Source organism: Rutidosis leptorrhynchoides, chromosome 3 (genome assembly GCF_046630445.1).
Source record: "Rutidosis leptorrhynchoides isolate AG116_Rl617_1_P2 chromosome 3, CSIRO_AGI_Rlap_v1, whole genome shotgun sequence".
In the NCBI taxonomy this organism is placed as follows: domain Eukaryota; kingdom Viridiplantae; phylum Streptophyta; class Magnoliopsida; order Asterales; family Asteraceae; genus Rutidosis; species Rutidosis leptorrhynchoides.
In genome coordinates, this window is record NC_092335.1 from 513,085,560 (window position 1) to 513,157,648 (window position 72,089).

The following is a 72,089-nucleotide window of genomic DNA, read 5'->3' on the forward strand; positions in this document are numbered from 1 at the left end:
TGTGACTTATGAATGATAGAGGAAGAGGAGAAAATGACATTATTAGATGTGTACATGATTAATTCCAACAATTTTTAACGGTCGTGATCATTCGCATAACTAGTGAAAAGACCATTCCCATACAAATATAGTTTAAGTTGATATGCAAGATTTCGTACATGAATCATTCATGTGTTTGTCAAATATATATCAAAAATTTTTGGGAGTATTCATTTAGTTCTTTAATATGTTTTGTTTTCATATATCATATCACATAGACTAAAGTGGTATGTGACACCATCGAATTGTCCACAAGTCCACATACATATGGATCATATTGTGTAAAAACAAATTTGGATATATAGTGAGTGACCCCACCACTAATTTCATGCCCCAAGTTATATGTGAGCATATTTTCTGTAAGTCAGTCGATGGATATATATGAGGATATCAGTTAATTTAAATATATCAATTTATATTTAAAACCCAATTACCCATTATAATTATTTATATCGAAATCGATTAATTATTTAAATATTTGATGGAAATCGGTTAATTTGGTTGTTTGAGCAACGCAGTTACTTTTTTTTTTAATAAATTATCATATCTTTATCTATATCTATATTGATTATATAATGCTAGTGGATGGATTTGCAACAAATACAGTTTACATATTACATTACTTAATATTAATGTGTTTTGAGTGGGGAACATAGACCATTACACTTAACAGAAAGGCAACAATAAATCATTTACTAATTAATAATAATATAATAATAAATTGAAAATTAAAATGTGCCATAAAATTAGCCGTCGCCTCTTACGAACTAAATTTCGTACTCCGTTGTTAAATCCGTGGCGGATGAAAGTCTTTGGAAAAATCCCAAATTTTTAAATTAAATGTCTTTATTTATTTTGGTCATTATGGTATAGAATTCAGTCACTAATTATTAAATAAAAATTACATTGATTATTCACTCCCAACCCTAAGTAAAATGTAAAAATTTTTAAAATTCAACAAATAGTTTCTAAATATATTTTAAATAAGCCTAAAATTTATATTACTCATTTTCGGATCACCATTTATTTTAAAATTATATAAGTTTGAATTTAATTTTCTTAATATCAATCGAAACATCAATTAGTATTACAATCATCTAATATTATTTTTTTTTAATATACTTTATTTATATATAGATATATTTTTAAATTAATATATCGTATCTCGTAATAACAACATTTAATATTTCAAATTATAATTTCAATTATTATTTATATATATACACACATATCTATTTATAAATAGTTGTTCGTGAATCGTCGGAAGTAGTCACAGGTTATCTGCTATATTTAAATAGTTCAAAATTTTTGAGTCGCAACCTAACAGACTTTGCTTATCTTGTCGAATCATATAAAGATCAAGTTTAAATTTGGTCGGAAATTTTCGGGCCTTCACAGTACCTACTCGTTAAAGAAATTTCGTCCCGAAATTTGAGTGAGGTCTTCATGGATAACAATAAAAATATTTTCATGACGAATATGAGTCGATAATTAGAGTTTTATTATTATTGACTAATAAAGATAAAACAATTTCAATTATATGAAGCGTACGAGTGAAGCTGTCACAAAAGATTGAGATAGAGATTTAACTTTTGACGTTGTCACGGTGGATTTTCAGAATTTAAGGAATTTAAAGAAAATCTTCTAATCAGAAAGAAAATGAAATACCACGATTTATTAGCAAACTATTGGAATTACGGAAAAGAAATATTTCCGTGATATGCTTAGAAATTGAGTAGAATGAAAGAGTCGTGTAACATGGCACATGATGAGGATAAGGTCTGTGAATCATCATTATGTTACATTAGAAATTTAGCATGACTTACCGTAATATAATCACGTTGGCCAAGCGCATTATATTATACTAACTCATGCTTCAATTTCCAACACTACTCCAGAAACATTCATAATTCATACTTAGGTTTTATAGAAATTTCCGATATAATGTAATACAGATAGCACGAAGAGGTATATAATTTCGGACGAGAATATTTATGAAAATATCTTCAGAAATATCGAAGATATTTATGATGATATTTTGGAACTTCTAAGTTCGAAAGTTGATGAAGAAAAATTTTTCGCAAGATTTTAACATGACTTCGGAGTAGAATATTCTCTAAAGTTTTCATCGGGCATTGAATTATTTGGATTCCTTGAAGGCAAGTTTAGTCTTTGTGATTTGTCCACGGCTTCCTTCATAGCTTCACATAATCCGCTTTTCGGTACTAAATTTTCTATTGAATGTTTCCATCACTCCATTCCTTATCATCAAACTCTTGGCCATTAAGACCATCTACAACATGCTGCTTCGTCAGCATTTTCAAAGTTAAAGGATCTGGGTCATTGGTTATCAAATCGAGGTGGTTTCAGAAGAATTGTGTTTTTAAATGATTAAACGCTGATGGTAATATGGTAGAATATAAAAGGTTCTTCGGTAACAATAAATAAGCACGTATATATTCTGAGGTTATAATAAGGTTGTTTTGAATGAAAAGTCGAAATTAACTTGCTGGAGCTGTGACAAAATTGGCTAATTTGGAAAGGAATTGCAAAGTTATTTTGGGTAATAATAACGCCAAAGGAGCTAGCACGGATATGTGTTAAACGTTTACTCAGTTTTCGAGAGTTTTTCAGGTGTATAACTATATGCATCAATCTTTTCTTCCGTAGATGAAGTGTGGCTGGTTCATCCTCTCGATCGAGGTATTTTCAAGAATCGTGAAAGGTTTGAACGCAGATTGTAATCGTCAAGATACGAATGAGGTTTAAGATGAAATCAAGTGGCAAACTTGAAGAAATGTTTAGTTTCATATGTTATAATCAATATTTTAATTCATTTTAATTGTCCAATATTATTAGTGCACAGTCGATAGTCCACAGTTAACAGTCCAATAATTTATATATAGTTTAATATATAATATTCGAATTAATTAATACGTTTCGTGACCCGTATACGTCTCAGACTCGATCACAACTCAAACTATATATATTATTGTAGAATCAACCTCAACCCTGTATAGCTAACTCCCGCATTACTGCATATAGAGTGTCTATGGTTATTCCAAATAATATATATAGATGCGTCGATATGATATGTCAAAACCTTGTATACGTGTCCCGATATTTAAAGTGCGTAAAATAAATAACAGAAATTAAATGACGATAAATAAAGTGCGTAAAGTAAATAACAGAAATTAAATGACGATAAATAAAATTGCGAGAATGTAAATTGCGATAATTAAGTTGCGATAAATAAAATGTAATCAGTTAGCTAGGAACAATTAGCTAGGAACAGTTAACGTGGATTCTTAACAACATTTTTTTTTTCTCGTAGTTAATTTGTTTGTTTCTAACAAATTTTATTTTGTCCAGTGTTTTCTTCATTATGCCACTTGTTGGATTCTGATAGGTCAAAATCCAAATATGAAATTGAATGAAAATGATTTTTCTGCGCTGAACGGATACGTATATTGGTGGTTGTAAGTAGGATAGTAAATGATTGTTGATTCAGATTCGAAGAATGTACAATGTAACTTATTAATGTGAAATCTAAATATTCCTCTGGTATTACCTACCCGTTAAAATATTTTCACCATTAACAGTTTGTACGAAAGAATTTTTAATTACAATCTTTATGAAAATATATATACATATATATTTTCTTCAGATATAATCATGGATTTAATGAGTTAATGTGATATTAAACTCATTTGATTTACCGTTAGAACAAGAATATATAATCTCTAAAACTTTTAAGATTACATAATCGTCATGTTGAACGAAGATAAATGATGTAGAACGATTTGTAGAACGATGATTATGCTCGAGGTACATAATGAGATGTTGAGGCGTGTTTTGTTGAAACTTGAGTTGTTGGTGGTACTGTTGGTGCCGGTGATGTTGTTGAAGCTGGTAAATTTTGCGCCATATTCTCCAAATTGATTGCTCGTGCGCGAAGTTCGTTGACTTCTTCTATTATTCCGGAATGATTGTTGGTCAGAACGAGCGGATGAATAAGGTTTAGAATTGTGGATAAAATATAATCGTGTCGAACTACTCAGGAAATGAAAGTGAAGATGGTGTTTCGAACTGGTTTGTCAGTAAGTGCTTCCGGTTCTTCACCCAGAGGTGAATTCGGTTGGTGGAAAGGATCGCCTTCTTCGCATCTCCATTGAATAAGTCGACTACGAACCCATCAGATTTATTAGGGATGGCTGATTGGTTTATTCATTCTGGTGACGCCGCTTCCGGAGCTTAGGTGAACATCCCTGTCGGAATAGCTATCGAAATCTGAGGGACTCGAACTGGTGGAGGGATCCATCTCGTACAAGCAGATGAAAGATTTTCGATAAGAAATAGATTATAGGATGTAGATTAGTACCCTGTAATACATAATTTACATATGCATATATAATACTAAAATCCCATAAGTTACGGAAGAATCTACGGAAGCTGTCAGGCAAAGGTAACAATAACAGATACGCTAAGATATGATTTTATCTATACACTGTCTATGCAATAGAGGCAGTAAGACGTGTCTAGACTTTATGGATGATAAGCAAATAATTTTCAACACTAAATGATAAGCAAATCTTTTGACACACAGACACGGTCAAAGTCCAGACTCACTAATGCATCCTAACGACTACTAGTTAGACACACTAATGCAAGACCTAGTTCGCTATGACCACCGCTCTGATACCAACTGTGACGACCCTGTCCTTATCCATCTGGACGAAGTCATCAACATCTGGTCCCATTGCGATGTACTGTCCTAAGTATGCCATGTATGACTCCATGTATTATCTTTAAAGTGAGCAAATGCACAGCGGAAGACTTAATTCGTACCTGAGAATAAACATGCTTAAAAATGTCAACCAAAAGGTTGGTGAGTTCATAGGTTTATCATAACAATCATTTCAATATATTAATAGACCACAAGATTTCATATATGTATAAACGTTTTTAATAATCATATTCTAAGTGGTTGAGCACTTGGTAACCATACTTAACATTTAATCAACGTCGTATATTCCCTTTATTATGAAATCTCACTACACCGTACCAAGTGTAGTCACCAAAACGAAGTACTGTGCAACCGTTGAATACTGGTCGTCCAGCCCGGTTGGGGTTGTCAGGCCTGATAGATCTTTCTTTAGGATTCGCGTCAATTAGTAGACTGGTTTACTAATTCTTAGGTTACCAAGTAAAAAGGGTCATATTCGGCTTCGATCATTCAACCATATAATGTAGTTTCGATTACTTGTGTCTATTTCGTAAAACGTTTATAAAAACAGCGCATGTATTCTCAGTCCCAAAAATATATATTGCAAAAGCATTTAAAAAGGGAGCAAATGAAACTCGCAATACTGTATTTTGTAGTAAAAATACATATGACGACATTGAACAATGCAGAGTTGGCCTCAGATTCACGAACCTATATCATTTTTCTATATATTAACACACATAATTGAAATCGAATAGGTTTTTGTATTATTAGTGATATTATATGTTATATGTATTAATTATTGTTTTATGTAAGTAATTGTTATTTGGTAAAATAATAATAATAAATAAAAAGTTGTATTATCTTATAATAATAATAATAGTAATAATACTTAATAATAAAAATAATTATAGTAATAATAACCATGATACAATAATATTACTAATGATAATCAAAATAATGATAATAAAAATAATACTTTTGATAATAATACTTATTACCTAATAATAAGAATAATAATAATAATAATAATAATAATAATAATAATAATAATAATAATAATAATAAATAATAATAATAATAATAATAATAATAATAATAATAATAATATTACTAATATACTAATAATAATAATAATAACATAATAATAATAATGATAAAAATAATAATGATAATATATAATACTATTATTACTACCTTAAGAGTAGATAACGAGTGAGTGGTTGCAGCTTTAAAAAAAATATGTCCCAGATTCGAACCCGCAACCTCTCGTCTAACAACCACCCACCAATCCATCTAACCAATCGACCTGTTTCTATTTTCTTCTTCATCATCTCATCATCATTCATCCTTAACTTCATCTTATCATTATTTTCTATCACGATTAATATAACAGGAACCATCATCATCATTTTATCATGTTCTAGTTTAACCTTCATCACTATTATTTATTAACATGTTTGTGATTATAATTATCACCATAACTTCTCGTCATCAAACATCATTAATCGTTCGTTCATCAAATAAAACACAAAGCAATTCGTTACATGCCCATTCATCATAACCTACTACTTCAAGCCCAATATGCCGAATTCTAGTAGCCCATTTAATTAATTCAAGTTGCAAGCCCAAAAGAATACACGGTTTTTGGTTCTGCATAATATTAAAGAATTGCTTTGTAAAGTGCAAGTGGGATAAAAAAAAATATCTTCATCATTATACAGCATCACCCTCGTTACTTTCTTATCATTATATAACCCTCATGATCTTCTTCCTCTGATTCTTGTCACTTTAATAATAATAGAAAACTATCGTGATGGCAACAACAGGAGCTCAACTATAGCTAATGGCAATTTATTGGTGGTTTACATGTGATCACAATAGCGATGACAGATATGTATGATATCAGTAGCAAAACAGAAAATAGAAGGTAGAAAACATTAGTGATGGTTGTGGTTTAAAAGGTGGTGGTTGTGGATTGTTTGTTGTTGACAGAAAAGGGACAGAAGCAGCTTTGATGGTGTCCTTCTGGTCTTCGAATAGTTGTAACAAGGGTGGCTTTGGTGATATCGTTCAATACAGGAAGAATAAACAGAAAAACAGAAAGAAAGATAGCAATAGTTTCGGTGTTTGGTTCCCGGTGTTTCATCGAGCAAAATAGCAGCTGGGTTCATGGTTGTTATGATGGTTATTTAGAAGTGGGTTTCGATGGTTTAACAGAATCGAGTAGTATCAAGTGAGAGAGAGATAGACGATTGAGAAGAGTGAAGGAAGAGTGATAGATTGAGATGATACGGTGGTTGCTGTGGTTGTGACTTATGAATGATAGAGGAAGAGGAGAAAATGACATTATTAGATGTGTACATGATTAATTCCAACAATTTTTAACGGTCGTGATCATTCCCATAACTAGTGAAAAGACCATTCCCATACAAATATAGTTTAAGTTGATATGCAAGATTCCGTACATGAATCATTCATGTGTTTGTCAAATATATATCAAACATTTTTGGGAGTATTCATTTAGTTCTTTAATATGTTTTGTTTTCATATATCATATCACATAGACTAAAGTGGTATGTGACACCATCGAATTGTCCACAAGTCCACATACATATGGATCATATTGTGTAAAAACAAATTTGGATATATAGTGAGTGACCCCACCACTAATTTCATGCCCCAAGTTATATGTGAGCATATTTTCTGTAAGTCAGTCCATGGATATATATATGAGGATATCAGTTAATTTAAATATATCAATTTATATTTAAAACCCAATTACCCATTATAATTATTTATATCGAAATCGATTAATTATTTAAATATTTGATGGAAATCGGTTAATTTGGTTGTTTGAGCAACGCAGTTACTTTTTTTTTTTTAATAAATTATCATATCTTTATCTATATCTATATTGATTATATAATGCTAGTGCATGGATTTGCAACAAATACAGTTTACATATTACATTACTTAATATTAATGTGTTTTGAGTGGGGAACATAGACCATTACACTTAACAGAAAGGCAACAATAAATCATTTACTAATTAATAATAATATAATAATAAATTGAAAATTAAAATGTGCCATAAAATTAGCCGTCGCCTCTTACGAACTAAATTTCGTACTCCGTTGTTAAATCCGTGGCGGATGAAAGTCTTTGGAAAAATCCCAAATTTTTAAATTAAATGTCTTTATTTATTTTGGTCATTATGGTATAGAATTCAGTCACTAATTATTAAATAAAAATTACATTGATTATTCACTCCCAACTCTAAGTAAAATGTAAAAATTTTTAAAATTCAACAAATAGTTTCTAAATATATTTTAAATAAGCCTAAAATTTATATTACTCATTTTCGGATCACCATTTATTTTAAAATTATATAAGTTTGAATTTAATTTGCTTAATATCAATCGGAACATCAATTAGTATTACAATCATTTAATATATTTTTTTTTTAATATACTTTATTTATATATATAGATATATTTTTAAATTAATATATCGTATCTCGTAATAACAACATTTAATATTTCAAATTATAATTTCAATTATTATTTATATATATACACACATATCTATTTATAAATAGTTGTTCGTGAATCGTCAGAAGTAGTCACAGGTTATCTGCTATATTTAAATAGTTCAAAATTTTTGAGTCGCAACCTAACAGACTTTGCTTATCTTGTCGAATCATATAAAGATCAAGTTTAAATTTGGTCGGAAATTTTCGGGCCTTCACATCTATCTCACAAGACAAGAACACATATAAAGCAAGTTAGCCAAACAAATAACGTTAGTCATAAAGTACTCATGTAATGACTAAGTCCCGGTCGTAGTCTAGACTCACTAAAGTGTCTTATGACCAAATCAGACACACTAATGCAAGTCCTAGTTTCCCTACGAACCGTTAGCTCTAATACCATCTTTAACACCCCGCCAAATTACCATCTGACGGCGCGTTAACCAAGGTCCCACAGTTAACAGTTACGCCCTCTATATGAGACGTTTAAAGCAATCGCATTTAATTTAATTAAAAATTGACTTCAAAACATAAGTCAATAAACTCCAAAATAGAAACACTGTTGTGATCGTAACCACAAGCCAACAATATTTAAATAGTTACAAAAGTTTTAAATGCGAAAGTAATTAATGTTCTTTAAATAATATGCTGACTCCACGGCCAGACCATGCAGCAAACACAGCGGAAGTTTACCTCTTAAGGACCTGAGAATAAAACACGCAAAAACAGGTCAACAAATAATGTTGGTGAATCTACAGGTTTAAAGTAATGTAACAATGTCTGAAAACAGTTATCAGAAAAATAGTTTAATTTCCTTGACCACGAGATTTTACAAGTACAACTCCAAGTTACGAAACGTTTGCATAATCTATGAGCACCTGAATACTAGCAATGACCCGAGTATAGAATCCACTATACTTGCCTTTACCTCATAAAATGTTATACACTTGTTCGAGTGTCTTAATGTTCAAAGTAAATGCACCACAGTTTTTATAGCGGGTGAGGTTGTCAACCTAACGGATCCGTCCATCTAAATTGTGCCTACACCGATGGTATTTAAAGTATTCAAGCTAGAGGCTTTTTGAACAAACTCAATATGTATATATAGTACTCGTGTCAATACAAAAGCATTTGATAATGTAAGTATAACAGCGTGTATTCTCATCCCTGAAAAACATGTAAAAAGCGGGACTGTAGACTCACCTTGAATAAAGCTCGGATTGAAAAGTGGACAAATAACTTGTATAGTTTAGTGTCGAGTAATGCAACCTAAGTATACGTATTCAGGTTGGTCAACATATATGTCTTAAGCAAATGTGGTTTCATAGTGTAAGTTGTCTTATTGCTCGACTCGACGCTTTTCAAAGTAAAAGTCAAATAGTCAACTAGATCATGCAAGTCAACCAAAGTCAAACTTGGTCAAAGTAGTCAACTAAGGTCAACATCAGTAGGTTCATGTCAAATATTGGTCAACATGTCAAACCTAAGTCAAACAACACGTTTTAGGTCATACATGGTCAATTTCACAATTTCAGTTTATCATTGTGCACAAAGTTCATGTACATGTAGCAAATTTAGCATATTATCTCATAGTACAAAATTCATGCAAATATGGAAAACTCCAGATCATAAGTATACTCAAAATAGATTCCAAAAAGTCTGGCCAGGGTCTCATACGATAATTAAAAGTCAGGAATCAGAAGGGATATATTTATGGTTTGCCAAGTCAGTTTCTGACAGCGCACTGATTTTGTTTTGGCTCTAACCGGAGCTAGGGACATGCAATTGATACAAGACCAGTGGACATGGTTCAAGGACAAGTTAAAATAACACATATCAAAAATAGAGAAATTTTTGTTTAGCCAATTTGTACCGACTAACCGATCTTTACTGATCTATCAGTTTTGGACAATAACTAGACATGTCAACATATCAAACTTATAACTCATGGCAATTAACGTTTTCAGATGTTAACATGCAAATGAAATATGTCAAGGAACATATGAAATAACATAATCCAGAAGATCAAAGCCTCAATCAATTTCTAGTCCACTCTAGGTAATTATTTCTAGCATTAAAACAGTTTCGGTACACTTTAACGTATGAATCTTCTTTTAAACATATCGGGAGCATTACAAAAGTTTTTGATGTAATTCTTAAGTCTAACATGCATGATTTTTCACAAGAATTACAGTAGTACACTTTTCATTAGCTAATTCAATAAACACATATCTCAGAGAATTCGGATTTCAATTATAAACTAGTCAAAACTTCGATTTAGCATATCTTAAACATACGGTAACGAAATCAAGTGAAATCAAAGCCTAAAGTTAATAGTTTTTCGAAAGCTAAACATCTAAACATGTTAAATGATCAGATCAAAGGTCAACTCTCATCAGATCAATGAAATACAATTCATTTTTCATGTAAACAATATCAATTGATCAAATTAACGACTAACAACGAGTAATAACACAATCAATTGAGCACTAGACTTGACTACACTTTGTAATTGAATAAAATTAGATTTAATTGAATTAGGATCAGTGTAATTATACCTCAAAACACAATTTGTGTATGCTAGCGCGTAGAGCACGACGATCGGAGCAAGATTGATCAACGAGTAAGAGCAAACAAGCAAGTTTGATGGTTGATTTGTGTGTGTGTGTGTGTTGGAAGTGAAGAAGAAGGGAGGGAGGAGGAATGAGCTGCACTATTGTGGATGTATGATAGAATGAGAGTGTAATAATTGTCTAGACAATTATCTAGTTAGTCATTGAGTGCTTAAAACTAAAAGTCAACAAACATGAGCTTAAAACTAATAGTCAACATGCATGGGCCTAAAACTAATAGTCAACATGCATGGCCTACTCATGAGATCAATGATGATGATGTATGAGGTCATGGACATGTGGCCTCGGGCTCGGGTCTCGGCTCGTTTTGCGTAAAATCTTGTACTCGTGGTCCATTTCAAGTGCCGTTTAGTCGTACCGAAGGCCCGGAACGCTAAATCGATCGTTAAAACGCAACCAAATGTTTAATTTATTAAAAACCCAATAAATTAAATATTAAAAAAAAGTTAATAATTAATAAATTAATTATTAAAATAAACCCGAGCGTTTCGTTGCTCGAAAAGCAGTTATCAAAACCGTATCGTTTTTATCGTATTTCTTTATCTAAAATGTTTATTCGCATTAATATCAACCCATATTAATTATTGTAACTCTCCAAGGATCAAGTATGTATTTATTACACATAAACGCATAAAATTCAAGTAATCGTCGTTAAATTAATTAACAGAAAGTTAACGGAAGTGACGGAAAAATCAGGGTTGTTACATTACCCACCTGTTATTGAAAATTTCGTCCCGAAATTTTAGTGATCGTCCACTGAAGTAGTTTCCTCGGGAAACAGTTGCGGGTATTTTAGTCTCATCTGATCTTCACGCTCCCACATGAACTCTGGTCCTCTTCTCGCGTTCCACCGAACTTTAACGATAGGAATTCTGCTTTGCTTCAACTGTTTGACCTCACGGCCCAAGATTTTGACAGGCTCTTCAATGAAATGAAGTTTGTCATCGATACGCAGTTCCTCTAATGGAATAATCAAATTCTCGTCAGCTAAACACTTCTTCAAGTTGGATACGTGAAAAACGCCGTGTATACCACTGAGTGCTTGTGGCAGTTCCAACCTGTAAGCTACCGGTCTGACTCTTTCAGTTATCTCGAATGGTCCAACATATCTAGGACTTAATTTACCTCATTTTCCAAACCGTACGACACCCTTCCAAGGTGATACTTTAAGCATAACTTTGTCACCAACTTGGAATTCTATGTCATTTCGTCTAACATCGACGTAACTCTTTTGACAACTCTGAGCCGTTCTCAATCGTTCCTGAATCTGTAGAACTTTCTCAGTTGTCTCCTGAATAATCTTAGGACCTGTCAACTGACTATCCCCCAATTCACTCCAACAAATGGGAGATCTACATTTCCTTCCGTACAACGCTTCAAAAGGTGCAGCTTTTATGCTCGCATGGTAGCTGTTATTGTATGAGAACTCAGCTAGTGGTAAGTACTTATCCCATCCATTTCCAAAATCGATGACATATGCTTGCAACATATCCTCAAAAGTCTGAATAGTTCGTTCGCTTTAGCCATCTGTCTGGGGGTGATATGCTGTACTCATATCTAAACGGGTCTCCATTGCTTTCTGTAATGACTGCCAAAACCTTGAAGTGAATCTGCTTGTGGTACAAAGTCTCTTACTTTGATTATTCTCCACAAGTAGTAATCCTTGGATTTGAGATAAGACTCAAATCTTAATTTCCACACATCAATATTCATCTTATCAAAGATTGGTGCTTCTTTCACCAATTCTTCCAAGTATCCCATAGTTTGAGTTGATCCGAGAATCGTTGACTCAAGTTTTTGCACAAAATGAATTTTGACACTTTCGCGATCATTTGTAGCGCAATGATTTGAGCAACCGCTCTGATACCAATTGTAAGTAACTAGAGGGGGGATGAATAGTTACTGAATACGTTTTTAACACTTTTTCAATTGATCACCAAATTCGATTTAACTTTGATCAACCAACTCAACTCAAACTTGATGTGTATAGTGTATATGTTCAAAATGATAAATGAAGTAATGTAAAGAACATAGACACAAGGATTTATAGTGGTTCGGGTGGATGTTAACTAATCCACCTTAATCCACTCCCCGATTACACTAATCGGTATTTGTTGCTTCACTAAGCACTTTTCTCCAAACCCGGTGGAGATCCGATTTACAAGTCTTCAACTTCTTTGGTAGACAACAAACCTAATCTTTCTTTCCCTTTGAAAGATTAACTCCAACCTAGATCAACTTGTCTTCACCTTGGACAAGTATTAATCTCCAAATAAGATTAATCAACTTCCTAAGTCCCTTTAAGGAAGTAGATTACTAAGCTAGCCTATGCTTCTACTAATGGAAGTTACAAGACTTATACACTTTGCAATGATGATCCTAACACAATACTAGGACAATATTACATTAAGTAAGCTCATAAGATAAATGATTTTGATTAGTAAGTTTACAACAACCCAATTCTATATCTATAAGATCATAGAATCTTCTCTTGCTTGATCACATTTGAGTAGTAATTGATGCACTTGTAATCACTGGAGATAAGCCTTTGAAATATGCAAGAGGGTCAGCTTCAAATGCTCTTAAATGTTTGCCTTTTATAGTGAGATTCAAAAAATAGCCGTTGACACACGGTTGCCTGCACGGTCGACCGTGGTGCGACTATGCGTGCTCCAGTCCAAATTAGGTATCCGTTGTATAGCCGTTTGACTCAAATTTGAACACCACATTTTGGCACCTTTACTCCTTCTAGCACCTGCAAAAGAAACCAAACATTCTATAAAAGTACTATATGCATTAAGTGTGTGAGATTTGGTCTTAATACATGAAAGTGATTAATCATTCCAAAAGTGGTAAACCCAACATTCTTGGAGAAGTGTCTTGATTGATATTTAGGGAAATTTCAGTTTGGTCAAGACTTAGTTAGTCACATTAATGTCTTTGGTTCAATTCTAAAGACTAGTCACTATGTCATTAACTTCCTAGTTTTAATTAATCACAAGTCATGGTCTTTTTTAAGTTTAGTTAGAGATTAATTAAACAATGTCTTTATAAGATAATCATGAAGCATGTAGAGACATCAAAGTTAAGTCATAAGCAATCACTCTTAGTTACTTAGACTAGATCAAATAGACAATTGACTATACTTTCATTGTGAACCATTTTACACTTAATCTATTGGAGCAGGTTAGTTACTTGAATCCTAACTAATGAGCACATAGCAAACATATTAATCAAGTTGAAAAGTTTATGAGTATTAAGAATATTGGCAAGTAGCAAGTAGTACTCACATAGCAAGAGATAGTTATTCTAGGATCAATCATATAGATACTTTCACAACTTATAATTCAAGCACTTAATAAGTTTAATTTGCAATATAACACATTATATGATTAATGTGTAAGCACACATTAATGTCCAACACATGCACAAGGGAAGAGCAATCTCTAGTTGGGACTTGGTGACCATCCTAAATGTATCTAAGTATATTTTAGGATTACAAGTCATTACTAGTTAACCTTGAGAGCATTGTTCCTTATTTAGCCTTAATTAATCACTAAGTCATTTCTAATAGCAATCATTGTTCTAGTGACATTGGCTTAAGTGTGTTGGTACTTGATGATCAGACTAAGGATATCTAGATAAGAATTAAGATCACAAGTTGTTGACTAACACTTATGTGTTATGCCTAATCTTGGTTAATTTGTCATTAAGATGTCATTAGGCGTAATTAATCACAATTAGTGTTTTTATGATCAAAACTTGGTTGAGTATGAAGAAGGCATCTATTCTAAGCATGTTTAGAAAGGTTTCATGAATCATAGATGTCGGTAACTAGTCAAACTTTATTTGGTTGAAAATGGTAACAGAGAGAACTGCGGTCGCACTGCGGTTGACCGTGGTGATAACCGTGCAACTTGTTTTCACAAAACTGCGTTGCAATTCAGTTTGAGTTTTCACGGTTGACTATGCGGTTGACCGTACCTCGACCGTGTGTTTAGCTGAAGTTTTAATTTCATTCTTTAACCTATGTTTGACTTGGTCGTTTGCAAGATAAAGTATGGATTAGTGACCTTGCTTATTTTATGTTAAGATGTCAGTCATCACATATGCATATGTATTTGTCATCATCAAAACATATTCTTTGGTTAATCACACTTTGGTTAATCATACTTAAGTTTATTGTTTAGTGAATTAACCCACATTCAACCAACAGAATTATCATTTTATCATAATTGTTATCATCATTAGTAATATAAATATTGTTATTATTATTAGTAGAATAATAATTATTATTATTACAAAATAATACAACTTTTATTTATTATTATTATCAATATTATCTTATCAAAAAAATATGTGATACAAATACATTTTTACCACACGTAATATAATAATACATACCACAAAATTTTTATGATATTAAGTGAACTATATAAACATATAAAAGCATATTTTTATCATATATAAAATTTTAAAATAAATTTTTATTTATTAATAAATGACTTGTATTATTTACTTTAATAAAATCTGATAAATATATTTAATATATAAAATGACTATTTAAGTTATACAATAAACATGTATTGATTTTTAAAGTCATTTTGGTCAAATATACTTTTGTTGACTTTTGCATGATAATCTCGAGCATTAGGATTGTGATACACTACGACTTGACCTAAATTGGTAGACAGATATTGACCAACATATAAATATATATATACTTAATATAGGTTCGTGAATCCGAGGCCAACCTTGCATTTGTCAATGCCGTCATATATAATTTTACTACGAAATACAGTATTGTGAGTTCATTTGATTCCCTTTTACTCTTTATATTTTTAGGACTGAGAATACATGCGCTGTTTTTATAACTGTTTTATTAAATGCTTTTGCAATCTATATTTTTGGACTGAGAATACATGAAATGCTTTTATAAATGTTTGACAAGATAGACACAAGCAAAACATTCCTCGAATGAATTATTATGCAAACAAAAGTTCTGTTGATTATTATTGAATTTGTTGGAAGTTATAATTGCCACTAATTGATGTGAATATTTTCCCCTTGATTATTATAGCTTGGTAACCTAAGAATTAGGAAATGAGTATGGCCCCTAATTCACGTGAATCCTAAAGGTAGCTACCGGGTTTAACACCCCCACCCAGAATGTTCACTAGACAGAAGAGCTAGTGGGCATGGTGTTTAGTACTTCGAGGTTTATATATTTATTACTGACTGAAAGTTTTGTTTATTTTGGGGATATTTATGATGCGCATTAAATGTTAAGGTCGGTTACCAAGCAAAGAAAGCAAAGTGAATGTTATATATTGAGAGAATGATTTTATACACAGGTTATGTGTATGATATTTTATACACGAGATATGTGTACGGTTATTAAGAATTTTGAAAAATGATTTCGTACACAAGATATGTGTATTGTATTTAAAGGAAATCGAATGTACATTACAGGTGGGTGTAGGATTCGGGCCCATTTGTACCATGCAATATTTAAATCTTGTGGTCTATAAAAATTACTGAATTTTTTTTTGTTTTATGATAAACTTATGAACTCACCAACCTTTTGGTTGACACTTGAAAGCATGTTTATTCTCAGGTATTAAAGAAATCTTCTGCTGTGCATTTGCTCATTTTAGAGATATTACTTGGAGTCATTCATGGCATATTTCAAAAGACGTTGCATTCGAGTCGTTGAGTTCAACAAGATTACTATTAAGTCATTTATAGTTTGGATATATTATCAAATGGTATGAATGCCTGTCAACTTTCGATGTAATGAAGTTTGTCTTTTAAAAATGAATGCAATGTTTGTAAAATGTATCATTTAGAGGTCAGAACCTCGCGATGTATCCATATGTAAATGTATTCGTCCTTATGGATTAGGACGGGTCGTCTAATGTGGTATCTGAGTGGTGGTCTTAGCGACCCAGGTCTTGCATTAGTGTGTCTAACTGATAGTTGTTAAGATGCATTAGTGAGTCTGGACTTCGACCTTAGCTGCATGTCAAAAAGTTTTGTTTATCAACTCTTGTCAGAAATTTACATACTTATCATTCTTAGTCTAGACACATCATACTGCATTGATTGCATGAATAATGTATAGACAAAATTCATATCTTAGCGTATCTGCAAATTCGTATCTTAGTGTATCTGTTACTGTAAACTCTGCCTGACAGCCTCCGAAAGTTCCTCCGTAATCTACGAAATCTTTTTGACTATATATAGGTATTCTAGGTAATTAGAATATCATCCGAATCCAAAAATTATCTCATATCGAAAAATCCTTTAACTGATCATGTAAGATGGATCCTGTACCAAATTCGAATTCATATAATTCCGAAGACGATTCTGAAGACTCTGAAGGTAGTGTGACCGAAGTGCCCCAACTGGTTGACTACACTTCTTTTTGGAGGAGATGGAGATGGGTTTGAGATATACTCACTCGCTGGAGAAATGAAGAGGGAGAACCTTACCGCGAACCAAATTTACCGCCCGACATCAGAGAACTTGACGCGCTCACCGGTCAACCGATTCGCAATATCGTTTTCACACTTTTCGCCCAAATATTTAGCCTCGAAGAACGCATTCATAGAATTATGTTGGTGATTCAGCCTCTACTCCCGACTACTAATCAAATAGGATTAGTGGAAGAAGTTAGAGAGATTCGTGCTAGACTTGAAGAAAGAATGGAAATTCTGGAAAGTACAGTACGTAATTTGGAAGTTAGATTTACGTCTACAGTAACAATACCAGTACCACTAACAACATCCGCATCCCGAGCCTCAACATCACAATCTATACCACGAGCATCAACATTCTATGCACCATAGATACCAAGGAGTACCAACAATAACAACCGATGAAGTATTGATTCATAACTTCATTGGAAAAATATTCTACGGCGGTTATGTAATCTTTAAAGCCTTAGAGATTATCTATTCTAGCCTTAACCATAAATCAGATGAATAGGACACCTGACCGAGATAGTGCGTGATTTATGAACGACACTTGTTACACGAAGCATCATCAGCAGTACCGTCATCATTACCAGCATCAATAAGCACCTATAACATCCCAAGCTCCACCAGTTCCATAATCGCCGACATCATCACAAATCAACAACAAGTATATTGTATCAATGAGTTATGAAGTATTAACTCATTCCCTCTGAAGAATTTATATGTATACTTTATATATATGAATTATTAAACCACAATATATCTTTTCGTACTAAGCTATTAAGTATGAATTTTATAGGGTAGATACTACTCGGTTAATTCATATTACTGTTATGCTATAATGTACATCCTTTGTTAATGACTCAACAATCATTAATTGTAATCTTTGCTTCAACTCAATAGATTCCATTTCATAATAAACCAAGTGTATTAATCAATTACATGTTTGATTTTACACTTTCATTTTTGATATACTCGAAACTTTCTAGAAATCATCATTCGTGTCTTGCGAAGTTCATAAGAATTCTACGAACACCAACATCATCCACCGAAGAAATATCAATAGATGAATAATGAAGCATTAGTTCATAATTTCATCCAAGTGGAAGAAATACTCAGCAAAGGTTACGTAATTTTTAAAGTTTAAGGAATTATTCAATTCTAGTTCAAACGCAAATCAAATGAGTTTAATATAATATTATCTCATTAAATTTGTATTACATCTGAAGAAAATATACATATATTTTCATAAAGATTGTAATAAAAATTATCTTGTACAAAATATTACTTGTGAAATTTTTTTAACGGGTAGGTAATACCCGAGAAATATTTAAGATCACAATTAATATGTTACACTGTACATTCTTCAATTTTGATTCAAGAATCATTAACCATATTCAACACTTTCACAGTGATATACGTTATTCCATAAGAATCATAACAACCATTTTCATACAAATTCGATTACATATTCTGATTTTAACAAGATCAGAATTCAAGTCAAGATTAACAGAAAACATCACTCTTAGATTCCTACATCTTTTAAAGCCATACTTTGAATTCAAAACTGTGATAGCACATCACTTTTATTTATAAACCCAGAAAAATATTCGTATCATTCAAAATTCTAGAACATCATATGTATATTGACGATTACAAACCGCGTTCAAACCATTCATGATTCTTGAAAACCCCTCAATTAAGAAACAACCGAGAGGATGATCCAACCACACGATATGAACGAAAAGAAGGATTACATGTATAACGATACATTTAGAAACTCTCGAAACCAAAGTCATAGACTAACACATATCTGTGTCAGCTCCTTTGGCATTTATTACAAAAAATAACTTTGCATTCCCTTTCCAAAGTAGTCAGTTTTGTCACAGCTCCAGCAAGTCAACTTCGACTTTTCAGTCGAAACAGTCTTATTATAACTTCGATATATACGTTGCCCTTTCGCCATTGTTACTGGGGAACCTTTTACATTCCTCCATATTGACAGTAAACATATCAACAACTTCATTACCCTGTGACTTGAGCCTCTCCGAAAAATCACTATACTTATTCATTGAAACCCTATCATGTACTCATCTGCATCTTGTAACGATAGTTGCCATACCAAGAAGCTTGAATCATTATTCTCGAATTTCACAGTAATTCTACGCCAACAGTTATATATATACATATAACATCTATCTCCTTGACTTACATACTTCGAATGTGAAGTTTCTGAAAAACACCCTAAACTGCGAACTAGTTCTTTGAAATTTGGAAAAGTATTAATGAAGCAGAAAAAACTGTAAACGACCTTAGCAGTCAAAAGTTTGATGATAAAGAAAACATGTTGGAAAAGCTCAAAAGAAACTTTGGTACTGAAAAACGGATTGAGCAAACCATGAAGGAGGCGGTGGACAAACCATAAAGACTAAACCTGCCTTCAAAGAATCCAAATGATTCAGTATCTGCCGAAGTCATTAACGAATACCTTGCTCCTGACTCTAAACCTTTACGGACAAATCTTCTTCATCATCCTCTGATATTAGAAATTCTAAGATATCATCGTATCTTTCATATCCTCGATATTTCTGAAGATATTTTCATCTGAAATATTATATGTCTTCGTGCTATCTGCATTACATCATAAAGGAAACTATTTTAGTTTCTAAATTCTGAAGGAAAAAAATTTGAACTTAAAAAAAATGTTATTGAAGATTGTTGGGAACTGAAGCATGAGTTAGTATAATATAATTACACTTGATCAACGTGATTATATTACAGTAAATCATGCTGAGTTTCTAAATGGAACGTGATGATTCACAGACCATAACGTCATCATGTGCCATATTACACGACTCTTACATTCTACCTAATCTCCAAACATATCGAGAACATATCTTCCTGATAGTTCTATCTTTTCTCTTGAAATCTGGTAATTTAACCAATCAAGATCGTGCCATTATAATTCCCTTCTTAGAACATTAACTATGTTCATTCCGAAATTCATACCTACGAATTCTGGACCATTACTTGATGTACTTAAAGTCGAGAAGAGAAAACAAAAGTATGAAGCTTCGAAATGGAGATAGGAGTATAAATCACAGCAAATAAGAGAGATCATTAACCCTAGATGTCGATAATTAGGAAAAGACATATACAAGGAAGAATTATGAAAATCACCACCCCAAGAGCGAACTAGAAGTAAACAGATTCCTCTGGTGAAAGTTGAAAAAGAAGGATGATTGTTGCGATAGTCAGGAACATATCAAGGATCAGAACTGGATCAAGCATATTGACAAATATTTTGAAAGTATGAATTAAAGAAGAAAGTATAGAAGAAGGGAGATGTGAAAATAAGGAAACGAAGGAGGTGGATTTATAGTAAAATATCAGACAGGAAAATCGAGACAGATCATCGCATTAAATTAAAGAGGATCATAATTTCTTTACTCGTCGAAAAATCAGATCTTATAAAGATTACAAAGATTTTCTTTAATCCGGAGATCAACCGTGATGACGTCAAAAGATAAGACGAATCCCTATTTTCTCATTTCACTCTCTCACGATAGCTTCACTCATACGCTTCGAATAATCGAATTATTTTTCTCAAGCATGATAACACCCACATATCAACTCATATTCGTCATGATAACATTCCTATTGTTAGCCATGACGACCTCGATCAAATTTCGGGACGAAATTTCTTTAACGGGTAGGAACTGTGACAACCCGGAAATTTTTGACCAAATTTAAACTTAATCTTTTTATTATTTCGACACGATAAGCGAAGTTTGTTAAGTTAAATCTCAAAAATTTTAAACTATGTTCATACATTCATTTAACCTCGACCGAACCCCAATGATTCACGAACCATTATATAATTAGATATGAATATATATATATATGTATATATACATGTATAGATATTATAACTTGAAAACGTTAACAAAGTATTATATGTATAATACTTTACATGAACATATTTGTCTCAACGTATTTATCGGTGGAATCAAATGAATTAGTTATCAGATACATTGTGTCTAGATTACGGGTCTCCGTAATGAGGTCCACTATGATTTATGAAATCTGTTCTTTTTAATGATATTCGGAATAATTGGTAAAGTGATTTTTCAAATAAGAACAAAGTGTCAAATAACGGGAACTAGACAAGGGATAGTGGAGTTCCTGTTAATGTGAAAGTGAGATTTTGGGAATATAGATAGCCTAGAAAATGGATAATGGCCGGTTAAGTAAATCGAAGTTTACTTTAAAATGATTTCATATATTTAATTAACCATTGGACTTTATCCCACGCTTCACCAACCAACGGTAATTTAAAAACTTGAAACCTATTATGAGTATATATAATTTCACTTTTCTAAAATGTTTTATGATATAATGATTTCCATTATTTTAATTTTTTTAGCAAAAATGTTTCTTAAATATATTAAATTTTGGTAAAACAAAATTATAATATTTATTTGATTAAGTTTCAAATGAACGAAAAAAATTTCGATATAATATAATTTGTTTATTAAAATATTTTTGTAAACGTTGATACATAAATGAATTATATCAAATATAAGTTTTAAAGATGTAAACGTTATGTGATTTAATAATTTTAATATATATTAAACTTTGAAATATAATTAGTTTTTGAAAAACTAAATATTATATTATTAAATAAATATGTACAAATGTATATTTTAAATATATATATATATATATATATATATATATATATATATATATATATATATATATATATATATATATATATATATATATATATATATATATATATATATATATATCCTAGAAACTAAAAAAGGGTATCCTGAGCAATTGCAATAATCGGATTCATTGATATTCCTGGTATAGTAGATGCTATCACACATACAATCATACTCAATTCGATGGAATTGTTTGATCTTAAAGGGGATCTTCTATAATTTCGCACGTGAGGGGTTATTTCTTGGTTTCGTCCAGTCATTAATAACTTGATTATTTATATATATATATATATATATATATATATATATATATATATATATATATATATATTACAAAATGATAAAATATAACATTAACTAGATACAAAACATATAGATTAATATTATCATATATATCTAAATAACGAGAAGTTGGATTAAAGAAGCAAATGACCATAACACTCAAACGAACAAGTTATATTTTGAGGGATAGAGTTGATCGATGTTTTAAGGTTAATTATTTATAGAGGTACACGTCGCGAAACATAAAGTGCAAGATTTTAAAGCGTACGAGGTAACGTTCGAAAAACCGAAACCGAGACATAAGTCGAGCGTAAACGTACAAGTCATCGGAGTTAATGTTACAAGTCAATTATGCATATAAATATAATATAATATATATATAATTATAAGTATTATATATATATATATATATATATATATATATATATATATATATATATATATTAATAAAAGTGTCGGCAGGATATTTTAAAGCGATCACGGACTGTACAGGGACCTCATGCGATCGCATGAGTTCCCCATACTCTTCCCATGCGATCGCATGAGTAAGGGATCCAGCAAAATTTGTTTAAATACTCGAGTTTCTGACGAATTGTAAACACACTCAAAACTCTCGATCTCTCTCTATATTACTCTGCATATAATTAGTTATTATTATTAATATTATCAAAGATTATTATTATTAATTAATATTAGTAGTATTATTATTATTAGTATTATACATAAAATATTACGACGAGGTTATGTTCGAGTTACTTCCAAACGGGTTTTTCGAGCGGGATAGAGCTAAGAAAATTATGGGTTATAGCTATGGAGGTTATGGGTATGGTTCATGGGTTTTGTTCGTGAGGTCAACCTAGTGTTTATCATCTCCGTTGCGTCTACCTACCTTTCCTGCAATATTGAATCTCAATATTGATACGTGAGCACTCATATCCTATCTTTTATATATTAATAGTGTATCCCTGACTAGTGCTCGAGTACATAGGATTATGCATGCTTGTATGCTAAATTTTGTCGTTAAATAGTTTATGATAAATCATGAATTTAATACATATACTACTAAGATAAGGTATATGATATGCATGTCGTTGGAAAGCTAGCAAAAAATTAATAACTTTTCATTTAGAAAGCGTAGGGTTTCGGTGTACGGATTAAAAAATATAGCCAACTGATTTATTATTAATTCTATTGTTATTATTATTATTATTATTATTATTATTATTATTATTATTATTATTATTACTATCGTCGTTAAGGCTACCGTTATTATTATTATTATTATCTAATAACTATTATTATTATTATTATTATCGTTATCGTTATCAATATAAGTATTATTATTAAAATTGTTATTGTTATTATTAATACTATCATTATTATCACTAAGGTTATTATTAATATCATTATTATTATTATTATTATTATTATTATTATTATTATTATTATTATTATTATTATTATTATTATTATTATTATTAGTATCATTATCATTAAAACTAATATTAGTATCATATAATTATTATGATTAATATTATTATCATTATTATGAACGTGATATAAAAGAGGACTAAAAGCTATTAAACAAATCGATTAGGAAATAACGAGTACAAGTATCATGATAAAATTAAAATATTATGATATTGATTTAGATAAAAATATCGTTTTCATTATTTTTATCATTATTACTATTATTAAAAGTATCATTAATATTAAAACTATCATTTTCATTAAAATTATCATTTTTATTATAAAATATTATTATTATTATTATCGTTTTAGTATTATTATTAAAAATTATCATTTTTAGAATTATTATTGTTATATAAAAATATTATTATTAAAAAGTATCGTTAATATTAAAATTATCATGATTAGAATTATCATTTTATCATAATTGTTATCATCATTAGTAAATATAAATATTGTTATTATTATTATTAGTAGAATAATAATTATTATTATTATTACAAAATAATACAACTTTTATTTATTATTATTATCAATATTATCTTATCAAATAAATATGTGATACAAAGATATTTTTACCACACGTAATATAATAATACATGCCACTATATTTTTATGATATTAAGTGAACTATATAAATATATAAAAGCATATTTTTATCATATATAAAATTTTAATATAAATTTTTATTTATTAATAAATGACTTGTATTGTTTACTTTAATAAAATCTGATAAATATATTTAATATATAAAATGACTATTTAAGTTATATAATAAACATGTATTGATTTTTAAAGTTATTTTGGTCAAATATACTTTTGTTTACTTTTGCATGATAATCTCGAGCATTAGGATTGTGATACACTACGACTTGACCTAAATTGGTAGACAGATATTGACCAACATATAAATATATATATACTTAATATAGGTTCGTGAATTCGAGGCCAACCTTGCATTTGTCAATGCCGTCATATGTATTTTTACTACGAAATACAGTATTGTGAGTTCATTTGATTCCCTTTTACTCTTTATATTTTTGAGACTGAGAATACATGCACTGTTTTTATAACTGTTTTATTAAATGCTTTTGCAATCTATATTTTTGGACTGAGAATACATGAAATGCTTTTATAAATGTTTGACAAGATAGACATAAGCAAAACATTCCTCGAATGAATTATTATACAGACAGAAGTTCTGTTGATTATTATTGAATTAGTTGGATGTTATAATTGCCACTAATTGATGTGAATATTTTCCCCTTGATTATTATAGCTTGGTAACCTAAGAATTAGGAAACGGGTATGGCCCCTAATTCACGCGAATCCTAAAGGTAGCTACCGGGTTTAACACCCCCACCCAGAATGTTTACTAGATGGAAGAGCTAGTGGGCATGGTATTTAGTACTTCGAGGTTTATATATTTATTACAGACTGAAAGTTCTATTTATTTTGGGGATATTTATGATGCGCATTAAAAGTTTCGGTTACCAAGAAAAGAAAGCAAAGTGAATGTTATATATCGAGAGAATGACTTTATACACAGGTTATGTGTATGATATTTTATACACGAGATATGTGTACGGTTATTAAGCATTTTGAAAAATGATTTCGTACACAAAATATGTGTACTGTATTTAAAGGAAATCGCATGTACATTACAGGTGGGTGTAGGATTCGGGCCCATTTGTACCATGCAATATTTAAATCTTGTGGTCTATCAAAATAACTGAATTTGTTTTTGTTTTATGATAAACTTATGAACTCACCAACCTTTTGATTGACATTTGAAAGCATGTTTATTCTCAGGTATTAAAGAAATCTTCCGCTGTGCATTTTCTCATTTTAGAGATATTACTTGGAGTCATTCATGGCACATTTCAAAAGACGTTGCATTCGAGTCATTGAGTTCAACAAGATTACTATTAAGTCATTTATAGTTTGGATATATTATAAAATGGTATGCATGTCTGTCAACTTTCGATGTAATGAAAGTTTGTCTTTTAAAAACGAATGCAATGTTTGTAAAATGTATCATTTATAGGTCAGAACCTTGCGATGTATCCATATGTAAATGTATTCGTCCTTATGGATTAGGACAGGTCGTCTAAACTGTGTAACACACGAGTATTTATCAGTTATCTGATATCTTTCTACTTCATTTGGCGACCCAAACGAAATTCAAATTAAATAAACAAATCTGTTATGTGACCCTTATCACAAACTGGTCCTAACCACATCATAAAATAATAATATTGATTAAGCAAAAATAAAAGCTTATAATAATGTAACACAAACTTAAAGTCAAACTAGTAATCTTACAGCTAGGCCCAGTAGAGGATGTTACAAATCTACCTCCTTAAGAAGATTCCGTCCTCGGAATCTGGTCATGGTTAAACAAATGGGGATATCATACCCTTATTAACTCCTCGGTTTCCCATGTTAGGTTGGAACCTAAGCTGTGTCGCCATTCCACTAACACCATTGAAATATGTTTCTTTCTTAGCTTTGTGACTTTCTTGTCCACTATCTTAATTGGATCTTCTACTAACTTCTTAGTCAAATCAACTTTCAAATCTTTCAATGGAAGGATCAGACTTTCTCGTCTACTTTACATTTCCTTAAATAACACACATTGAACGTGTTGTGAATTCCTGCTAACTCTGAAGGAAGATCTAAAACTACGGTTTGATCATTCAAAATCTCTATGATCGGAAATGGCCCAATAAACCTTGGTGATAGCTTACCACGTTTGCCAAATCTGATCACCCCCTTCCATGGTGAAACTTTCAAATATACTCGATCGCCTACATTAAACGTAACCGGATGTCTACGTGGATCAACATACATCTTTTGTCGATCTCTAGCTGCTTTTAACTTCTCACGTGCAATTTCAACCTTTTCTGTGGTTATCTGAACAATTTCAGGACCTACAAATTGTTTCTCACGTGCTTCTAACCAATATGTAGGAGTTCTGCACTTGCAACCATACAACATTTCATACGGTTGAATGATACGGATTGTTGCAAGCAAACTCTATCAAAGGAAGATGCGAATTGTTCACTTTGTCCATCTGTTTGTGGATGATAAGTTGCACTTAGATTCACACGTGTACCCAGATTCTATTGTAAGTTATTCTAAAAGTTCGATACAAACCTAGTATCCCTGTCAGAAACTATTTACAATGGTACACCATGTCGACTAACAATTTCTTTCAATAACAATTATGCCAGATCACTTAACAAAGCAATTTCAAGAGTAGCTAAGAAGTGAGCACTCTTTGTTAGTCGATCCACTATCACCCAGATCATGTCGTGTCCTTTCTGGGTTCGGGGTAACTTGGTTACAAAATCCATCGTTATATAATCCCATTTCCAATGAGGAATTTCTAACTGTCGTATGGACCCATACGGTTTCTGATGTTCTGCTTTAACTTGCGCACATATATGACACTTTTCGACGAAATTTGCAACATTTATCTTAATTGTCGGCCACCAATACAATGTTTTCAAATCTCTATACATCTTAGTACTACCTGGATGCACTGTCAGTCTAGATTTATATGCTTCTGTAAGGATTAAATCCCTCAAATCTCCAAGCATAGGCACCCAAATTCGATCTTTATAGGTCTTTAATCCTCTAGAATCATTGCATATGTCAAATTTTATTTTGGTCATTTGCTCAGTCTTTAGGTTTTCGTCATTCAATGCTACTAACTGAACGATTTTCAATCGATCAATCAAGTCTGAAACTACCTCAATTTTCATAAATCTGACATTATCGACTGTTTTCTTGCGACTTAGAGCGTCTGTGACTATATTTGCCTTACTCGGATGGTATTTAATCTCACAATCATAGTCTTTAATTAATTCTTGCCATCGACGTTGGCGCATATTCAATTCCTTCTGTGAAAAGATATATTGAAGACTTTTATGATCTGTACAGATTTCAGAATGCGTACCATACAAATAGTGTCTCCAAAGCTTCAAGGCAAACACAACTGCAGCTAACTCTAAATCATGAGTAGGGTAGTTTCGTTCATGATCTTGTAACTATCGTGAAGCATACGCTATAACTTTATTTCTCTGCATAAAAACACAACCCAGACAAGCGCGTGACGCATTGCAGTAAACCATGAAATCTTCCGATCCTTCTGGTAAAGCTAAAACCGGTGCTTGACATAACAACTACTTAAGAGTCTGAAAAGCCTTTTCTTTTTCATCAGTCCATCGAAAGGCTACATCTTTTCTGGTTAACTTATTTAATGGACCTGCTATTTTAGGAAAGTCTTTGATAAACCTACGATAAGAACCTACCAAACCCAGAAAACTTTTGATTTTTGTCGCATTTTTAGCGAGTTCCAATTCATAACAGCTTCTATCTTAGACTGATCAACCTTAATACCCTATTCACAAATTACATGGCCCAGAAACTACACTTCCAGCAGCCATAATTCACACTTGGAGAACTTAGCATACAATTGTTCCTGTTTCAGAAGTTCTAACACCAATCTCAAATGTGTAGCACGATCCTTCTCGGTTTTCGAATATATCAAAATATCATCGATGAAGACAATCACAAACTTGTTGAGATATTGATGACACACTCTGTTAATTAGATCCATAAACACTGCTGGCACGTTTGTTAACCCGAATGGCATAACTAGAAATTCATAATGACCATATCTTGTTCTGAACGTTCTTTTCGGTATATCGATCTCCGCAACTCGTACCTGATGATATTCTGAACGTAAATCGATTTTTGAAAAGCAGGAAGCACCCTGTAACTGATCGAATAAATCATCTATTCTCGGTAATGGTTACTTATTCTTGGTTGTTCTTTTATTTAAATCACGGTAATTTATACACATTCGAAGCGACCCATCCTTATTTTCACAAACAAAACAGGAGCACCCCACGGTGAAGAACTTGGTCGAATAAATCCCTTATCTAACAATTCCTGAATCTGAGACATCATTTCTTGGATTTCTGACGGAGCCAATCTGTATGGAGTTTTTGCAACTGGCGTAGCATCTGGTACCAAATCAATTTTATACTCTACTTCACGTAATGAAGGTAGCCCTGGTAGATCAGCTGGAAACACTTCCAGAAATTCTGACACAACAGGAATATCTGTCACTTGTTTCTTTTTCTTTTTAACATCAATCACATAAGCCAAGAACGAATCACACCCTTTTGACATCACCTTATGAGCTTTCATTAGGGAAACCATAGGAAAGTTGAATCCACCGCGCTCCCCCTAGCTATTACTCGAGACCCATCAGCTAAACGAAAAGAACTCATCTTCTTATGGCACTTAATATTAGCCCTATTAGCTCTTAAAAAATTCATGCCTATGACTACATCAAAGCTAGGTATAGGCATCAACAAACAGGTTAAAGGGAAGGAATGGCCATCAATTTCGATGGTAACTCTAGACACAGATGATGTGCATGGAACCATTTTACCATCAGCTACTTCTATTCCCAAAGGTGCATTTAACATTCTAATAGGCAACTTCAACTTATCACAGAAGCCTAAGGACATAAAAGAACGATTCACTCCAGAATCAAATAACACACGAGCTGGCAAGGAATTAACCAAGAACATACCGGCAATGATGTGATTGGTAGCGGTTGCATCGTCTACCATCATCTGAAATGCCCTTGCCTCTGCTGTTGGAGGATACTTTCTCTTCTTCCCGGCAGTAGAAGCAGAAGATCCCCGAGAAGTTACTGACCTCGTCCCCGACCCTGCTCCAGAACTGGCTCTTGACGTAGATGGAAAATTTGCTGATCTATGACCTTCTTGATGGCAACTCCAACAAACATTAGACTTAAAGGAACTAGCTGTTGCTTCATGACCGAACACTCTACATTTCAGACATCTTCGGGTCATTGGAGAACATGGACCGGCATGAGTCGACTTACAAATATTACACCAACCAGACTGACTAGAACCCGATCTGCTCATACCCGACTTACTCTTCCGTTTAAACCCACCAGACTTTTTACCACGAAAACCAGATTGCTTACTTGACTGCTGAGTAGACTGTCCACCTGATTGACTTTCGGATTTCCCCCCAAATGATTCTCCTTTTGAACTTTCTCTCTTTGCTGCCATGACGTCACCTTCAGTAATCTTGGCCATCTCATGAGCCTGCGCCAAGGTTGTCGCAAATCTCGCAACTGTTCTATATTCCGACTTAATCACTCGCATAAAATGATGAATTTTATCCTTCTCAATCGGTACCCACTGTTGAAAAAACCTCAACTTAGATGTGAAGTCTCTGAAAACCTCATCAATTGTCATACTTTTCGTCATCCTCATATTCAGAAACTCGGTTTTCAATCTTTCCATCTCATATTCAGAACAATACTGCTAGCGAACTTTTGCAGCAAATTGTTCCCATGTTATCTGACTGATTTGTTCTTTGGGCAAATATGTTGTAATAGAGTCTCACCATTCCATAGCTTCACCTTTTAGAAGTCTACTAGCAAATAACACCCTGGATTCAGGTTTACAAAAACATGCTTCTAATGCTCGCTCCACTTCCATTAACCAATTAAGCATCGCTGTAGGATTTGTATGACTGCTGTACTCCTGAGGTTTGCAATCCAGAAACTGTTTATATGTTTCTCATTCCGGGAACTGGAAATGGATATAACATTTGATTTGGAAATGCCTGGTTAAACAGGAATGGCATTTGAATCTGTTGATATGAAGTTTGAGGAAAATGTGATTGAGAGCTGCCTCCAGCTTGAGTATAAAAGTTAGGAGGGAAGGTTGTATTCAACGCAGTAGTATTAGGGTTCCAATGCGCCCGTTCTTGTTCCAGTTCCTTAATCCGTTCTTTAGCTTCTAATAACTGACTTTGAAGATTTATCACTTATTAGGAGCTCTCTTCCTCTGATGACACATGCCCATCTTCGTCAGGGGCTCTGAAAGTACCAGTTCCAGGGACAGTAGGTCCAGTAGCGTTAGCTTCATTTCTGCCATTTCTGCACTACCACAACATTGACACTAAAGCTTAGTATAAACTCTATTAGTACTAACAACTAACACATAACCTGTCCTAATATTCACTTAACCCATCCCCAACATGTTATGTTTGACATGACTTTACTAAGTTTGGGAACAAGACATTTAGATCACTATGCGCATGCTGCCAAACTATGCTCTGATACCAACTTGTGACACCGTTAAATTTTTATTTTTATTTTTAATATGTGGCAGAAGCATTATATCAATTAAATATAACATAATTGATAAATAACGTTAATATAGTTCGCCCGATGTCACGTGTCATTTCAACAAAATACATAATTATGCAGAAAGGACGTAATTACATTATGTTTACATAGGAACACCGTTTAAACAAAGTAAGACCACATCAGAGTTAAATCCTGTCAAACATAACATTGTCCTGCTCGTCTTCTCCCCAATGAAATATATACAAAGCTAACAACCTGCAGGGGGAGATGGAGGGGAATTAGCATGAAGCTAAGTGAGTACAATTAACTACAGGTAATAGCATACAGAAACTATCAAACTAATCATGTCACAGAGGCTAACACATAATCATCACCCAGTAGTGCAGTCTACAGAGACTCTGGCGGTTCGACCAAACCATTAACCACCAGTTGATCGGGCTGGGGTTTATCGGAAGTTCCTCCTACATACCGTGCTGCACAAATAATCCACACGCGATGAACGCATTATTCAAACATATACCACATGGATGCAAATAGGCTACCACATGAGGAACCCAACCCGCATGTTGATTTCTCCTATCAAATTAGGCTACCACAAGATAGGGACGCACTTGGCTCCATCAACAAACAACAACTAGCACATAATCATCCCAGTAATAACTAACACTAGTAGCATATTAAATTCTAACAAACATGGCAATCATAGGATAACAAGCTACTCTATACTATTAATCTCAAGTTAGTCCCACTCACTGATTACCAGCAAACGATAAGGTGTTCAGCTATCTAATCACTAAACCTTCTCTTTCTCCTTTTCTCCTGAGAAAGACATATACACAAGTTAGTTATAATATCATAATCTTCAGTTGTAAGACCCTAATCTTCATTGTACAGCAGAGTATATAGAGTACATAAAGTTTGGGAATGATTGTGCAGTTAAACAGAAGTCAGAGAGCGATCTGAACTTAGTGCGCGCCACGCACACCAAAGGGAGCGCGCCGCGCACTCCCTACTGTAGCCCTTTTTTTGCTGTTTTAATGAGATATTTTGATGGGCATTTTGGTAATTTCATTTGTGGACGGGATAAAGGCTACCAGATCTGTTTGGGTGGAGTCATAACTCCATCTTCAACTACTTTATCCTTATCACTTTAAATCTAGAGAGAGACTTCGATTCTTGAGTGAAAAAACTTAAATCCAAGAGGAAGAAGTTGCTTTCGGGTCAAATCGCGTGCATTAAAGTTGTTCATCTCATCTATAGCTTCGTTTTGGTTGTAGTGGTACGTTTTAACTTTAATTTCCTTACTTTGATTTTGTGTAAGGGTTAGGGTTTGGGTAAATGAAGAACATAAAACCATATTTGGTGATTTTGGGTGTTCTTGGGTAAAATGGAGTCATAAAGACTCAATGGTAACTAACCTAGGGTTTCAAAAGGTTAATTGATGTTTATGAGTTCTAATTAGTTAGTTAATCACTAGCACACCTAGTTAATTAGTAAATGGGTGTTAGATGGGTTAGTAGATAACTCGAAATGGGTGTGTTGACTTTAAATTAGTCAAAGGGCTAATGATTGACCTAATTGGGAAATATGGGTATGAAATACCCAAATTGTGTAATGATTAATGTTGTTGGACCTTAATCACTAGCTTTTAAGTGATTAATAATGGTCTTGACCCTTAAAGGGCGGTTTTGGTGAAAATGGGGCATTTAATGCATTTAAGTCATTAAATGCACATAAGTGAAATTGTTGGTATTTAGTCCAACTAGTTATGTGGGTTGATTGAAGTATTTATTATATTAGGTACTTTGCTTTGAAGCTTGCGGAAGTATAAAACCGTCACCAAATCGTTAAAGGTGAGTGGAATGATTATATGCATATATACGTAATGTATTTATTTGAATGATATGGTATGAACCAAAGAGCCGGTAGTGCCATAGTATGTGCGAGCGTGCTATGATGTGAACCAAAGAGTCGGTAGCGTCATAGTACGTGTGTTATAGTGTGAACGAAAGAGCCGGTAGCGCTATAGCACGATTTGTTAGGGTGTGAACCAAAGAGCCGGTAGCACCTTAGCGTTGTTAAAGTGTAAACCAAAGAGCCGGTAGCACTCTAGTGTGAGTATGAATCGAGTTGTGATGTAAACCAAAGAGCCGGTAGCATCATGACAAATGCGTATGGTGTGAACCAAAGAGCCGGTAGCACCATGACGCGAGAATGGTTAACCATGGTTGTGTATTGTTTTGTAGCATATTATATTATGTCGATTATATGTTATTGATTACGCTAGTAGCGGTTTGTTGGAGATTATTAGCTTTGTACTTGAGATGGTATGCTAATTGTATTGCTAGCGTGTATGCGGTATATGTGTAAGTGATTACAAGTAGGTATGTTATATATATGGGTATAATTATTGCATTCACTAAGCTTTGCTTACCCTCTCGTTGTTTATCTTTTTATAGGATCCGGTGTTGACAAGGGTAAGGGCATTCGTTTGGATTAGAGATCCCGCTTGTTGCTTAGGGGACGCTTTTGGGATGTTATAGCTTTTGGATTTTGACCAATATTTGGGAAGTTTAACTCCCAAACACCATGCTCATAGTGTCGTTTGGAAATTAAACTAATGTGGTCAAAACTCGTGTTTTGTATGAAACTCGTAAAACGGCCGATGTGGGCCCCATTTTGTAAAACTCATTTTATTATTGAATCGTGTGAGTTTTAACTATTATGACATGTTGTGAAAAGCGTTTCGTCTAAATATGTCAGGAAGTGGGAGATCTTTAATTGAAAATTGACAAAACCAGACAGAACTGAATGTGGGCCTGTGCGCGCCGCGCACCCCAAGGGGTGCGCGTGGCGCACTCTACTGATAAAAAAAAAAATTTGTTTCGCGTATTCGGTTGGTTATTGGTTTGGGTTGTTAAAAGTGGTATCATAGCATGGTCTAAGGGATTTAGGCGACTTGAGATAGGTGCCTAGACTTAGATTTATTTTTGTATGCGCTTTATGCGGGACTTGTAGGAGACGGGTCGGACCAGGAGTTGATTAGTGCTTAGGTTTATGTGAACTAACCTTGCGCTAATTGTTTTGTGTTGTGATTAGCAATCATCAAGCAAGATAGACGTTGTACTAGCAAGTTAATGCGACGTGCTCGCGTAATAATGATTAGCTACCATTGTTACGAGTTCAAATCGTGTCAAACAAGCAATGTACGATGATTGTTGAGTAAGATGGGGTAGTGTGGTGTGTATATATATACATATGTGTTAAGTTTTCTCGTTCGTTGCTTAACCTTTTCCGTTTTATAGTATGAAGACGAGAAACGGACCCGAGACCGATGAAGGGGGTTCGAGCGAGGATATTGAGTTTACGGCCAAGGTTGAGGCCATTATGCAAAGGCGTCATGAGGCCTTCTTAGAGGATGTTAAGAAGATGTTCTTGGATTCGATTGACGAACAAGTAGTCAATCTAGTCAAAGAACAAGTTAAGATTGTTCTTAAAGAGGATAACGCGGGAAGACGAGACTTCCACTATAAAAACTTCAAAGATGCTCAACCTCCCATCTTTGAAGGTGAACAAGACCCACTCAAGAGTGCTCGATGGATCTCCGATATGGAGGGGGCTTTTCGTACTAGTGAATGCCCTCTCGATAAAAAGACGAGGTTTGGTAGTAGCATGATGAGGGGTGATGCCAAGTTGTGGTGGGATGCGAAAATCCGACTTTATGGCGAAGAAAAAAGTATGAGTTTGACGTGGGACGAGTTTAAAGAAGAATTTTTCAAGGAGTACCGAACTTCGGCCGATCTTTCAAAGCTTAAGGATGAGTTACGTACTTTAAGGCAAGGGTCAATGGATTTGAACACTCTCAAGTCCACTTTCTTATCAAAGACCCAATTTTGTCCGGAGTATGACGGGAACGATCACATGTTGAAAGAAGATTTCTACCGAACCTTGAATGATAACTATCAAGAAAGGAATAGTAGGAATTCGGCGAAGACTTTTGATGAGCTATTTGATATCGCTAAGGGTTTTGAGTCGCTTGCTCTAAGAAAGAATGACTTCCCCTTTGGCAAACGAAAATTTGAAGCTACCAGCCACTCGAACAAGAAGAACAAGAGTGTGGCTGAGAGCGTCGGTAGTGCGAAAAAGGGGGCTTCTAAGAGTTTTGGGCCCACGTGCTACAATTGTGGTTGACAGGGGCATTTGGCCCGTGATTGTACGAACTCATCTTCCAACAAAATTGTTTGTTTTAATTGTAACAAAGAGGGGCACAAGAGGCCGGAGTGTCCCGAATTGCGCAACGATAATGTTAAGCGACTAGAGAAGGCGGCGGGTACGGCTAGGGGTCGAAATTATTTGATGACCAATGAGGAGGCCAAGCAATCTAGCAAAGTTGTCTTAGGTACTTTCATGGTTAATTCCAATCCGGCAAGGATACTCTTTGATAGTGGTGCAAACTTGTCATTTGTGTCACCAAAATTTGTGCCCAAACTTAGTAAACCGTTAGCTAAGTTAAGTCGTCCGGTAGAAGTTGAAATAGTGGATAGCAAGACGGTTCTAGTGGTTGATGTGTGTAAAAATTGTAATGTTGTGTTTGGTGTCGAAAACTTTAAAATCGATCTCATCCCGATGACTTTGGGTGATTTTGATATCGTTGTTGGTATGGATTGGCTCGATCATAATAGAACCGATATTGCATGCCATGAAAAATCTATTCGAGTGAAGACCCCAAGTGGGGGAGAGTTAATTATTGCCCATGTTGTTCAGCTATCTAATCACTAAACCTTCTCTTTCTCCTTTTCTCCTGAGAAAGACATATACACAAGTTAGTTATAATATCATAATCTTCAGTTGTAAGACCCTAATCTTCATTGTACAACAAAGTATATAGAGTACATAAAGTGTGGGAATGATTGTGCAGTTAAACAGAAGTCAGAGAGCGATCTGAGCTTAGTGCGCGCCGCGCACACCAAAGGAGCGCGCCGCGCACTCCCTACTGTAGCCGGGTTTTTTTGCTGTTTTAATGAGATATTTTGATGGGCATTTTGGTAATTTCATTTGTGGACGGGATAAAGGCTACCAGATCTGTTTGGGTGGAGTCATAACTCCATCTTCAACTACTTTATCCTTATCACTTTAAATCTAGAGAGAGACTTCGATTCTTGAGTGAGAAAGCTTAAATCCAAGAGGAAGAAGTTGCTTTCGGGTCAAATCGCGTGCATTAAAGTTGTTCATCTCATCTCTAGCTTCGTTTTGGTTGTAGTGGTACGTTCTAACTTTAATTTCCTTACTTTGATTTTGTGTAAGGGTTAGGGTTTGGGTAAATGAAGAACATAAAACCATATTTGGTGATTTTGGGTGTTCTTGGGTAAAATGGAGTCATAAAGACTCAATGATAACTAACCTAGGGTTTCAGAAGGTTAATTGATGTTTATGAGTTCTAATTAGTTAGTTAATCACTAGCACACCTAGTTAATTAGTAAATGGGTGTTAGATGGGTTAGTAGATAACTCGAAATGGGTGTGTTGACTTTAAATTAGTCAAAGGGCTAATGATTGACCTAATTGGGAAATATGGGTATGAAATACCCAAATTGTGTAATGATTAATGTTGTTGGACCTTAATCACTAGCTTTTAAGTGATTAATGATGGTCTTGACCCTTAAAGGGCGATTTTGGTGAAAATGGGGCATTTAATGCATTTAAGTCATTAAATACACATAAGTGGAATTGTTGGTATTTAGTCCAACTAGTTATGTGGGTTGATTGAAGTACTTATTATATTAGGTACTTTGCTTTGAAGCTTGCGAAAGTATAAAACCGTCACTAAATCGTTAAAGGTGAGTGGAATGATTATATGCATATGTACGTAATGTATTTATTTGAATGCTATGGTATGAACCAAAGAGCCGGTAGTGCCATAGTATGTGCGAGCGTGCTATGATGTGAACCAAAGATCCGGTAGCGTCATAGTACGTGTGTTATTGTGTGAACCAAAGAGCCGGTAGTGCTATAGCACGATTTGTTAGGGTGTGAACCAAAGAGCCGGTAGCACCTTAGCGTGGTTAGAGTGTGAACCAAAGAGCCGGTAGCACTCTAGCGTGAGTATGACTCGAGTTGTGATGTGAACCAAAGAGCCGGTAGCTGTAATGCCCCGTCCTAATCCATCTGGACGAAGTCATCAACATTTTATCCCAGAGCGATGATCGACTCCAAGTAATGTCCTTACAATGAGCAAATGCACAGCAGAAGATTTCTTTCATACATGAGAATAAACATGCTTTCAAGTGTCAACCAAAAGGTTGGTGAGTTCATAGGTTTATCTTAAAACAATAAAATTCATCATTTTGATAGACCACAAAATTTAAATGTTGCATGGTACAAATGGGCCCGAATCCTATACCCACATGTAATGTACATGCTATATCTTCTAAAAACAGTACATATTTCTCGTGTACGAAACCATTTTCATAAATCATAGTAACCGTACACATATCTTGTGTACAAAAATAACATACACATAACATGTGTATAAAATCATTCTCTCGATATATAACATTCACATCAACTGGTGGCAATTATCATGTCCACATAATTCAATGGTGGCAATTATCATGTCCACATAATTCAATAATAATCCGCAGAACTTCTGTCTGCATAATAATTCATTCGAGGAATGTTTTGCTTGTGTCTATCTCATCAAACATTTATAAAGGCATTTCAAGTAGTCGCAGTTCAAAACATATTTCAAAAGCATTTAATAAAGCAGTTGTAAAAGCAGCGCATGTATTCTCAGTCCCAAAAATGTAAAGAGTAAAAGGGAATCAAATGAACTCACGCATATAATTATTGTAAAATAGTTAAAAAAACATTTGCATTTATTCTCAGCCCAAAAATGTAATGAGTAAAATGGGAGTAAATGAACTCACCATACTGTATTTTGTAGTAAAAATACATATGACGTCATTTAACAAGTAAGGTTTGATCTCGGATTCACGAACCTATATCATTTATATATATTAACACACTTGATGGTAATCAAACAAAATTAGTGATTAAATGGTTATTTTAATTATGTGTTTTATTAATAACTTAATTAATTACATTTATTATAAAAATATTAATATAGTTATGTGATATGTAGCAAAAATGGTTGTATAACTATTCGTTATTTGATATAGTAATATTGGTAATAATAAAAGTTGTTTTATCTTAATAATAATAGTAATAATAAAAATGATAATCTTTATAAAAATAATACTTTTAATGTTAATATTAATAATAATAATAATAATAAATGTTAGTTAGTAATACTAGTAATTTTACTACTAGTAATAATAATAATCAAATTAATAATAATACTAATGATAATAATTATAACAATAATAATAATAACAACAATATTAATAATAATGATTTTTGAAATTTAGAACTACCTCAAAAACGCTTTAAAAAAAATAGTTGCCACTAGCCGGGCTCGAACCCGTGACCTCACGCTTAAGCTCAATCACCCTTAACCATTCCTCTAACCTTGCTTTTATGATTTACTTCACAACCCAGTTCTATGTAACCCGTATTCTGTTTTAGTTCTCGGATTGAATTTATTTAACCAAATTATTCTTCTGTCTATTTCTTCCTCTAAAAACAAATCGACATCATCTTCTATGCTTAACATCATAACATCATACATCATCTTAATCATCATCACGTTTTAATAACCTTTCTCTCGTGACATAATATAAAAACAATACGCACGAAGCTTAACTAGTCGATCCAATATTAATTAGATTGGAACAAGGTTTTAGCCCAACATTATAGATATATCAAAGCCCAAGAAAAACAAATAAACAAGCCCATGATCAAAAGTCCGTTAATTATGTTATAAATTTTTTTGCGATGCAGGTTAACAGCAGATTAGTTACGACTAATAATCAAACTACGGTCCCCACTAGTAATGGATATTGTATCTCAAACATAAGATAATATCTCTATATGTGAAACGACCCCACGACTCTTCCACTAATACAACCTAATCGACAAGTTTCCTCAATCAATCACCTTTCATCAATCTATATAACTTAATTTAATCTAATCCTCATCATCCAATTTCATCATCATGTATCATAAAATAATATATATATTCAAAAGTCATTACCTAATTGGGTCGGCCACCAAGTAGTAACCAATCCCACTTGTATAAAATGTCTTGTAATTGATTAATGTAATGCATTTTCATAATCCTTGCACCCATGTTTACAAATACTGGTCCGTCATCATTTTCATCATTGTTAAATTTCCTCAATATATCGAGTTATGAATAAACATAATAGTGAAGCGTCGCAAGACAAAAAAAATATAAGGTAAAGGTGGTTCGTGATTCGGTAATATGTGGTGATTGTTTGGGTCAAACATGAAACAACAAGGATGGTGATGATCGAAAGTTTTTGGTTCATGTGTTTGGCTTTCGGTCCAAAAGGAAACAGCAAGTTTCGATAATTAAAAAGGGACAAGAGTAGTAGGTGCAGCAGATTTCTGTTTGAGTTCATCGAATAGTTACAGCAGGTTTATGTGTTTTGGTTTGATATTCTGATCAAGGAAAACGAGAAGAAAGTTGATGATGGCTGTTGTTGTAGTGGTGCTTCATGGTGCGGTGGCGTAGAAGTGTAACTAGGGTGACGGTTATTAGTGGTGGTTCGATGGACTGTAAACGAAATAACAACAAAAAATATTAAAGGGGTGATGATCATGGTTGGTTGTTTGATTGAGTAAGAAAACAGAAGAAACGAGTAAGTTTGTTTAATGTCGATATCCGTCCAAAATAACGAGTCAAACGATGGTGATGATGGGTGGGGATGTTGTTATGATAAGAAAAAAGTATCCTATATAGGGATCGATAATTAGTGAGATGATGAAGGTATTTGGTGATTGAAGAAGAAAGAAAAATAAATTTACAATGGTGATTAAAAACCGGTAATAGATTTCTAGTCTTTTTCTTTTTGAGTTTTTCTGTTTTTAAATTCATCGAATAGTAGTAGCGAAGGGTTATATGGGTAGTTGATCGATTGCTGTAGAAACAAATTGATTGCTATTGTCTTCTAGTTTTTATGGTAGTCGACATTTTCAGATTCCATCCGTACATCAAGAATAGTTAAAAACAATAAAGGTAGAACCTAAATTAATATAAATTAGTACGTTTGATACAGATGGGTAAGTGATTTTGGATACTTGTGTTTGATTTAATTAAAGTTGGAATCCTTTAGTGACAGAGCAAATAACTAATCTGTATGATAACAATGTGAACCAAATCTGATTCTTGAATTATCCCCTTGATTGGAATGTGATTGGTACGAATTTGGATATTGAAAATCAATTCACAAAAGTTGATAACGATATGAAACTGCATACCCTTTTATGTGTTTTGTTATACAGTGTATATATATATATATATATATATATATATATATATATATATATATATATATATATATATATATGTCAGTATTTATGCATATATATATGTATCTGTATAAATATTCGTAATATAAATGTACTACGTACATATATTTATATATAACTGTATTTATAGTATGTTATATATGTATTTGTAAATATGTATAACTAACTATATCTATATCAGTTTATTAAATGAATAAAGGAACATACTATTATTAATAATACAAACATAAATACTTAATATTAATATTAATAAGAATAATGAAACTAATAATAATGATAACAGAAATAATGATTTTAATATCCTAATAATACTGATATCAATCTTAATACTGAAAGTAATATTCATTAATATTATAACGATCTTGTAATTATATTTTATGTATTAACATTACATAATATCTACATTTTTATTTACAAACAATTGTTCGTGAATCGTTGGGAATAGTCAAGGTCAAATGCATTCATGAATAATAGTTTCAACATTTTGAGATTTGGTTTAACAGACTTTGCTTATCTTATCGGAAACATATAAAGATTAAAGTTTAAATTTGATCGGAAATTTCCGGGTCATCATAGTACCTACCCGTTAAAGAAATTTCGTCCCGAAAATTTGATAGAGGTCGTCATGGATAACAATAAGAATGTTTTTATGACAAATATGAGTTGATAAATAGAGTTTTATCATCATTGAGTAATATGGATAAAACAATCTGATTATGCGAAGAGTATAAGTGAAGCTATCGCAAAAGTGTGAAATGAGTAAATGTATATTCATTTTAACTGATGACGTAGTTATGATTGATTTCCGAAATTCATGGGATTTAAAGAAAATCTTTGTAATAAGATTTGGTTCTTCGGCGATTAAGAAAATCAGAATCCTCTTTGATTAAATGCAATAATCTGTTTCGATTGATCTGTCAGATATATTACTATATATCCACCCCCTTCACTTCCTTATTTCCATATCTCACATCTTCTATTCTTTCTCCCTCAATTCATACCTTAAAGTATTCTTCAAAATGCTCCATCTTGTTCTGATTCTTGATATACTTTTAACTTTCATATATGTCATTCTTCTCTTTTATCTGCCACTAGAAGAATCTATTCACTTCTATTATTTCCTTGGGATTATAATGTTTTTAATTCTCCCGTGTCTTTACGTTACAATACGTATTGATATACACGGTTTGTAATTTATGTGTTATTGTCGAGCTTTATATTTTCTTTTATATTCAGGAGTTCCATTCTTTTGTCTCCTCTTCACGACTTCAAGTCAAGCGAATAATGGTCCAGAATTTGTAAGTATGGATTTTGAAATGAACATAGTTAATATTCTAGGAAGGAAATCGTAATGGCACGATCTTGATTTGTCAAATTACCAGAATATCCGGAAAGATAGAACTATCAAGAAGATATGTTCTTAATATGTTTATAGATTAGATAAAATGTAAGAGTCGTGTAACATGGCACATGATGATGGTACTGTGAATCATCACGTTCCATTTAGAAACTCAGCATGACTTATTGTAATATAATCACGTTGATCAAGTGTCATTATATTATACTAACTCATGCTTCAGTTCCCAACATTACTACAATAACATTCATATTTTAAGCTCGAAAGTTTACAGAATATAGAAACTAACAGTTTCTATATGATGTAACACTGATAGCACGAAGAGATTAATGATTTCAGATAAGATTAGTTATGAAAATATATTCAGAAATATCGAGGATATTTATAATGAAAGATACGATAATATCTTGGAATATCTAATATCGAAGGGTGGTGAAGAAAATTTATCCGCAAGAGTTTGGAGTCAAAAGCAAGGTATTCGCTAAAGATTTCATCGGAAACAGAATCATCAGGATTCTTAATGTACAAGCTTAGTTCTTGTGATTTGTTCAAAGACTCCTTCGTAGTTTGCTCAATCAGTTTCTTAGTTTCAAACTTTTTCTGAGCTTTGCCAACATACAATTCTTTATCATCAAACTTCTGATGATTAAGGTCGTTTACGGTTGTCTACGGTTTCTGCTGCTTCATTCAGCTTTTTCAACATTTAGAGTATTGATTTGTAGACTGAGTGTTTTTTAGAATTTCAGAATGAGAGATCATAATTCTAAGAGATAAATGTCATACATATAACTGTTGATGTAGATATGCTGTGAGTTTACAAAGTACTGATTGCTGATTTCCGGTAATTGGTATGGCAGTTCTCGTTACAAGATGCGGATGAGTATATGATAGGGTTTCAATGAATAAATGTAATGATTCTTCGGAGAGATTTAAACCAAGAAGTAACGAGGTTGCTGGTACGTCTGCTGGTAATATGGTAAAATATGAAAGGTTCCCCGGTAACAATTAAAGAGCACGCATATATAGCAAGATTATAATAAGGTTGTTTCGAACGAATATTCGAAGTTGACTTGTTGGAGCTGTGACAAAACTGACTACTTGGAAAGGGATTGCAAAGGTATTATCGGTAATAACAACGCCGAAGGAGTTAGCACAGATATGTGTTACTCAATTTTCGAGAGTTTTCAGATGCATAACTATATGCATCAATCTTTTCTTCCGTAGATGAAGTGTGGTTGGTTCATCCTCTCGATTGAGGTGTTTTTAAGAATCATGAAAGGTTTGAACGCAAATTGTAATCGTCAAAATACAAATGAGGTTTAAGATGAAATCAAGTGGCAAACTTAAAGAATTGTTTAGTTTCATATGTTATAATCAATATTTTAATTCATTTTAATTGTCCAATGTTGGCAGCCCACAGTCGATATTCCACAGTTAACAGTCCAATAATTCATATATAGTTTAATATATAATATTTGAATTAATTAATACGTATCGTGACCCGTGTACATGTCTCAGACTCGATCACAACTCAAAGTATATATATTATTATAGAATCAACCTCAACCCTGTATAGAGAACTCGATCATTACTGCATATAGAGTGTCTATGGTGATTCCAAATAATATATATAGATGCATCGATATGATATGTCAAAACCTTGTATATGTGTCCCGATATTTAAAGTGCGTAAAATAAATATAGAAATTAAATGACGATAAATAAAATTGCGAGAATGTAAATTGCGAGAATGTAAATTGCGATAATTAAATTGCGATAAATAAAATGTAACCAGTTAGCTAGGAACAGTTAGCTAGGAATAGTTAGCGTGGGTTCTTAACAAAATTCTTCTCATAGTTAAATTGTTTGTTTCTAACAGATTTTATTTGTCTAAATGTTTTCTTTATTATGCCACCTGTTGGATTCTGATAGGTCAAAATCCAAATATGAAATTAAATGAAAATGGTTATTCTATGGTGAACGAATACGTATGTCTGTGGATGTAAGTAGGATAGTAAATGACTGTTGAATCAGATTCAAAGAATATACAATGTAACTTATTAATGTGAAATCTAAATATTCCTCGGGTATTACCTACCCGTTAAAATATTTTCATCATTAACAGTTTGTACAAAAGAATTTTTAATTACAATCTTTATGAACACATATATACATATATATTTTCTTCAAATGTAACTATGGATTTAATGAGTCAATATGATATTAAACTCATTTGATTTACTGTTAGAACAAGAATATATAATCTCTAAAATATTAGAGATTACATAATCGCCATGTCAAATGAAGATAAATGATGTAGAACGATACGTAGAATGATGATTATACTCGAGGTATAGAATAAGATATTGGGGCATGTGATGTTGAAACTTATATTGTTGGTGATACTGTTGATGCTGGTGATGTTGCTGAAGCTGGTACGTTCTGCACCATATTCTCCAAATTGATTACTCAAGCGCGAATTGTTGACTTCTTGTATTACTCCGGTATGATTGTCGGTCGTAACGAGCGGATGAATAAGGTTTAGAATTTTAGATAGAATATAATCGTGGCGAGATATTCGGGAAATGAGGCTGAAAATGGTGTTTCGAATGAGTTCGCCGGTAAATGCTTCATGTTCATCGCCAAGAGGTAAATTCAGCTGGTGGAAGAGATTGCCTTCTTCGCGTCTCCATTAACTAAGTCGACTACAAACCCATCTCCAATTCATCCAGAATAGATGATGGCTAATTGGTTGATTCATTCCGGTTACACTGCTTTCGGAGCTCGAGTGAAAATCCATATCAGAATAGTTGTCGGAATAACTATCGGAATAGCTATCGAATTCTGAGGGATTCGAACTGGTTGAGGGATTCATCTCGTACGATTAGATGAAGTATTTTCAATAAGAAATAGATTATATGATGTAGATTAGTACCCTGCAATACATAATTTACATATGCATATATAATACTACAATCCCATAAGTTACGGAGGAATCTACGGAAGCTGTCAGGCAAAGGTAACAATAACAGATACGCTAAGATATGAATTTTGTCTATACACTATTCATGCAATCAATGCAGTAAGATGTGTCTAGACTAGGAATGATAAGCAGGTAATTTCCTAAGGATAATGAGCAGATGATTTCCGACTAGAAATGATAAGCAAAACTTTTAACAGGCAGACACGGTCAAAGTCCAGACTCACTAATGCATCCTAACTACTATCAGTTAGACACACTAATGCAAGACCTGGTTCGCTAAGACCACCGCTCTGATACCAACTGTAAGGCCCCGTCCTAATCCATCTGGACGAAGTCATCAACATTTGATCCCAGAGCGATGATCGACTCCAAGTAATGTCCTTACAATGAGCAAATGCACAGCAGAAGATTTCTTTCATACCTGAGAATAATCATGCTTTCAAGTGTCAACCAAAAGGTTGGTGAGTTTATAGGTTTATCTTAAAACAATAAAATTCATCATTTTGATAGACCACAAAATTTAAATGTTGCATGGTACAAATGGGCCCGAATCCTATACCCACCTGTAATGCACATGCTATATCTTTTAAAAACAGTACATCTTTCTCGTGTACGAAACCATTTTCATAAATCATAGTAACCGTACACATATCTTGTGTACAAAAATAACATACACATAACCTGTGTATAAAATCATTCTCTCGATATATAACATTTACATCAACTGGTGGCAATTATCATGTCCACATAATTCAATGGTGGCAATTATCATGTTCACATAATTCAATGGTGGCAATTATCATGTCCACATAATTCAATAATAATCCGCAGAACTTCTGTCTGCATAATAATTCATTCGAGGAATGTTTTGCTTATGTCTATCTCGTCAAACATTTATAAAGGCATTTCAAGTAGTCGCAGTTCAAAACATATTTCAAAAGCATTTAATAAAGCAGTTGTAAAAGTAGCGCATGTATTCTCAGTCCCAAAAATGTAAAGAGTAAAAGGGAATCAAATGAACTCACGTATATAATTATTGTAAAACAGTTAATAAAACATTTGCATGTATTCTCAGCCCAAAAATGTAATGAGTAAAAAGGGAGTAAATGAACTCACCATACTGTATTTTGTAGTAAAAATACATATGACGTCATTTAACAAGTGTAGGTTTGACCTCGGATTCACGAACCTATATCATTTATATATATTAACACACTTGATGGTAATCAAACAAAATTAGTGATTAAATGGTTATTTTAATTATGTGTTTTATTAATAACTTAATTAATTACATTTATTATAAAAATATTAATATAGTTATGTGATATGTAGCAAAAATGGTTTTATAACTATTCGTTATTTGATATAGTAATATTGGTAATAATAAAAGTTGTTTTATCTTAATAATACTAGTAATAATAAAAATGATAATCTTTATAAAAATAATACTTTTAATGTTAATAATAATAATAATAATAAATGTTAGTTAATAATACTAGTAATTTTACTACTAGTAATAATAATAATCAAATTAATAATAATACTAATGATAATAATTATAACAATAATAATAATAACAACAATATTAATAATAATGATTTTTGAAATTTAGAACTACCTCAAAAACGCTTTAAAAAAAATAGTTGCCACTAGCCGGGCTCGAACCCGTGACCTCACGCTTAAGCTCAATCACCCTTAAACATTCCTCTAACCTTTCTTTTCTGATTTACTTCACAACCTAGTTCTATGTAACCCGTATTCTGTTTTAGTTCTCGGATTGAATTTATTTAACCAAAATATTCGTCTGTCTATTTCTTCCTCTAAAAACAAATCGACATCATCTTCTATGCTTAACATCATAACATCATACATCATCTTAATCATCATCACGTTTTAATAACCTTTCTCTCGTGACATAATATAAAAACAATACACACCAAGCTTAACTAGTCGATCCAATATTAATTAGATTAGAACAAGGTTTTAGCCCAACATTATAGATATGTCAAAGCCCAAGAAAAACAAATAAACAAGCCCGTGTTCAAAAGTCCGTTAATTATGTTATAAATTTTTTTGCGATGCAGGTTAACAGCAGATTAGTTACGACTAATAATCAAACTACGGTCCCCACTAGTAATGGATATTGTATCTCAAACATAAGATAATATCTCTATATGTGAAATGACCCCACGACTCTTCCACTAATACAACCTAATCGACAAGTTTCCTCAATCAATCACCTTTCATCAATCTATATAACTTAATTTAATCTAATCCTCATCATCCAATTTCATCATCATGTATCATAAAATAATATATATATTCAAAAGTCATTACCTAATTGGGTCGGCCACCAAGTAGTAACCAATCCCACTTGTATAAAATGTCTTGTAATTGATTAATGTAATGCATTTTCATAATCCTTGCACCCATGTTTACAAATACTGGTCCGTCATCATTTTCATCATTGATAAATCTCCTCAATATATCGAGTTATGAATAAACATAATAGTGAAGCATCGCAAGACAAAAAAAATATAAGGTAAAGGTGGTTCGTGATTGGGTGATATGTGGTGATTGTTTGGGTCAAACATGAAACAACCAGGATGGTGATGATCGAAAGTTTTTGGTTCATGTGTTTGGCTTTCGGTCCAAAAGGAAACAGCAAGTTTCGATAATTAAAAAGGGACAAGAGTAGTAGGTGCAGCAGATTTCTGTTTGAGTTCATCGAATAGTTACAGCAGGTTTATGTGTTTTGGTTTGATATTGTGATCAAGGAAAACGAGAAGAAAGTTGATGATGGTTGTTGTTGTAGTGGTACTTCATGGTGCGGTGGCGTAGAAGTGTAACTAGGGTGACGGTTATTAGTGGTGGTTCGATGGACTGTAAACGAAACAACAACAAAAAATATTAAAGGGGTGATGATCATGGTTGGTTGTTTGATTGATTAAGAAAACAGAAGAAACGAGTAAGTTTGTTTAATGTCGATATCCATCCAAAACAACGAGTCAAACGATGGTGATGATGGGTGGGGATGTTGTTATGATAAGAAAAAAGTATCCTATATAGGGATCGATAATTAGTGAGATGATGAAGGTATTTGGTGATTGAAGAAGAAAGAAAAATAAATTTACAATGGTGATTAAAAACCGATAATAGATTTCTAGTCTTTTTCTTTTTGAGTTTTTCTGTTTTTAAATTCATCGAATAGTAGTAGCAAAGGGTTATATGGGTAGTTGATCGATTGCTGTAGAAACAAATTGATTGCTATTGTCTTCTAGTTTTTATGGTGGTCGACATTTTCAGATTCCATCCGAACATCAAGAATAGTTAAAAACAATAAAGGTAGAACCTAAATTAATATAAATTAGTACGTTTGATACAGATGGGTAATTGATTTTGGATACTTGTGTTTGATTTAATTAAAGTTGGAATCCTTTAGTGACAGAGCAAATAACTAATCTGTATGATAACAATGTGAAACAAATCTGATTCTTGAATTATCCCCTTGATTGGAATGTGATTGGTACGAATTTGGATATTGAAAATCAATTCACAAAAGTTGATAACGATATGAAACTGCATACCCTTTTATGTGTTTTGTTATACGGTGTGTATATATATATATATATATATATATATATATATATATATATATATATATATATATATATATATATATATATATATATATATATATATATATATATCTGTCAGTATTTATGCATATATATATGTATCAGTATAAATATTCGTAATATAAATGTACTACGTACATATATTTATATATAACTGTATTTATAGTATGTTATATATGTATTTGTAAATATGTATAACTAACTATATCTATATCAGTTTATTAAATGAATAAAGGAACATACTAATATTAATAATACAAACATAAATACTTAATATTAATATTAATAAGAATAATGAAACTAATAATAATAATAACAGAAATAATGATTTTAATATCCTAATAATACTGATATCAATCTTAATACTGAAAGTAATATTCATTAATATTATAACTATCTTGTAATTATATTTTATGTATTAACATTACATAATATCTACATTTTTATTTACAAACAATTGTTCGTGAATCGTTAGGAATAGTCAAGGTCAAATGCATTCATGAATAATAGTTTCAACATTTTGAGATTTGGTTTAACAAACTTTGCTTATCTTGTCGGAAACATATAAAGATTAAAGTTTAAATTTGATCGGAAATTTTCGAGTCATCACAGTAGCATCATGACAAATGCGTATGGTGTGAAGGTAGCACCATGACGCGAGAATGGTTAACCATGGTTGTGTATTGTTTTGTAGCATATTATATTATGTCTATTATATGTTATTGATTACGCTAGTAGCGGTTTGTTGGAGATTATTAGCTTTGTACTTGAGATGGTATGCTAATTGTATTGCTAGCGTGTATGCGGTATATGTGTAAGTGATTGCAAGTAGGTATGTTATATATATATGGGTATAATTATTGCATTCACTAAGCTTTGCTTACCCTCTCGTTGTTTATCTTTTTATAGGATCCGGTGTTGACAAGGGTAAGGGCATTCGTTTCGATTAGAGATCCCGCTTGTTGCTTAGGGGACGCTTTTGGGAAGTTATAGCTTTTGGATTTTGACCGATATTTGGGTAGTTTAACCCCCAAACACCATGCTCATAGTGTCGTTTGGAAATTAAACTAATGTGGTCGAAACTCGTGTTTTGTATGAAACTCGTAAAACGGCCGATGTGGGCCCCGTTTTGTAAAACTCATTTTATTATTGAATCGTGTGAGTTTTAACTATTATGACATGTTGTGAAAAGCGTTTCGTCTAAATATGTCGGGAAGTGGGAGATCTTTAATTGAAAATTGACAAAACCGGATAGAACTGAATGTGGGCCTGTGCGCGCCGCGCACCCCAAGGGGTGCGCGTGGCGCACTCTACTGATAATTTTTTTTTGTTTCGCGTATTCGGTTGGTTATTGGTTTGGGTTGTTACATCAGTATACAAACGGGCGACATAACAGCCAGATGTGGGTCGTTGTGTTATACGTGCAAATGATGTGAGTCGTTCAAATAAATGATCTACTGATGCCAAAATATCGCCGTTAAAAATAATAATAAAGTGACGTGGTTTTTAATGCTAGGTTATATGAAATAGCTAGTATAGTCTCACTATATAATGCACTCTGTTTAATATGATTATCTTTGACCATTTCTAAACCTATTCGAAACCTCTTGAGAAAAATCTCTCTGATTACTACGAAATTTGATTTTAAGACTTCTTAAAAGAATCTCATGGTGTTAACTAGAAGTGTCCAGTATTTGAAACCATCAAGTTCGATATCAAACTAAACCCAAATCAGTTAAAATCAATCAATTTTAAAAAATAATTTTCAGACCGATTAAAAGACAAAACGAATGCACTATTTGAATTTCGATTATAAATTATTCGAATTTAGTTAAACTTAAAATCAATTTTAAAAACGAATTCAATTCAATAATACTATTTTTAATTTAATATACATATATAAATATACAGATACGTGTGATTTTTCAAACTCGGTTGACGAATAAACTTGAAGAATTTTAGCGTTAAAAACTAAGAAGTAAAATATAAAGAAATTATTTAAAGTTTGAAATTGACATTCAGTGATGTTTTCATTCTTTTTGAATTCGATTTAAAAAAAAAACATATATTGATGACTATATTTAAGTACTTTGTATATATTATCATACATACCTTTTATCTTCGTATGTTGAAAGATATTTTTGATAAAATTAAAATTTATATGTGTTTTGTAAGTGGGCTTAAAATTAAATGTGTATTCGGATCTGTTTCGAATCTGTCTAGACATATGAATTCCGTTTTCAGTTCGATTTTGATTTTCTTTTAGATGTTTAAACACTGAATAAATCAAATAGACTAAATCAAACATACTGTAAATCGAATTAATAGACACCCCTAATTTTAACTACCGAGCTCTCACTTATATGGTTAATAAAAGTGATTACATTATCCGTTATAATTTTATTAAATGGATTAACAAATAGCAGTATCACACTTTTATTTTTTTTATTTAAAGAATCTTTACCTAATTATTATTATAGATATTTCTAAATTTCTAAATAGAATACTCCCTCGTTTCAATTCAACAGTTCTATTTTTTTTATTTTAAAAATAATAAGGTAAAGTTTCTTTATACTCCTACTTTATACATTTAAAATAAAAAGATAGACAAAAAGTAAAGGTAAAATTGTAAAGTGAATAAAAATGACATTGTGATAATAATATTTATTAAATTGTGTGCTCTTTTTTCCGTGGACTATTAAATTAGGACAGTGGGAGTAATAGATAAGGAGTAATGTTCAGGGGCGAATTTGAGGGCGCTCAACATATGCGTTTGCATAGGACCCATAATTCAAAGGTGTCTATAATCCAAAAATATGTAGTACTTATGAAAGATATTTTTTATGATTGATGCTGTTACTTAACCTAACTTTTTTAGTATCTATTAGACTTATTTTTACATATATTTAAAATTTTTGTATATAAAAAGATTATTTTTATCAATTGAACAAGAGTCATACAAAAAATGAAAATCGAGGAACTCCTACTAATATTTTACAAAAAAATGGAGAATATAATTGGATTGTGGGTATGAATGGTTGTAGCCAACTACACATAACCGTTTGGTGTGATGGTGATTTACTTGAGACAAATAGATTTCGAGTTAAACTTATTGCAAGTTAGGAGAATGTGGAGTACATGCTTGTTTAAGTTAACTTAGAGTCAATAAAATGAAAGGTTATGTGTAGGAACCACTAAACAGTATTAATCGACGAAATCAACAATATGCAGTGCGGAAATACTCGATATTGGGTTTATATATCAAAAAGAAACTAAACACCTTTGATCTATTGATTAAATTGACTTGTAGATGTATTAGATCGACTAGATCGAGTGCTAGACCTGCAGAGAATCACAAATACGGCTAGGGTTGTGTAAAGGTTCCTAACCCCAACAATGAACCCGAAATCCTCATTATATAGGGTCTACACGTGTAACCGCACGATCGCAGTTTGCAACCGTTTGATTAAACCTCTATGTTCTTGACTTTCAATTTTAATTGTCTATATTGGAGTTGTGCCTTTGTCTTATCCCAAATAAAGATTTCGTGTAACCCTAAGGCAATATATGTATAGGGCCGAAATACTTTATCGCGAAAGTGATTACACATTCAAAGATTTATCCGGACATTCAAACCCTATAACCAACATTATTTATATGCATTGTACGACTAGTTAATGGATAGTTATGAGAATGTAACGTTCAAATATCAATTATCAATTATGAAGTTAGTGGATATTTTGTAGACTCCCTGATCAGCTTAACTTGTCAATTCGAGGTCTAGAATTGGATTGTATTTCGTGTTCTCCTACTATAGATCTTTGGCAGCGAATTTATCTTTGGATCGACGAGAGCATCCCGAATCTTAGCTAATAGTCAAGTGAACTAATTTTCTTGAGGGAAAATTAGTATTAATTCGGTTAATATGCCAAATGGTGTAACCCTTCGTTTTGACGAAAAAAATCGTTAACCGAAACGACACAACTTTTGGAGGGAAATTCGTTTGGCAGGCCTATTGGACTCCTTGGAAATTCGTTAGCCAGGGGCGCTACCCCTTGGACCCTGCAAGGAGGCATAACCCCCTTATCCCCCGCTATTTCGTGATAATATCTATTAAACTCTTGCGGGCGTGTATTTGACGCTCTTCAAACTCGTTGTCAAGTATAACTAGATACCTCTTGCTCTTCAAGTAATTTCAATATATCTAAAATCATTGTCAGATGACACTAAAAACACCAACAGTTAGTAAATTTAGTCTTCAATGATGTTATCGTTAAATAAAAGTGATTGATAAAAGTGACTAGATTGCATAGCCCAACGGTCCCCCATGTACTTTCTGTCATGGGATAGAGAGAGGTCATTTGTTCGATCCTTAAGGATGACATGATTTTCTTTAAAACAATTGAACACCAATATTGGTGGTATATATTGACCCTATAGGGAGATTTCACCGGATTCGTTCACGGACCTCTACCTAGTAACACTGCCTGAATGGATGTGTTCCCGGGTACCGTCGATCGGGTTCGAGTTTCTGCCCGAACGTGTGTTATACGTGCAAATGATGTGAGTCGTTGAAATAAATTATCTACTGATCCCAAAAAATCGCCGTTAAAAAAAATTAATAAAGTGACGTGGTTTTTAATGCTAGGTTACATGAAATAGCTAGTATAGTCTCACTATATAATGCACTCTTTTTTATATGATTATCTTTGACCGTTTCTAAACCTATTCGAAACCTCTTGAGAAAAATCTCTCTGATTACTACGAAATTTGATTTTAAGACTTCTTAAAAGAATCTCATGGTGTTAAATAGAGGTGTCCAATATTTGAAACCATTAAGTTCGATATCAAACTAAACCCAAATAAGTTAAAATCAATCAAATTTAAAAAAAAAAAAAAAAAAATTCAGACCGATTAAAAGACAAAACGAATGCACTATTTGAATTCCGATTATAAATTATTCGAATTTAGTTAAACTTAAAATCGATTTTAAAAACGAATTCAATTCAATAATAGTATTTTAAATTTAATATACAAATATAAATATACAGATATGTGTGATTTTTCAAACTCGGTTGATGAATAAACTTGAAGAAATTTAGCGTAAAAAACTAAGAAGTAAAATATAAAGATTTTGTTTAAAGTTTGAAATTGACATGCAATGATGTTTTCATTCTTTTTGAATTCGATTTTTTTAAAAAGAAAACATATATTTATGACTATATTTAAGTACTTTGTATATATTATCATACATATCTTTTATCTTCGTATGTTGAAAGATATTTTTGATAAAATTAAAATTTATATGTTTTTTGTAAGTGGGCTGAAAATTAAATGTGTATTCGGATCTGTTTCGAATCTGTCTAGACATATGAATTCAGTTTTCAGTTCGATTTCGATTTTCTTTTAGATGTTTAAACACTGAACAAATAAAATAGACTAAATCGAACATACTGTGAATCGAATTAATATACACCCCTAATTTTAACTAGTGAGCTCTAACTTATATGGTTAATAAAAGTGATTACATTATCCGTTATAATTTTATTAAATAGATTAAAAAATAGCAGTATCATACTTTTATCCTTTATTTATTTAAAGAATCTTTACCTAATTATTTTTATAGATTTTTCTAAATTTCTAAATAGAATACTCCCCCATTTCAATTCAATAATTCTATTTTTTTATTTTTTCTTATTTTGAAAATAATAAGGTAAAATTTCTTTATACTCTTACTTTATACATTTAAAACAAAAAGATAGACAAGAAGTAAAGGTAAAATTGTAAAGTGAATAAAAAGGACAGTGTGATAGTAACATTTATTAAATTGTGTGCTCTTTTTTCTGTGGACTATTAAATTAGGACATTGGGAGTAATAGATAAGGAGTAATGTTCAGGGGCGGATTTGAGGACGCTCAACATGTTAAATAATTCGGTTTAGTTAGACCGATTCTTTAGGATATTTGATCCGTTAGTTTTTTGTTTTGATTTGGTATTCCTTTATTTTAGCCATGATCCGATAGTGTAGGATTTTGGCACGTTCTATTATTTTCTGTTATGATGTACTCGCTATATATAGCTATTGTTTCTCTAATAAAAGATTTGAGCACCTTTACTAATTGTTATTTGTTACGAGCATACTTTTACAATTGGTATCAGAACTAGGGTTCAACAACATACAAACACTGCAGTGTTATTCCAATGGCAGACGATAAAAGCCTAATCCAAATTCCAAAGTTCGATGGTCATTATGACCACTGTAGCGAACTCATGGAGAATTTAATTAGGGCGAAGGGTCTGTGGTATCTTGTTGAGAATGGGATAGGAGAGCCAAAGTCTGGAGTTACGCTGAATGATGCCCAACAAAAACAACTCGATAGCAATCGAATGAAGGATCACCAAGTAAAGCACATCATCTTCCAGGCGTTAGACCGTGAGGTATTTGAGCAGATTTTGGATAGACGCAATTCTAAAGTCATTTCGGAAGCAATGAAATCAAAGTTTGGAGGCAATTCTAGAGTGAAGAAGTCGCTGCTAAACTCTCTACGCCGAGATTTTGAGGTATTATCAATGAGAAATGATGAAAGTATAACGGGGTATTTTGCTAGAGTTATGGCAGTGGGAAATAAAATGAGGAGCAATGGAGAAGAGATGACTGATTCTAAAATTGTAGAGAAAATCCTTCGCACACTCACTGAGAAATTCACATACATTGTGGTTTCGATCGAAGAGGCTCAAGACACTGATCAAATGACTATTGACGAGTTACAAAGTTCACTCGTGGTTCATGAGCAAAAGTTCAAGCGAATTATCAATGAGAGCGAAGATCATGTTCTCAAGGTAGATGAATACTCAGGAATGAGAGGAAGAGGCAGAGGTCGTAGTTCATACCGAGGAAGGGGACGAGGACGTGGAAGATCAAGTTTTGACAAATCCACAATTGAATGTTACAAATGTCATGCTTTGGGACACTTTCAATGCAAGTGTCCCAAATGGGGTAATGAAGCTAATTATGCTGAAGAAGAAGGAGATCACATGTTACTGATGACATATGAGAAGATACAAAGCCATTCAAAACGTAACATGTGGTTTATAGACTCGGGTTGTTCTAACCATATGTGTGGAGATTATGATGCGTTTTCCAACATAGACGACACATTCAGGCACAAAGTTCGTTTGGGTAATGACTCTGAAATGCAAGTCAGTGGGAAAGGTTCGGTCAAGCTTTCTGTAAATGGATCGAATTATGTAATTGGTGATGTTTATTATGTACCTGAGTTGAAGAACCACCTGTTAAGTGTTGGTCAACTACAAGAAAAAGGGTTAGCAATTCTCTTCAAAGATGGTATGTGTAGTATTTATCACCCTCGAAAAGGCAAAATTGTAAGCATGGCTATGTCTCCAAATCGAATGTACAAGCTGCCTGCGGATTTAAGTGAAGTTGAGGATTTAAGTGAAGTTGAAAATCAGAAGTGTTTGAATACAAGTAGCCGTGACATGTCTAAATTATGGCATCATAGATATGGTCATTTGATGTAACACCGGCCATTTTTTTTTTTTAAACACACAGCGGAAGACTTTTTTAACAAACATACTATAAGTCGCGTCATTACATTAATCTGAGTAATTAAGTTTAAGTTTACACAACGGTGTTACGTTATTACAAAACATTATTTATACAAAACTTCACATCAGAGTTGGGTTGTCAAACATGTCTTCTGCAATAGCACCCTTCCCGACTAACAGTACCTAAACCTGCAAGGGGAGAATACGTGGGGGATTAGCGCACCGCTAAGTGAATGGAATCTATCTAACAGATATAGCTTAAGCCACATACAAGCTATATACATCAACAATACCTGCTAACTACCAACTAGCATACAATAAGACAATACGAGGATCGACGGCTTGTACGAGCACACGACTCCCAGCTGATCGGGCCTGAGTCTACCGATAGTCCCTGCTACTCAATTAACAGTATAGTTATCCAGATGCAGGGGATGCATCATTCACACTATACTCCACAATTAGTAGCCTATGGACCCAACCTCCCCTAGGCACGGTTGACCTCATACGGACTCTAACCTCTCCCAGGCACGGTCTCGAGTCCCCAGTCTCCCTAGGCCCGACTGGTGCCATTCACACAGTGTACACATAATTCACATACAACATCAGGCAAACGATATTATTCTATCAAGGCAATTCCTACACTATGCATGGTAAAAGAGTCAACCACAGTAGCATGATATGCTACTTAAACTCTATCCGTAGATAGACCCACTCACCAATTACCAGCAACTGCTCAGTTATTATTTCTGAGCTTCCTCCTTGTCCTTTTCTCCTGAGAACAGCAACAACCAAGTTAGAATAGTGTTCCCATCAAGATTAGACACACTGACAGCGAATTATAGCAAATTAGTAAAAATTTGCGTCCGCTAAAATTTTCATGCTTAACACTTATGCACTTTCAAAATTTACATCCAAAATTTACATCATGAACACTAAAATACAAACGGGCAGCATAACGGCTAGAATTCCACACTTAGTAAGAATTTCACTGCCTAAGACCATCGGTCGATGGTCCCATCCATCGGCCGATCGTCAACACACCATCGGTCGATGGTCTCCCCCAATCGGTCGATCGTCAAAATTACATCCGCTGGTCAGAAATCATACACCATCGGTCGATGGTCTCGTCCATCGGCCGATCGTCCTCACCATCGGTCGATGGTCAACGACCATCGGCCGAAGGTAGTTCATCAGCTGCAACAGCAGCAAAGTGACGGGTTTCAACCCAAAATCACCAAATCTCGACTTTGGACACGTTTTTGACCTCAAAACTGGTTACATCTTTTACACTAGACATTTAGAAACATAAACCAACAACTTTTATGCACAAACAACAACAAATTGAACCAATTTTACACAAAACCCCATTTTAACAAAAACTAACTTAAAACACCCATTTTGACACTGATTTGATCACGAAATTAAACAAACTTTACCTTGTTAGAATCACAACAACACAAGGAACGATTTGACACTAAAATCAAGCTTCAATTCGAGATCAAATGATTTAGGGTTGAGATGAAGATGGTGAAGTTTAGGTTAGGTGAATGTGTGAATGAGAGGAAAGTTCAGGAAACCTCAAGAAAAGAGCTGGTCACTAGCTTATATTTGTGTTAAAACACAATACCCCATCACACACGGGTATTTACCACTTATCTGATATCTTTCGCACAAGATTAGGTAACCCAAACGAGGTCCAATTAAAATAAACAAACATGTTCTGGGACCCTTATCACAAACTGGACACAACACAAATATAATAAAACACTAATTAAATAATTAAAATAAAAGCACTTAAGACTAAGCACAAACCCTTAGGGCAAAATAGACAACTTACAACTAGCCCGGGTTTCAGTCTGTTACATTTGAGCTACAAAGGGTTAACAACCTTACATGCTAAGAAGATGGTTCATGGTCTACCAAAGGTAATTAAGGAAGATGTCGCGTGTGAATCATGTATGAAAGGGAAGCAACATTGATATACAATGTCTAAAATGAGCACGTGGAGAGCAAGTGAAAGATTACAACAATTACATGCTGATCTTTGTGGCCCGATAACCCCTTCATCGAATAGTGATAAAAGGTACGTTCTATGTATCATTGATGATTTTACAAGAAAGAGTTGGGTGTTCTTTCTTAATGAAAAGTCAGAGGCATTTTTTAACTTCAAAACGTTTAAAACACGTTTTGAAAAAGAAGCAGACATGTCGATTAAATGTCTAAGGACAGATAGAGGAGGCGAGTTTAACTCTAAGGAGTTTAATGATTATTGCAAGAAACATGGAATTAAGCGGCAACTTACTACCGCTTACACTCCACAGCAAAACGGAGTAGCCGAAAGAAAAAATCAAACAATTATGAATCTTGTTCGATCTGTGTTAAATGGAAAAAAGGTACCTCATGTTTTCTGGCCAGAAGTTGTGAATTGGGTAAACTACATCCTCAATCGATCACCTACACTCACTGTTAAAAATTTAACTCCGGAGGAAGCTTGGAATGGGGTTAAACCGGACGTGAGCCACTTTAGGGTGTTTGGATGTGTTGGGCACATGCATGTGCCTGATGCAAGAAGAAAGAAATTGGTAGACAAAAGTGTTCGATGCATTTTTCTCGGTGTTAGTGATGAGTCAAAGGGTTATAGAATGTATAATCCATTGACAAAGAAGCTTATAGTGAGTCGAGATGTGATATTTGATGAGGATATGGCTTGGGATTGGGGTGAAAATTATAAGACTCCTAACAGTATGAAATTGGATTGGGGTGATGATGATCAAGAAGATGATTTGGATTCTGAAAATCATGAAGAAACAGAGACAGATCCTCAAGAACAATGTACAAATGTTGTACCAGAAGATCAACAACGAAATTCCAGCTTAAGGGAGGGACGAAATCAAAGACAAAGATATCCACCAAGTTGGGCAGATGACTATGTGAGTGGGGAAGGCTTGTCTGAAGAAGATGAATCGAATCTAGCCTTGATGATTTCGGTTGATCCAGTTAGTTATGAAGAAGCAATTAAATGTAAACATTGGAAGATGGCAATGGATGATGAAATCTAGGCAATTGAAAAGAACAACACATGGGAACTTGTTGATTTGCCATGGGTGCTAAACAGATTGGAGTCATATGGGTTTATAAAACGAAACTAAATGAAACGGGTAACATTGATAAATATAAGGCTCGTTCGGTTGTTAAGGGATATTTACAAGAACATGGAGTAGATTATACTGAGATTTTTGCGCCTGTTGCTCGTCTTGATATGGTCCGAACGATCATTGCTCTTGCTGCTTCAAACAGTTGGAAAATACATCAACTTGACATGAAGTCGGCATTCCTACATGGGAACCTCGAAGAAGATGTATATGTGCAGCAACCAAAGGGATATGAACAAAAGGGTAGTGAGCATATGGTATACAAGTTGAAGAAGGCCTTGTATGGATTAAAGCAAGCCCCGCGAGCTTGGTTTAGTCGAATCGAGTCATACTTTATTCAAGAAGGTTTCAAGGCTAGTCCAAGCGAGCAAACACTTTTCGTTAAAAAAGGTGGAAGGTAATTTTATAATTGTTAGTATTTATGTGGATGATTTACTCTTTACTACCAACAATGAAGCATTACTTAACAAGCTCAAAAGTTCGATGAAGTCGGAATTTGATATGACCGATTTGGGTCAAATGAAATTCTTCTTAGGTATTGAAGCTATGCAACGTGAAGATGGTATCTTCATATGCCAGAGAAAGTATGCAAATGAAATTTTAAGTCGTTTTGGGATTCAAGAGTTTAACGGAGCGAGTAGTCCTATGGCTGTTGGACAAAGAATCGATAGAGATGAAGATGGAATCAAAGTGGATCCTAAGCAGTTTAAACAAATTGTTGGAAGCTTGTTATACCTATCTGCTACTCGACCTGACATTGTATTTGCGGTCAGTCTTGTTAGTAGATTCATGTCATGTCCCACTCAACAACACTTCTCTATAGTAAAACGCATCATGAGGTATATAAAGGCAACAGTTGAGTATGGAATATTCTACAAAAAGGGAAACAGTGGAGAACAAATCGGTTATACAGACAGCGATTATGCGGGTGATTCTGAGGATAGTCGAAGTACCTCAGGTTACGTGTTTATTATGGCAGGTGGTGCAATATCATGGTCATCAAAGAAACAACCTATAGTTACTTTGTCGACTACAGAGGCGGAGTTTGTTGCTGCAGTAGGTTGTGCGTGTCAAGCCGTTTGGATGAAGAAGATAATGGCAGAAGTTGGTCAAGACCAAGAGGATGGAATTTGTATTATGTGCGACAATACGTCCACTATAAAGCTCTCTAAAAATTCAGTATTTCATGGTCGCACAAAGCATATTCGGGTGAGATATCACTTTTTGAGGGAGCTCACAAAAGAAGTTACTGTTCGATTGGAGTTTTGTGGAACTCATGATCAACTAGCAGATGTGATGACAAAACCACTCAAGTTAGAAAGCTTTCAGAAACTTCGGGCTGGCATGGGAATGGTAGCTGCTTCGGATTTGAACTAATTGTCGTGTCTAGACAATGAGTTAAAGGGAGGGAATGTTAAATAATTTGGTTTAGTTAGACCGATTCTTTAGGATATTTGATCCGTTAGTTTTTTGTTTTGATTTGGTATTCCTTTATTTTAGCCATGATCCGATAGTGTAGGAGTTTGGCACGTTCTATTATTTTCTGTTATGATGTACGGGCTATATATAGCTATTGTTTCCTTAATAAAAGATTTGAGCACCTTTACTAATTGTTATTTGTTACAAGCATACTTTTACACAACATATGCGTTTGCACAGGACCCATAATTCAAAAGTGTCTATACTTCAAAATATGTAGTACTTATGAAAATTATTTTTATGATTAATGCTGTTACTTAACCTAACTATTTTAAGTATCTATTAAACTTATTTTTACATATATTAAAAATTTTTGTATATAATAAGATTATTTTTATCAATTGAACAAGTCATACAAAAAATGAAAATCGAGGAACTCCTACTATATTCTACAAAAAATGGAGAATATAATTGGATTGTGAGTATGAATGGTTGTAGCCAACTAGCCACACATGGGTGGTCAATGCACACGCGTCGATAGAGGCTTCATACGTACTCTATATACCGGACCACGTGTCACCTCTAGAATGAGATTTACTTCACGTGATGATGATTCTTATACAATCTAACAATCAAATCATTATCCCCCAACGGAGCCTAAATTTGGTTATACTAAGTCGTAGCCGATTATATCATATTCAATCACACATGTTATCTTCCCAAATTAGTTAGACCAAATAACATACTCTAGTTGACTAGTTTACTCATTATTTATCGTTTCTTAGACAAATGTTCCCATTTTTAATTTTAATGTGTGAGCCTTCAAAAACTCAAACTAAAATTTACAGATTTAGCACTGACCAATATTAAAAATTAATGTCTTTATTATACTCTATATTGCTAACAACGTCCCTCAATTTTTTTCCTATAAAATCCTTGGTTTATCAAAAATGTGCAATCAGCATCACTAGCTCCGTATAACTTCTGTTAAATAAGTCCGTTAAGAAATGTCATGTGCATTGCATGTGAGAGTAAAAGATGAATTTACCCTCACATGTCAAGGATTAACGAAACTTTTTAACGAAATTTAGACATATGGATTTAGAAAATAAATAATTTTAAAGTAAAAACTTTTATAAAAGAATGTTATTAATATGTGGTATAATATAGGAATTAACGGAGATAAAAGTTAAAAGAATCGGAAATAATCACTTAACAATGCGATTAAGCCACGAAGACATTATCCGTTTATCCAATTACTTTGTAAGGAAATAAAAAGGTAATGTTTTGTTATGTAGTGGTAGATACGTGGTAAGAACCACATTATGATGGTCACCAAGTGGAAAGTTACCTCATTATAGTAATCCCATATGCATGTGCATACTAACCTTTTTTCCTACTACTTTGTAACCATAATCTGTACTTTTAATGACTGTGTTACTAGACACAATTATATCATTATAATTTTTGAATTGAATAAAAAATAATTTTATTCTAATTGAGACGAACCATAATAATAATAAAAAAAGTCCTTACACACACACTTGTGAATATGATCCACCTGTTGTATTTTGTTTTTAACTACGGAGTATTTACAATAATAAACATGGGCTAGTCTAGTTTCTTATTTAAGTCAACATATCCAGATAAAATGTATTTGGGCCGGGCCAAGTTAGCTGAATGAGTTCAAAGGAGTCATTTATTGTGTGCTAGCCCAGACACGTCCAGTATCTATACTGTATTACTGTTTAAGTATATATATATATATATATATATATATATATATATATATATATATATATATATATATATATATATATATATATATATATATATATATATATATATATATATATATATATATATATATATATATATATAGTGGTAGGATCAAGAGGGAAGTAACCATTCGAGGGAAAGCAAAATTTTTTTTTTTTTTTTTTTTCGTTTTTTGAAAAAACTTTGTTCACGAACATTATAGATGAGATGAAAATATGAACATTTAGTAGAGACACTTTTTGATAAATATTTTTATTTTGACGGGAAAACGCTCGAAGAAGTAATATATAACAATTATCGTTTTTTTTCGAGCTTATTTTGAGGTTTTAGCTATTGGGGTTTAGATATTAGGGTTTATAGGGTTTAGATATTAGGGTTTAGAAATTTAGGGTTTAGGGTTTAGATTTAGGGTTTAGATTTAGAATTTAGATTGAGTTTTTAACACGAACGGTTTAGAGTTTAGGGTTTAGGGTTTGGTGTTTTGGGTTTATGGAATAAACCCAAAACACCAAACCCTAAACCCTAAACCCTAAACCCTAAACCATAAACTCTAAATCGGGCTAAATTTTACTTCACAAAACATGGAAAAAAAGCGTCCATATTCTTCACGAACAATATTATCTTGAATGTTATTTTTGTCGATCGTTTTCCCGCCTAAATAATAACATTCATCACGAGGTGTCTCTTCTAAATGTTCATATTTTCGTGTGATCTTGATGCCGGAAAAAAAAAATTAAAAAAAAACGAAATTTTTATTTTTTTTTTGCTTCCCTCCGCTTCCCCCGATTGGTTACTTCCCCATTGATCCTGCCCCTATATATATATATATATATATGGGCAGGATTAATGGGGAAGTAACCAATCGGGGGAAACCGGGGGAAGAAAAAAAAATTCGTTTTTTTCAGGCATCAAGATCACACGAAAATATGAACATTTAGAAAAGACACTTCGTGATGAATGTTATTATTTAGGCGGAAAAATGATCGACAAAAATAACATTAAGATAATATTGTTCGTAAAGAATGTTAACGTTTTTTTTCATGTTTTGTGAAGTAAAATTTAGTCCGATTTAGAGTTTAGGGTTTAGAGTTTGGTGTTTTGGGTTTATTCCATAAACCCAAGACACCAAACCCTAAACCCTAAACTCTAAACCGTTCGTGTTAAAAACTCAATCTAAATCCTAAATCTAAACCCTAAACCCTAAATTTCTAAACCCTAATATCTAAACCCTATAAACCGTAATATCTAAACCCTAATATCTAAAACCTCAACATACTTCTCGAAAAACACGATAATTGTTATATATTAGTTCTTCGAGCGTTTTCACGCCAAAATAAAAACATTTATCACAAAGTGTCTTTATTAAATGTTCATATTTTCATCCAATATATAATGTTCGTGAACAAAGTTTTTTTAAAAAAACGAAAAAAAAAAATTTTGCTTCCCCCCGCTTCCCCTCGATTGGTTACTTCCCTCTCGATCATATACATATTAATTTTTTATTTCCCAAGAAAACAATAACATTAATATATTCGAACATTAATAGATTCGAAGATTAAACAAGTACAACCAATTCACACGTGAACAAACAATCAAGCAGTATCCAACAATAACCTAGCCATATTTGCAACAGTTGATGATTTCAATGCAGCCATATTTGACTGGGTAATCTAGCCAACAGATTCATATCATTTAGGACGCTCTGGCTTTGTACTGTATTAGCTAAGACAATTAACATTACTATTAATACATATATCTATTAAAACATTACTCGTGAATAAACCCTCACAAAATCCAGCGAATTCGTGGGTCTTCAGCTAGTATATATATATATATATATATATATATATATATATATATATATATATATATATATATATATATATATATATATTAATTTTTTTCGCCAAGAAAACAATAACATTAATAAATTCGAAGATTAAACAAGTACAACCAATTCACACGTGAACAAACAATAAAGCAGTATCCAACAATAACCTACGGAGTATATAAAATTACATTTGAGACTTAAATTTTGTTACTATTAACTAATACTATACTATATAGTTAGACAACTCTTATCCATGACAATGTCATGGAACCAAACTGCTGCCACATTAGCGCCACATCAGCGCCACATCAGCAGCTTCTTTCAACCACATTCTCAACCACATTCACTAACATCCATCACACACAACACATTGACTCTACTTACAATATTAATTATTTTAGTATTCTTATTTATTATTATTATTATTATTATTATTATTATTATTATTATTATTATTATTATTACTATCATTTTTTTTAAACTTTTTTTAACAAATTTAATAAAATAGAAATCATTAAAGAAAAATACACATTACATTAAAAAATGTACAATTAAAAATAAAAAACAATACAAATTAAAAGCTAAAAATTAAAAAGACATAATTAAAAAACAATACATAATTTATTCTTCATCGTCGGACTTGTACTCCGCTAAGTACTTTTTGGTGAGCTGGCTTCGATATTTCATGACCAACTCATACTGGTCCGGAGGAATGTTGGGAGAAACTTCTTGAAATAAAAGCATTAAACCATCAACTTTCGTACGAGTTTGTGCTTTTTTCGTAACTCCTCCATAGTTTGTCTTGTAGCTATGGACGAATCAATAACGCGAGCTCGAGCCTCGTCCGAAGAAAGCCAAGAAGCCGCATCCGAAGAACCAGAACTTTTAGCAATTTTTGAACTATCACGACCTCGAGGACGACGGATAGGATCTCCTCGAAAGAAAGGCTCCAAGTTTGGTACATTCATGGTCGGTGTCGGTGTTGGGTTGAGATCTTCAAGATTAATTGAGTCGGGTTGGGCGAGTTTGTTGTTGAAGCCTTCGTAAGTTAAAAATTGAGGACATTCTTTTATACTATTCCAAGCATCTTTTTATGCGAATGTCCTATTCGTTTGAAGTTTGAAACATTTTTTGGTGTGTTTCATAAGATCCGCGTCATTCTCTCCACTTTTCCAATGTTGTTTTAGCTTTTCATAAATTTCAATGAAGATCTTGATGTCTTTACACATCTTACTCCACTTTCCCGTTAATTGATCTTGTCGGTGAGGCTCGGTAACAAACTATTGTATTCCGCTCGGACGGTGGACCAAAATGTCCCGGTAGTTTACGAGTTCCTGATAATGTTGTTTTGAGAAGCGTGGGCCCAACACTCGGCTAAAATTCGACTTTCTTCATCGGACCACATAACCTTTGCCCGTTTTCCTTTTCCACGCGGCTCGAGTGTTTTTGTTTGTTCAACTTTTTCGGTATCAAATTGCGTTTCTTAAACCGCATTAATTTCGGGTTGTGATCCTTCTGACGGAGGGTTAACTTGTGATTGATACATGTTATGGTTGGGGTTTCCAAAACCGCCAAAAACGCCGCCTTGTGGCGGTCCGTATCCACCAAAACCGCCAAAACCGCCGCCTTGTGGCGGTCCGTATCCACCGAAATTTTGAGGACCTCCGAAATCGAAATTTTGAGGACCTCCGTAACCGTAATTTTGAAGACCACCGAAACCGCCTCGTGGATGAATGAAATGTTGTTGGGGGATAGAAGATGTTGCGGGTCTCGGAACGGTAATATTGTGTCGTTCCGTATCTTGTAAAAGTGAACTTCACATTTCCTGATCGACACCCGATGAATGTTGTTCGGGTGTTTGTTTTTGTTTGGAATTTTTTTTTTATGAAGACATTTTGATGAAGATAATGTTTTAGTGTTTGAAGTGTTTGAATTGTTGTGGGTGTAGTATGGTTTGAAGTGTTTGTATGTGTGTATATATAGAAGTGTTTGTAAGTTTAAAAAAAAAAAGAAAAAAAAAAGTATCCGTTGATGTTTCAAACGGCTAGAAAACATGAAATTAAATGTTTTTTTTTCTTAAATTCGGGCCTCACCTCGTCGTCCAAAATGTCGATACATGGCATATTGAACCACGGCCTAGACAACCGCACCCCTACCACGCTTGGTAGCATCGGTTTCCTTCAACGGCAGGGGGCTACGGCGGCCCAACCGCGCTCCGATGTGAGTGGTCTTGTGAAAACAAAAGTAAGTGTCCTGATATGAACCAATATTAACATATGTTACGAGCTATACACACATACTTTTATGATGAAACTTTATTTTATGTGACCTGTTAAGTATTTCAAGTTTTCAAACAAGTATTCCCTCGAAGGCTCGAATTCTTGAACTTTGTTGTATCGATTGACAGCCATTCGTATTCCGTTATTTCTGATGTTGGATCGATCATCGATGCCATTGAACGATTTTGAAATCGTTATAACGACTGTAACGTGATAACGTAAATGAAAAATTTTAGAAAGTAAAGAAAATAAGGCGAGTCACTTTCACATTTGAAGATAAAGCATGCGAACACATTTTACGCATTTTACATGGACTCGGCGCCGGCCAGCAACAGTGTTTTTTGACTCAAGAACACGTACAACTTAAATTTTCATGTTATGTTACAAGAATTCAAAACATAGTTTAAATGTGTAGTTACTAAAAAGTATACTCCGTATTATATTTGATCAAGATATGCATCTTTATAAAAGCTGAATGTAGGTGGACCTTATCATTATTATTTTAAAGTAACAAACAAAAGTGATCTAACCTATTTCAATGATATAGATCAAAACTAATTCAAGTGTAAAAGATGTTGAGATTTTAGTTATATTTCAAGAACTTTATGATAATCATTCCAATATCTTTATCTTATAATGTAAAATCGTGATCGTGATGTCTCGTTGGTAACGATTCGTGTAATTTTTCAATCAATACTTCTCAAAGTACGACCAACTTCATACTTTTGATGTATAAAGTTTTTCTTTTTTAACAGAATCTAACCTTCAAAGGTTCATACCTCTCTATTTGTAGTGTACATAATTACACGTTGAGCTTTATATTTATGAGCTTATTATGAATTCAGTATGAACGCTTTTAATGCGCGTATATTGTGCGGATATTACATATATGCACGTGTTACATATATGCACACGCGCATGTGATCAAGTCCCCCAGTACGATATATTAAACTAATAATTTTAGCATGTCGAACTTTAAAATTAAAAGATAATATGTTCTTAAATACTTTTGCAACCGTTAGCTTTTTGCACTTGCGAAGAAATAATAATGAAAATGCTTGGAGGCTGGTTGACTAAGCACGTCTAATCAAGCGTCATTGGTGGGAAATATACGCTATCGTTTGAGAACCAATTGTTTATTACGGTTAGATTATCACACATATTCAACCACCGTCTCTCTTGCCTATAAAAACACAAAAATTTCTTTATCCATGACCATATACTCGCATTATTTTCATCAATTTATATTTTCGGTAGGAATTCTTTCTAATCTTCATCTTCTTCGCTTATTCGATTACTTAAAAAAGTAAGGTTGATACATTTTTATTATCTTTCCATATTTATTTCCTTCTTATCAATCGTCATACATGGCTTCAACTTGGGATGACAATGGACGTCCGATCCATTAGATATCCACCTAATCCGATCCATTAATATGAATATGAATGATATAAATGGATGATAAGCGGATATGGACACTACTACACAAAAGGACATTCCAAACCGATTTTAAGGACTTCGCAAACCGGTTTTAAAACCGGTTTGCAAAGGGAGGGGTTTGCAAAGTTGAGACCGGTTTTAAAACCGGTTTGCAAAGTGGGGTTTCGGAACCTGTTTTTTTAAAAAACAGATTTGCAAAGGGGGGTTTCGGAACCTGTTTTTTAACAAAACCGGTTTCGATTCTCTTTAAAAAAAAATATTATGCATCATCATCATCGATCACGACATCATCCTTCATCAACCATATGTAAATAAATAATGTTATCTGCAACAATGTTCCCGGAAACTTAAAACAACTACTCCAACATAAACACCATTATATTGTCCTAAAAACAAATAAGTTTAAAGTTCATTTAGTAACTGAAAATAGCAGAGCATCTAGAGATAAAAAATTCTACAGCAACGCATCTATCTTTAAATTCAAGTCTCGTTTTAAATCAACCGCTTGTGCATATTTTTAAGGCTCAAGATCCAAATCCATATTTTAATTAACTAACACATCAAATTCTAATATATAATATAGTGTTCGTAGAGATTCATTTAACAATACAATTTGAATTAAAGATAACATCAACGATATTACGCATATAGAAAGAGATAGAAATAAAAACCTAAATATTATGAGCTATTGCACCAAAATACTTGAATAAATTACAGAGGCAAAGCAGTATGAGCATGAATTCAATCTAATAATATAAAAAAGATGAATTTGATTTGCAAATGTGTTTTTTGAAGTATCGAGTGATGAGTTTAAAAATTGGGTTTTAAAAATTTTGAAGCTGCAAGTTATTCACTGTTTCCCGCCTTGTATACTTCAAAAAATTTCGGAAAAACGAGACCGGTTTCTTAAAAAATCAGGTTTGCAAAGTCCAAACCGGTTTTCATAAACAACCGGTTTCAAAAATATACTTTTGGAACCTGTTTTTTCAAAAAACCTGTCTCCAATTTCCTTTTTTTTAAAACCGGTTTGCAATCCTTACTGGAACCGGTTTTTTGCAATTTTTTAAAAAACAGGTTTGGTAGAGGGGTTTGTATTCTCATATTTGTAGTAGTGGGATACGGACATGAAAGATGTGAAAAATTAGTGGATCGAGTATGAAAGAAAATTTGTTATCCACAGATTATCCGTTAATCACCGTAAATACATATGTACATATACATAGTATTGCAGAAATTGGCCAACTCGGCAGAGAAATCTGGGAGTTCTTGGTTAAGTTCTCATGCCCAGACTCGGGGAAAAATCGGTCAACTGCCAAAAAATGGATAAATCGGTGAAAATCGGGAAAATTCGGAAAATCAGTTAAAAAATCAGAAAAATCGGGGATAAACTCGATCAACTGAGAGCTGTGATCTTTATATGAATTTAACTTTAACCCCTTGTACTTACTAAATAAACAATCTACTTTATATAAATATACACTTTTAACCCTCTAGGTTAATTTATTTGATGTTTTTATTATATATATACACTTTATACCATATATTTTAAAATTTCTTATGTATATATTTAAAAGTTAAAGCAGCCAATATCCGAGTTCTCCTCTAGTTGCGAGAACTCCTGTAACACCCCATATTTTAGGTGAGTAACGACATTCCATATGTCGTTGGTAAAAGTGCCACTAAAAGCTGAAAAGTGCCACTAAAGCCTGGATGCATTCAAAAGTGCCACTAAAATTGAACGACGTTCCTGTGTCTGGTCTGAGATTCGAACCCGTTTTAAAAAGGGTTTTAAGTGGGGGCAAGTTGGTGTTTTCACACATGGATGGCCTTATAGCTTATGGATCAGTTCTAGATCCATTCCAATTGCATGTTTCACCTACTCAAACACTCTCAAACTTTCTAGAGTGAGAAACCCATTTCCTAGTGTGAGAAAGCTTAGATTGGAGGTGAAAGAGGTTGAATCTCTCCAAAGTGCAAGAGTTAACATTGTTCAACTTGCTTCTAGCTACGAGATGATAGTGGTGGTAAGTCCTAACTTCGATTTTCATTCAATTTGAGGTTAGGGTTTGAGATTGCATGTTCTTGATATAACCCATCTAGCTCACAAATGGGTGTTTGAAGCTAGTGTAGGTGTTGATTGACCCTTGTTGGTGGGTTTTGGGTTGGAAAATATTTTGGTCATGTGTAGACTTGCAAATTGGGCATAATCACTAGTATTAGTGAACTTGTAGGTGAATGGAACCCAAATGGGTGTCTTTGGAGGTTGAGTGTAATACCCCGTAAGAATTCACTAACGGAATATTAACTTCTGGTCCCACAGTTTAGAGGTCACGCCCTCTATATGAGACGTTTTCGAAAAGTATTCGCATTAATCATGAAAACAAGTCATTTATTTAAGAAAATGTAACTGGAAACATTTGACATCAATGACTAAAGTATATGAACCCAAAACATCAGAGAAAACTGTTTAAATGCGAATATTTGTTCTTGAAATAAAAATTGAAATCATGCTGGACGCCGTCCAGTTCTAGCAGCAAACAACACATAACTTCAAATAAAGCGGAAGCACTAGCTCTATGTACCTGAGATGAAACATGCAAAACGTCAACGAAATACGTTGAGTGAATCTACAGGTTTAGTAAATCATTTCGTAAGTTAAGCCACAAGATTTTCTTGGAAAACATCATAGGAAAAGTATACATTATCATGAGCACTTGATTATAAAACTTTAACTTTTGCGTAGGCCGAGCCCATGTCTTTCGTTTACCCTATACTAGCGATACACCGATCAAGTGTACGTGTAACAACTGCATAAGCACCTGTTTAACATTGCGGTGAGGTTTGTCAAACCTAACGGTACCGTCCCTATAAGTCGAGCTTACAAAGTAACTAATATAATCAAGCTAAGGGATTTTTGATCTGAACTCATCTGTATAATCTTAGTAAGTTACTTGTGCCAAACACGTAAAACATTTGTAAAAAAGCATGCATCTCATCCCTGTAAAAATGTAGTAGGGACTGTAGACTCACCTTAGCAAAAGCACTCGTAAAGATCTTAGCAAACTGTACTGTAGTCGAACACTCTCGACTGAACAACGCAACCTAAATAAGTAAATCATCTTAAGTATACACTAATAGGTCAAAATTAGTCAACCCATAGTGTACGTAAAGTCCTAGTGCTCAGACTGACTCAACAAACATGTAAAAGTCAACTAATCCAAGCAAGTCAACCAAAGTCAAACCAAAAGTCAACTCGGTCAAATAGGTCAACTAAAGTCAAAAATCTTAGTAAGTCATGCAAACATAGTCAACGAATCATACTTAAGTCATATAACATGTTATCGCTCGTAATTTAGTAAATCGCATTTTCCACATCTTAAATTAAACCTTCGAAAATCATACGTCATAAAGAAATACACTCATAGAGCATAGCACGTAATTCATAAAATTATGATCAACTCCAGATATTAACTAGACTTAAAATAGATTCCAAAAAGTCCAGCCAGGGCCTCATACGTTAAATAAAAGTCCAATATCAGAAAGGCTCAAGTTCAGGTTCATTACAGAAAATTCTGCTCGCGCGTCAGTTTTTAAACATTTTTCATAAAATATAGAAAATAGATTTTAACGAACGGCCAATTGTTGTCATCTCAAGACATCTCAAAATTTAATTGATAAAATAATCGGAAGCATTGCTTTAGCCAATTCGTACAGATTTGCAAAATATTACAGACTCATCAGTTTTTGACCATCAATCGAACATATCATTTGGACGGGCATTTATCTCATGGCAAATCAATTTCTCGCAAGTTTGCATACAAATGAAACATTTCGAGAAACATCTAAAGTAACATATTCCAGAAGCTCAAAGTCTAAAACAATTCCTAGTTCATTCTAGCAATTTTTATGTAAACTTAAAAACAGATTCAGCATTCTTTACGAACCAAAACTTCGTTTAATCATATCGGAAGCATTACATAACCTTTTAACGCAAATCTTTAGTCTAAATTGCATAAGTTTTCACAAGGAATACAGTAGCACAACTTTCATAAGCTAAAACACATAGTATGCAACTCAGAA